This window comes from Mustela putorius, unplaced genomic scaffold, assembly GCF_011764305.1.
Source record: "Mustela putorius furo isolate JIRA1106 unplaced genomic scaffold, ASM1176430v1.1 tig00000196_pilon_pilon_pilon, whole genome shotgun sequence".
Taxonomy (NCBI): Eukaryota; Metazoa; Chordata; class Mammalia; order Carnivora; family Mustelidae; genus Mustela; species Mustela putorius.
The window spans coordinates 9327282-9389320 of record NW_025421310.1 but is presented as its reverse complement, the minus strand read 5'-3'; the positions used below and the strand labels follow the sequence as shown (position 1 = coordinate 9389320).

At 47.9% G+C, this 62039-nt stretch overlaps 3 protein-coding genes across 12 annotated transcripts; all 3 read right to left on the bottom strand.

Moving 5' to 3' along the window:
- Positions 1–2418: 2418 nt before the first annotated feature.
- LOC106003292 (sialic acid-binding Ig-like lectin 5) lies at positions 2419–20651 on the bottom strand. 4 transcript variants are annotated; one of them, XM_045077396.1, is made up of 10 exons: positions 20516–20651; positions 15157–15221; positions 14697–15077; positions 14194–14472; positions 13921–13968; positions 13086–13496; positions 12719–13003; positions 12417–12516; positions 11131–11212; positions 2419–3708 (listed from the first exon to the last, which is right to left on the bottom strand). In XM_045077396.1, the coding sequence occupies exons 2-10, from the start codon at positions 15209–15211 to the stop codon at positions 3508–3510; spliced, it is 1842 nt and encodes a 613-aa protein (XP_044933331.1). In that variant the 5' UTR covers positions 15212–15221; positions 20516–20651; the 3' UTR covers positions 2419–3507. The 4 variants fall into 4 exon arrangements, with proteins under 4 accessions (XP_044933331.1, XP_044933329.1, XP_044933330.1 ...); XM_045077394.1 differs by lacking the exon at positions 2419–3708 and adding an exon at positions 9252–10787; XM_045077395.1 differs by lacking the exons at positions 2419–3708; positions 20516–20651 and adding exons at positions 9252–10787; positions 16054–16190.
- On the bottom strand, positions 20130–24288 carry LOC123391267 (sialic acid-binding Ig-like lectin 14). The gene is given in 7 exon segments (XM_045077441.1): positions 20130–20654; positions 20762–20832; positions 20974–21092; positions 21095–21111; positions 21223–21480; positions 23567–23614; positions 23793–24288. Coding segments are annotated over 6 exon segments (672 nt in total). The 5' UTR covers positions 23953–24288; the 3' UTR covers positions 20130–20654; position 20762.
- A 494-nt stretch (positions 24289–24782) lies between these two features.
- On the bottom strand, positions 24783–34535 carry LOC101675034 (sialic acid-binding Ig-like lectin 14). 7 transcript variants are annotated; one of them, XM_045077409.1, is made up of 8 exons: positions 34382–34535; positions 33922–34302; positions 33416–33694; positions 33190–33237; positions 30838–31095; positions 30592–30727; positions 25663–25819; positions 24783–24824 (listed from the first exon to the last, which is right to left on the bottom strand). In XM_045077409.1, the coding sequence occupies exons 1-8, from the start codon at positions 34434–34436 to the stop codon at positions 24804–24806; spliced, it is 1335 nt and encodes a 444-aa protein (XP_044933344.1). In that variant the 5' UTR covers positions 34437–34535; the 3' UTR covers positions 24783–24803. The 7 variants fall into 7 exon arrangements, 5 of the variants coding, with proteins under 5 accessions (XP_044933344.1, XP_044933343.1, XP_044933346.1 ...); XR_006605892.1 differs by lacking the exon at positions 25663–25819 and adding an exon at positions 30134–30272 and having other exon boundaries at positions 24792–24824; positions 34382–34531; XR_006605891.1 differs by lacking the exon at positions 24783–24824 and adding an exon at positions 30134–30272 and having other exon boundaries at positions 25700–25819; positions 34382–34531.
- Positions 34536–62039: the final 27504 nt, after the last annotated feature.

The window sequence follows — 62039 nt, the reverse complement described above, 5'->3', positions numbered from 1 at the left end:
ATAGCCAAATTATGGAAGCAGCCAAAGTGTCCACTGGTAGGTGAATGGATAAAGAAGATACAGGATATTAGCCATAACCTTCTAATAATCTTCCAATACAGTGGAATATTAGCCATACACAGGAATGAAATCTTGCCTTTTGCAACAACATGTATAGAACAACATGTATGGAAAGTACAACGCTAAGTGAAATAAGTCAGGGAAAGACAAATGCCATATGATTTCACTCATATGTGAAATTTGAGAAACAAAACAAATGAACAAAGAAAAAAGAGACAAACCAACAGACTCTTAACTATGGAGAACTGAAGAGAGTGGCATTAGGTGGAGGGATGGATAAAATAGGAGAAGGGGATTAAGAGTACGCATACCATGATGAGCACTGAGTAATGTACAGAACTGCTGAATCACTATACTGTACAGCTGAAACTAGTATGACATTAACTATACTGGAATTAAAAAAAAAAAATAGTGTCATTTAGGCCAAATCCCAAACTGGGACTTAACACAAAACCTAACTGCAGTTTCAGTCTCCTATCACCAGGGCTCAGGAGTGCAGGAGCAGCTGGCTCCAGGAGTCCCAGACAGATGGGTTCAGCCACTCCAAAGGTAGAGACACACGCGGTGGTGAAACAAGGCAGGAATTTACTCCAGGGAGGCCAACACTGGGACCACAGTGGACTAATGTCTCCAAGACTGCCTTCAGAGTGCTGAAAATCTTCCTAAGTTTATATGAGGAAAATGTGGGTGGCGCCGGGGCGGCTCAGTCAGTTAAGTGTACAACTTGATTTCAGCTCAGGTTATGATCTCAGCTCAGGTTATGATCTCAGGGTTGTCCGATTGAGCCCCACATTGGGCTCCATGCTCAGCACAGAGTCAGCTTGAGATTCTCTCTCTCTTTGTCCCTCCCTCCCCACTCCCACCCATCACACACACTTGTGCTCTCTCTTTAAATTAAAAAAAAAGAGGGGTGCCTGGGTGGCTCAGTGGGTTAAGCCGCTGCCTTCGGCTCAGGTCATGATCTCAGGGTCCTGGCATCGAGTCCCGCATCAGGCTCTCTGCTCAGCAGGGAGTCTGCTTCCTCCTCTCTCTCTCTCTGCCTGCCTCTCTGCCTACTTGTGATCTCTCTCTGTCAAATAAATAAATAAAATTAAAAAAAAAGAAAGAAAGGGGAGCCTGGGTGGGTCAGTTGTTGGGCATCTGCCTTCGGCTCAGATCATGATCCCAGCATCCTGGGATCGAGCATGTCAGACTCCCTGCTCGGCAGGGACCCTGCTTCCCCCTTTCCAGTTCCCCCTGCTTACATTCCTGCTCTTGCTGTCTCTCTGTCAGGTAGATAAATAAAATCTTTTAAAAATACAATAAAAATTAAAAATAAAAAAAGAAAAGAAAGTACGTGAGGAAGAGCAGTGGGGACATGCTGTTAGGCAGGATAGGTCTGGTGGATGGTTGTCTTGGGGTCAGACCTACTGGGTCTCGCTGGCTCAAGGTAGTTCTTATTGGTTGAGGGGGTAGTTTCACTTCCCATCACGATGCTCCCCCCTCCTCCAAGGTCTCTCGCCTGAGTTCAGAGATAAGCTGGAATGAAGAACTTAATCAATTAGAAAGTACAGACTGAGGCAGCGCCTGGGTGGCTCAGTCTCATGAAGGGTCCTATTCTTGACCTCAGCTCAGGTCTTGATCTCAGGGTGGTGAGTTCAAGCCCCAGGCTGGGCTTCACACTGGGCATGGAGCCTACTTTAAAAAAAAAGTACTGACTGAGGTCAAAGTGGAGGTGGTTGACATCCTCTGTCATTCCCCAGAGACGCAGTCCTAGCTGGTCAGTCAGGAATTTTCTGATCAGCACCAAAGAGTCTGCCACAAGGGTCCCTCCATCCCCCAAAGGAAGATGAGGTAATCTTAGGAGGACACCCCTTACCTTCACCTCTCCACACAAGAGAAAGCAGCCTCACCTGGACCAATCCTTTTCTCATGCTATAACTTTCTTGCCCTACCTCCTTCTAGAAAAATTTCCATTTTGTACCTTAATTAAAAGCTTAATGTCAGGCACTTACGATCAGGAAAGCTCAGAAAAGCTCATTGGGCACCGGCATGACAGTGCCGCTGGGGAAGTTTCAGCTGCTTTCATTTTAGTGCTTTCTTGAGAAAAAAAATAATAATAACAAGTTAGTTCAGCTTTACAGGAGAGGCGAGAATGAGCTCTTTCTTCTGTCCAGGCTCTGAGCCGCAGTGCGTGCAAGGACTCAGAGGCGAAGGACCAGCCCTTGGACGCAAGGTGAAGCGAAGAGGCAGGGCCTCCAGGGGAGGGATCTCAAACTGCACAGCCGTGGGCTGAACAACACAGAGGTGGTTGTAAGGAAGAAAGCAGAGAGAAGTGCAGATGAGCGGGGCCAAGGAACAAAAATTCCACCGAGTAAATGAGGATGTAATTGGCTTTATTCAATGACTCCTAAATTGGGCAGCATTCCATCCCGTAAAGAGACAGGCACTCTGAGGGGCTGCACGTAGGTTTTTATAGGCAGGAGGGTGGGGCAAGGGAGTTATTACCAAAAGAAAAGATTTTTTTTTTCAGGTCAGGCCATCTTTTGGGGGAAGCTCTCATCCTGCTGGTGACCTCATCAGGGCTGATCAGGAAATTTCAGATCCTCTGTTGAAAGGTCACATTTCCGGGAGAGATTGAGACTGCTGTTACTCTTGGTTTGCTCAGTTGTGGGGGCAAGTGTCTCCACTTTGGGTCCATGGTTTCTTTTCCAACAGTAGCTAGCAGGGAGGGTGTGATGGACTTTAAAAGCTGGGGGCAGCCAATACTCGTGATGTATTGTCTAAGGCTAGAGAGCCTTGAAGGCGGTTGTGTAGGAGACACAGGGTCAGCTCTCTGGCTGCTGGACACATTGCTGTGGGGCCCATCTGTGAGACAGGGAAGGGACTGGAGGTCAGGAGGTGAAGGAATGTGCTAGAAGAATTGACAGGTACAAGTGGGATGAGGAGAAGACTCCACAGAGATGATAAGAGGCACATATGTTATGAATCAAACACCAGGCTGAGCGACTGGTCTTTCTTTCCCTGGGGGGGGGGTGCTCTGAAGAGCTCTGGGAAGGAGAATGACCCCAGCAGGTTGCTACCCTGTGCTCTGGGCCTGGTCATCCCAAGCCTCAGGGTAACTTGCCAATTATTTTTCTGTCCAAAGAAGAGAGAGCAGTAGGTACTGAGCACAGGTAAGGCAGTTGAGATGGGACTTTTGTTGGTTGATTTCTGTGTGTTAATTTCTTTAATGTCCACAACCACCTCTGAGGCAGAATGCGCGATCTCTGATTTACAGAATGGGAAACTGAGGCACAGAAAGATGAAGTGACTTCCTTGGCAGCCTACATGAGAGCCCAAGTCAGCTCCACCTGGGGACACTCGGCCAGTCCTTCCTGTTCATATTGCCACAGTGGTTCACATGCTTTGCTGATTAGTGCCTGACTTCTCCTCTGCCCCAGGAGCTGCAATTCCTCAGGCAAAGCTCTAAGCATCCTCATTTGTTGTCTTGATCTCTGAGTACTCGCTGGTGCCGGCGCTCTCCTCATCCTTAGGCTCCCTCAGCTTCATTCTGTGAAAGCTGAAGGAGGCGTAATGGAGCTCCTGTTGCTCCCCTGAGGGAGGGGCATCCCCGGTAGGGGTTGCTTGGGTTGGGGGGCTGTCTGGACAGGACTTTTGCCTGGAACCCTGAAGAAAGGAGAAACAAGGGAGTCAGAGAAGGAATAAGGCAAGTATGGGATAATGGGTCATTCATTCATTCATTCATTCATCCTCCTATTCACAGACACTTCCTATGAATCCAACGCTTCACTCATCCATTTAAAATCCTGTAATGCTGGGGCGCCTGGGTGGCTCAGTCGGTTAAGCGTATGCCTTCAGCTCAGGTCATGATCCCCGGGTCCCAGTCCCAGGACTGAGTCCTGCATCCGGTTCCCTGTTCAGCAGAGATCCTGCTTCTTCCTCTGTCCTTCCCCCGACTCATGCTCTCTCTCAAATAAATAAAATCTTAAAAAAATAAAATAAAATTCTGTAAGGCAAAAAGATAGATAAAATAAAATTCTGTAATGCTACGACTGATTAGGCCATATTGAAGGTTTACTAATCACGTTTAATCCCCACAATGTGAAGGATACTGATTTCCCCCATTTTACAGATTAGGGAGACTGAGGTGGGGGAAGGTAAAGTAACTTGCCCTCTAGTCACCAGCAGAGCCAGGAACAAAATGAGTTCTGTTGTGTTATTGGAAATAAAAAGGGGAAGAAATACTCGGACAAAATAAAGATAAAATTCCCAGAATTGAATAAAGATAAACTAACGCAGCTGAAAAGGGCCCCACAAATGGAAGATTTTAAAAAGAGCAAGGGAGGGACACCTGGATGGCTCAGTGGGTTAAAGTCCTGCCTTCGGCTCGGGTCATGATCCCAGGGTCCTGGGATCGAACCCCACATCGGGCTCTCTGCTCAGTGGGGAGCCTGCTTCCTCCTCTCTCTCTGCCTGCTTCTCTGCCTACTTGTGATCTCTGTCAAATAAATAAAATCTTTAAAAAATAATTTAAAAATTTAAAAAAAAATTTTAAAAGAGCAGGAAAACTACATACCCTAATACAGCACAGTAAATCTTAAGAATACCAAAACTGGGAGCACCTGGGTGGTTCAGTGGGTTAAGCGACTGACTTCAGTTTGGGTCATGATCTCAGGGTCCTGGGATCAAGCCCCCACATCGGGCTCTTTGCTCAGAAGGGAGCCTGCTTCTTCTTTCTCTCTCTCTGCCTGTCACTCCCCCAGCTTGTGTGGGGCACTCTGTGCTCTTTCTCTGTGTGTGTGTCAAATAAACAAACAAAATCTTAAAAATATATATATATCAAAACCGAAGAGAAAAATGTAAAAGTTTCCAGTGACAATGAGTGGATCGCTTAGAAACATGAAAGATTCATAAAGACATAAAATTTCCTTTCCTTTTCTTTTTTTTTTTTTTTTTTTTGAGAGAGAGACAGAATGCATGTATGCAAGCAGGGGGAGGGGCAGAAGGAGAGGGAGAGAGAATCTCAAGCAGATTCCCCAGTGAGCACAGAGCCTGACATGGGGCTAGATGTCACGATCCTGAGATCATGACTGAGCTGAAATCAGGAGTCAGAAACTTAATCACCTGAGCCACCCAGGTGTCCCTAGACATAACCTTTCTTAACCGTGACACTGGGTAGGTACAAGAAACAAGAGAGTACAGTGTTGAAAGAGTTAAAGGAAGAGGGTGCATGGCTTGCTCAGTGGGTAGAGCTTGTGACTTTTAATCTTGGGGCTGCAAGTTTGAGTCTCATGTTGCGCATAAAGTTTCCTTAAAGGATAAATAAGATAAAATAACAAAATAAAGCATTGAAGGAACATCAGTTTGATCCTAGAAATTATATCCTGCCAAATGAAATTCAAATGTAGGAGCATGAAAAAAACTTCAAACACACAAGTCCTCAGAAGTCTTAACACAAGAAAACCCATATTGAAAGCATGTTGGGAGGAAGAATTCAAATAAAAGTAACAAAACCTGAAAATGCTGCAATAAATATGGGGTACAAAGGTGACAAAGTACCCCAGTAAAATGCATGGTTGTATCTTAAAAGACCAAATTTAAAAATGTTAAGTATTTTCATAATAACCCAGAATGAAAAATGAAGATCTAGAAAAAAGCACCAACATCTTGGAAAGTGGAGGGAAAGGAGAACACGAGATATATAAAAGAACACTAAAGTTTTTTTGTTGGATATAAGAGAGATATATTAATTTTTTAAGAAAGGAGAAAATGGAATATGGAAAAAAATGGAACCTAGAGGATAGAGTATTTCTAAAATATGTGGGCTCACAACCCTGAGATCAAGAGTCACAGGCTCTTCCTACTGAGCCAGAAGGTGCCCTGTGATAATTTTTAAATCGGGGGAAAAAAAAAAGAAAAAGAAAAGCCTGTTAAAATGGCCAACAGACACATGAAAAAGTGCTCAATATCACTTGCATCACGGAAATACAAAGCAAAAACCACAATGAGATACCATCTCACACCAGTCAGAATGGCTAAAATTAACAAGTCAGGAAACGACAGATGTAGGCAAGCATGCGGAGAATAGGGAACCCTCCCACACTGTTGGTGGGAATGCAAGCTGGTGCAGCCATTCTAGAAAACAGCATAGAGGTTCCTCAAAAAGTTGAAAATAGGGGCACTTGGGTGGCTCAGAGGGTTAAACCTCTGCCTTCGGCTCAGGTCATGGTCTCAGGGTCCTGGGATCGAGGCCCGCATCAGGCTCTCTGCTAGGCGAGGAGCCTGCTTCTCCCTTTCTCTCTCTGCCTGCCTCTCTGCCTCCTTATGATCTCTCTGTCAAATAAATAAATAAAATGTTTTTTTTTAAAAAGGTTGAAAATAGAGCTACCCTATGACCCAGCAGTTGCACTACTGGGTATTTACCCTAAAGATACAAATATAGTGATCCAAAGGGGCACATGTACCTGAATGTTTATAGCAGTAATGTCCATAATAACCAAACCATGGAAAGAACCCATATGTCCATCAACAGATGAATGAACAAAAAAGATGTGGTATATATACCCAATGGAATACTATGCAGCCATCAAAGGAAATGAAATCTTGCCATTTGCAGTGACGTAGATGGAACTAGAGGGTATTATGTTAAGCAAGATAAGTCAGAAAAAGACAATTATCATATGATCTCTCTGATATGCGGAATTTAAGAAACAAAACAGAGGATCATAGGGGAAGAGAGGGAAAAAAGCAAGAAGAAATCAGAGAGGGAGACAAACCATAAGAGACTCTTAATCGTAGGAAACAAACTGAGGGTTGTTGGAGGAGTGGGGGTGGGGGGACGGGGTAACGGGGTGACAGGCATTAAGGAGGACATCAGATGTAATGAGCACTGGGTGTTATAGAAGACCCATGAATCACTGAGCTGTACCTATGAAACCAGTAATATATTACATGTTAATTGTTTTAAAAACCTGTTAAAAATACTTCAATATTGGGGCGCCTGGGTGGCTCAGTGGGTTAAAGCCTTTGCCTTCGGCTCAGGTCATGATCCCAGGGTCCTGGGATTGAGCCCCGCATCAGGCTCTCTGCTTGGCAAGGAACCTGCTTCCCCTTCTCTCTCTGCCTGCCTCTCTGCCTACCTGTGATCTCTGTCTGTCGAATAAATAAATAAAAATCTTAAAAAAAAAAAACTTCAGTGTCTATATACAAATTATTAGAACTAACAAGGGAGCTTAGGGGTGCCTGGCTGGCTCAGTAGGTCGGTGGACCATGCACCTCTTGATTTCAGGGTTTGTAAGTCTGAGCCCCACAATGGGTGTAGAGATTACTTAAAAATAGAATCTTTAGGGGTGCCTAAAAGCCTCTGCCTTCGGCTCAGGTCATGATCTCAGGGTCCTGGGATCGAGCCCCACATCAGGCTCTCTGCTCAACAGGGAGCCTGCTTCTCCCTCTCCTCTCTGCCTGCCTCTCTGCCTACTTGTGATCTCTGTCTGTCAAATAAATAAATAAAATCTTTAAAAAAAATAGAATCTTTTAAAAAAAACTAACACGAGGGTTTAGCGAGCTGGAAGAATATAAGATCAATATATTTGTAATTGCTTTTCACGTGTTGCTGCGTCTACAGAGAGAACAAAGACAATTCTCAGCATCCAGACCAGCACCCCAAAGAGCTGGGTGTCACTGGGAAGAAACGAACATTTACAGTGGATCCCCAGAAGAACTCTGCAGGGGTGTTCAGCCCCACCACGGTAGAAAGTAGAAGGAGAAGCTGCATGGACACAATAAGGAACTGGCGACTGTGGACTCTTTCGCCACCCACTACCCACACTCCTTATGACACAGACCTCTGTGACCAGAAAATAGAGTCTGAGTGTGCTCACTTTCCTACCACTGATTCAGGAGACTGCGTCACTTACTGAAATATGAAATCTCTTAGAGGAAATATATGTCTGCAGAGGATGCAGATGGTATCCCTCTGTAAAACTGTGGTACAGCGGGGTTATGAGTAGATCTAAAAATGCTCCAGCTACCAACCCAATAAGAATCTAAATGACACACTATTTGTAATTTTTTAAAATTTTAAAATGCTTTATATAAATTTTTTGAAGTTTATTATTATTACTATTACTATTATTATTATTTTAGTAATCTCTACACCCAACATGGGGCTCAAACCCATGACCTAGAGATCAGAAGTTGCATGATCCTCCCACTAAGACAACCAGGTGTTCTAACGCTTCATAATTTTTTAAGATTTTATTTATTTATTTGACAGACAAAGATCACAAATAAGCAGAGAGGCAGGCGGGGGGCGGCGGGGGGGAAGCAGGCTCCCTGCTTAGCAGAGAGCCCGATGTGGGTCTCGATCCCAGGACCCTGAGATCATGACCTGAGCTAAAGGAAGAGACTTAACCCACTGAGCCACCCAGGCACCCCAAATTTTTAACAAATGTTTTCATTCTGTTTTATCATTGATGAAAGATCAGAAGATGCACTTTTTAAAAGATAGCATTTGTAGTACTAACAAAGCTGGTTATTAAGAAAGTAAAATAAAAGTTTGCAAGACCTGTCTGAAGGAATTCTACATCTTTTTTGGAAAAAACTGAAACTAATATCTGTTTTTATGGGCAAGAAGACCGGAATTTATAAATAAGTAAATTCTTCCCAAGTTGATCTACAGATGTAATTCCAATAAAAACACCAATAGGAGGACTTTTTGGAATGTGATAAACTAGTTCTAATGTTTAAATAGATTGGCAATGGGGCGACTGGGTGGCTCAGTCAGTAGAGCATGTGACTCTTGGTCTCGGGGTTGTGAGTTAGAGCTCCATATTAGGCATGAGTCTACTTTAAAAAAAAAAAATGAAATAAAGGGGACACCTGGATGGCTCAGTCATTTAAGTGTCTGCCTTCAGCTCAGGTCATGATCTCAGGGTCCTGGGATAGAGCCCTGTATCAGGCTCGCTGCTTGGCAGGAAGCCAGCTTTTCCCTCTCCCACTCCCCTTGTCTGTGTTCCCTCCCTCGCTGTCTCTCTCTCTGTCAAATAAATGAATAAAATCTTAAAGAAAAATGATTTTATTTATTTATTTTTCAGGGAGAGCGAGCACAAGCAAGGATAGTGGAAGAGGGAGAAGCAGACTTCCCACTGAACACAGAGCCCAACATGGGGCTCCATCCCAGGACTCCAGGATCATGACCTGAGATCAAGCAGACATTTAACAACAGAGCCACCCAGGTGCCCCAATAAAATCTTTTTTTTTTTTTTAAGAAACTATACTTGAATATCCTTCTAATCCTAGGGTAAGAAAGATTTTCTTAAATGAGACTCAAAGTCACTCAACAGAAAGGAAGAGATTGTTGAATATGGTTATATTACAATTAAGAACTAACCTTCATCAAGGTCACCTTTAAAAAGTGAAGACAAGTTACTCACTGGAGAAGATATTTACAATGCATATAATAGAGGAAAAGTAGTATGAAAATGTATAAAACTCTCCAATAAATTCAATAACAAAGTCGAACACCCAATAGGAAAATGGGCTGCTGATGGGACCAGGCATTTTAGAGAGGAGGTGTTCATATACCAGTGAAGGCAGAGACATTTTCATCCTCATTGACAACCAAAGAAATGCAAATCAATACCAGAGTAAGATAGTGAGATGGAAAAAAAAAAAAATCAGAAAACCAAGTGCTACAGAGATTATAGACTAACAGCATCTGATAGGCATAGATGGATGTATAAATGGATGCGTTTGCTCTGGAAAACCTGGTCAACCAGAACATTCACATACCCTCCCACCTAGTAACTAAATTCTTATGTAACAATGAAGAAAAACTCTTCCATGTGAATGCAATGAGATATGAACCAGAAATCTGGAACAATTCAAATGTCCAGCAGCAGGATCTTAAGCAAAAGACATAATCATAAAATGAAACAGATAGCGGCAATGTCCCGCAACACAGATGATTCTCCATGACGTAACTCACGGCGCTGGGTCTACAAAAGCAAGTCCTAGAAGAATGCACAGAACGTGACAACCTTTGTTGGTGCAGAAGCAATGAAACTAAACAGCGACTCTTTTAGGCATATGTCCATGGGATAACGCTAGCAAGAAAAGACTCAGCAGTGGTTCCTGGGGATGGGGTCACAGAGCAACCTGAGTGTATGGAAGTTAGGGTCAGTGTTTGAGGTCTTCGGTTGGATACTAGGGTCACAGCTGCTTATCATATCATGAACAAAAGGAGTAAGCACAAATGAACAATGCTTGTTCCTGCAATAAGGGGTTGGTCACGAATCAAGCATTTTGGATAACTCCATTTAGAGTGACATGGGTGCAATTTTGTAAGAGGTGAGAGGGGACATGTTGCACATGGAGTGAGAGACAACTGCAGTCCCCTGCCCGCAAAGACGTCACAAATACAACAGGGCAGAGACAAGCAAAGGCAGTGATGTTGTGTATGGTGCCCCTCAAGACAGGGATAGACACGGAGCTCTCTCTTTGAGAAAGAGACACAGACACTGGCAGGGAGGGGGATGGCAAAAGCTTCCCTGAGCAGACGGTGTTGGTACTGGAGCTGGAATGGCGATCGCAAGAGGTGGTCTAGTGGAAACGGGGACAGGAGTTTGGAGGAACTGTACACGCAAAGGCTCCAAGTCGTAGGGGAGCAGGTGTGTATGGAGACCGTGAGAAAGCCAGTGTAGCTGGACCACAGCAGGACCAAGGCTGGAGTGGCCATCAGGAGACTGCTAGAGGGATTTTAAATATCAGACCAAGGAACATGACTCAATTCTCTAAACAACATCATTGAAACTCCCAAATGGCTGGAAAGCAATAGAGTTTGGGAGAGGTTCCATCAGGCTGTGTCTAGAAAAGGCCGATCAGCAGGGATGGAACAAGAGGTGACCAGAGGGCCACTGGCTCTGGGAGATGAAGGTGAAGAACAGAAGGGAGGTCAACTCCCAGGCGTTCTTCCAGGAGACCAGGGCAGAGCAGGGGGTGGGGAAACGCTGGGAGCCCCATCTGGACTCGGAAGGGACAAGCCCAACAAACCCCCCAACTGCATGAGAGGACACCAGCATCACTCACCCAGGCCACTGTACCCATGACAGGATCTTCGTCATCCAGGCCCTCTCGGCTCCCAGATGCTTGCTTCCTGCGGGCCTTCACTCTAAGGGGAGAAAGCAGCATGCTGCAGCCACGGCTCAGACTCACATGGGCCGGCTGCCCGCTCCCTGGTGAGAGGGCATCCAGACCCCAGAACCAACCTCAGACCTTCCTGACCTGCACAGAGGTTTGGCTGGACCAACTTCATCACTAAAGATGCCTTTAACATGGGGGCGCCTGGGTGGCTCAGTGGGTTAAAGCCTCTGCCTTCAGCTCAGGTCATGATCCCAGGGTCCTTGGATTGAGCCCTGCGTCGGGCTCTCTGCTCTGCAGGGAGCCTGCTTCCTCCCCTCTCTCTCTCTGCCTGCCTCTCTGCCCATTTGTGATTTCTCTCTCTCTGTCAAATAAATAAAATCTTAAAAAAAAAAAAAAAAAGATGCTCCTAACACATAAACCCTGGGGTCCAAGTGGTCATAGCAGCGTTCTTTGTGACAGCTCAAATGTAGAAACAACCCAAATGTCTATCAATACACGAGTGACAAAATGGGCTCCATCCATGCAATGGAACGGCATATGGAGATAAAAAAAGGATGAGGTATTGGGCACCTGGGTGGCTCAGCTGTTTAAGCGTCTGCTTTCAGCTCAGGTCATGATCTCAGGGTCCTGGAATCAAGCCCCACTCAGGCTCCCTGCTCAGTGAGGAATCTGTTTCTCCCTCTGCCTCTGCCTCTGCCTCTGCCTCTTCCCCATACTGGTGCTCACTCTTTCTCAAATAAATAAATAAAAATCTTTTTTTTTTTTTTAAAGGACTGACTGACACATTCCACAACATGCAGGACCCTTGAAGACATGCTAAGTGAAAGGGGTCAGTCACGAAGGACCCCATGTTGCATGACTCCACTTAACACAGAATGTCCTCAATAAGAGGCAAAGGCAGAGAGACAGAAAATAGACTGGCGGTTGCCTTGCGCTGGGGGAGGATGGGGCCAGGATGAAAATCAAGGAGAAAAGGGTTTCTTTTGTTTGTTTCTTTTTCATTTGGAGATTGATGAAAAAGTCCTAGAATTGTGGTCATGGATGCACAGCTCTGAATATGCTAAAAGCCACTGAATTGAACCCTGTAAACATGTGGGAGTGGTATCTCCATGCAGCCCTTATCCCCCCACCACCCAGAAGATGCCCCCTGGATCTACTCTACTCCGCTCTGCGTTTCTGGGATTGAGTGACCTCTCTCCGCACTCCCTGTACCTCTCCCGACAATGACTTACATGCAAAAGAAGAGGAGGCACAAACTTAGGGAGAGCAGAGCCATGGCACCAGCACCTCCAAGAGCTGCGGGCACTGCTCCTGCCAGGAGCACTGGTTTCCCTGCAGGGAAGAGGCATGGGGAGACTCATTTCTGGGCCTCTGTCTCTTGCTCTCCTACCTCCTCGCAGAACTTGCTGCAGACGGAGCAGCACCCTATCCCACCAGTCACCCCCTGTGCAGACCCCAGCCCCACCCCCAGACCTTCTTTTCTAGGATCCAGACTCCCCCCTTCCTACACCTCTGCCCCTGACAGCTCCCAGACCTGGAAGCAGCAGGACAGCGGCGCTCTGTTTCCCGTGGTCATTCCGGGCCTCACAGCTGAGTCTGAGGCCAGAGCCCAGCGGCCCACTGAGGCTCAGGGAGCTGTTGGCCCAGGGCCCTGCAAGGCTGGAGGTGGCGGTGCAGGAGGCGTTGCTGTGGTTCCCCTCCAGCAGCTCCTCCCCCAGCCGCCAGCGCAGTGTGGGGGCCGGCTGGGCTCGGGAGGAGCAGTTACAGTGCGGCCCCTCGCCCTCCCAGGAGCAGGAGAGGCTGAGCAGCCGAGGGGGATCTGCGGGAGAAAGGGGAGGGGTCGGCCGTGTCTCTCCTCCCCAGGCCCCGGGCAGCCTGCCCCCAGGGGTCCCCACACTCACAGACCACAGAGAGATGCAGGGAGATGTGCTGGGAGCCCAGTGCGTTCTGGGCTTGGCAGGTGAGGTCTCCTTCATGCTCCATTTGTATCTGAGGGAGCTCCAGGATCCCAGGGTGTGCGGGATGGGAGGAGCTCAGAGTCTGTCCCCCCAGGACCCAGCTCAGCTGGGCTGGGGGGTTGCCTTCAGCAACACAGAGCAGCCGTGGAATCTGGCCTTCCTGGGTGAGAATGGTCAAGCCCTTTTCCAGAATCTTCAGGGCTTTGGGAGAGAGATGCAGAGAGAGAGGGAGAGCACCCGCTCCAGTTGTGGGAGGCTGGCAGTCTCCTTCCTCCCTCCTTCGCAGGAGCTGGTTGGCATTTCCCTCTCCTTCCTTGACCCAATGACTTGGTTCCATCAGGGCTGAAAGGCTGGCTTTACGCCCCAAAGAGTTTGACCTCAGGTGTCTGTGCCTCGTATCTTCAGCGGAGGCTCAGTGTCCCACTGGGACATGCCTGGGGTGCTTGGTGGCTTCACTCAGTGAACGTGCCAGGAAATAGGATGGAGGAAGCTGGGGTGGCGGGGTAGGCGGGAAGCCAGAGGTGTGCCACTCCTGAGGTGAAACAGGCTTTGAGTAGTTAGTGTGCGTGTGTGTGCGTGTGTGCACGCGTGAGCATGGGTGCGTGGGAATGCGGGTGCGTGCACCCGTGGGAGGTAGGGGGCTGCTGATTTTTATTTTTGCTTTTCCCCTATCTGATCCCATTCAAGCTATGATCCCCTCCCCTTTGCTGGGAGCTGACCCCCTACACCCACCCCAGGGCCTGGGTCTCAGTCTCCAAGAAGATAGGTTCTTTCCTACCTGTGCCATCGCTGGAGAGGTGGCTGATGGTGAGGTTTTGGGGAGCATCTGGGATGGAAAGATAAGGCCCGCCTCAGACCTGATGATTAGGATTGAAGATGACCTAGCACCCAAGGAGGGGTAGAGGACCACAGGGAAAGTGGGGAATGCTGCCCTTGTCCACTCCGCACCTACACTCTCAAGGTGCATCTGCATATACACACACACACACACACACACACACACACAGAGTCCCCACTATGTGGGGGGCCCAGCCATCCCTCCAGCACTCACAGGAGACATTGAGCCTGATGGTTCTTTCCACGGTGCCCTGAACTCCTGGCAGGTGCACCTGACAGGTGAGGTTGCTGCCATGGTCCTGCACCCTTGGGGTGAGGGTCAGCACCGAGGAGTGGAGGGTCTGGGGGTCCAGCGAGTCAAGAGCACCCCCCATCCAGAAGAAGCTGAGAGGTCTTCCTTCTTCGCAGGATCCCCGCAGACTACAGGTCAGGTTCGTGGGATAGCCAGACTTCAGGGGCTCCAGAAAGTGGATGTCGGGTTCCTGTGTCAGGGCTGAGGAGGACAGACGCAGGTGCCTGGGCCCCAGGACGCTGGGTCCCCTGAGTGTGACCCTGACAGGGACCAGGGCCTCAGGACACCAGCTGACCCCAGGCCCCCATGTCTCTTCCCACCATCCCAGCCCCAAGACCTGGAGCAGGGAATGTTCCAGTGTCCTGCTGCTGTTCTAAGAGGGGGGGTCTCCACATCCCAGAGCTCTCCTGGGGCCCCTGCCATACCTGCCACCTTCAGGTTCAGCTGCTTATCTTTGTAAGCGTATCTCACATAGTCTTTCCCTATTTGGAACTTGTAGAGTCCCTGGTCGCTCCTCCTGGCCTCTCTGATCCTCAGGGAACAGTCGTTTTCCTGGGGCTTCCTGACGACGTTGAACCGGTCCCTGAACTCTGTCTTCACGGTTTTTGTTGGATCATTTGTAGCCACAAGCTGAGAGTTATGGGAGCTGTCCCCACTCCGGAACCAGTACACGTAGGGCCTCTCATGGGTAGACCACGAGCTCCAGGGATAGGAGAAGGAGCAGGGCACGTGCACACACAGACCTTCCTGCACCGTCACTGTGTCCTGCACTCGAAGCTGGTACCCCCAGTCCTCTTGCAGGGACCCTGTGGGGACACGGAGGCTCAGCTGTGGCTCTGGGACACCCCCACTGTGCCCTCCAGACCTCCCCCTTGGCCTACTTACCCCCCCACAGCAGGGGCAGCAGCAGTAGGGACACCATGTCTGCATCAGCCGGCATTCAGGTCCCTCTGTTGGGGAAGGAAATGGCCCAAATCAGGGGGTGAGGCCAAGGAAACCCCAACAGGAAGCTGCGTGTCAGAGCTGTGGTCACTGCAGAAAGGGAACTTGGGCAGCAACGGGCACTGGGGAGGAATTACCATGTCTCACCTCTGCATCTGACACAGCAGTTGAGAACACCAAGACCCCCACCTCCCACCCCCGAAGGCTGGGATGCTTGTCCAGATGTGAATCTGGACATGAACACCTTCCAAATGACATTTAAATCGAAAGTGAGGTCAGCAAAGGGCCAGAGCAGCTAGAAAAGAGAAACAGAGAGGGTGCAGCCAGCCTCAGCCCCTTCCCCCAGCCCTTTCTCTTCCCAGTTTGCCATCAGCCTGTGGGTCCAGTCCCGGAGCTGCTTCGGGGAATGCCCAGCAGGGCCCTGGGGTCTTAGTTCTTCATCATGTTCTACAGTCCTTTGGACACGGATCACACATGGAGCCCGCTGAGCTCCAGCTCCAGGATTTCAACAGTCATCCAGACCCAGAGCAGCCGCACCCAGCAGATCTGCAGAACCACCACTCAGATAAAGAATCTGATGAGTGGGTTGCCTGGGTGGTTCAGTTGGTTAAGCAACTGCCTTTGGTTCAGATCATGACCCTGGAGTCCTAGGATCGAGTCCCACATTGGGCTCCCAGCCCCGTGGGGAGTCTGCTTTTCCTTCTGTGACCTTCTCCATTCTCATGCTCTCGCTCTCTCTGTCCCTCTCAAATAAATAAATAGAAATAAGTAAATAGTCTTTTAAAAAGGAATTAAAAAAAAAAAAAGAATCTGATGAGCCAACGAGGAAGTAAGACTCACTGGAGCAACCAGAGGAAAATCTGCAACAGTTGCAATATTCCAGCAATCAGCTTGCCAAGGAAACAAATGAATTACTGAACTGGGGACTTCAGAAAGATGCCTCCTTAGTGACTTCTCTGGAGCAGGAAGGATTTCCAAGCAATGCAGGGAAGAATGGCTGAAAAGGAAAAGGAGCTTATTCTGCCTTCGGCTTGGGTCATGATCCCAGGGTCCTGGGATAGAGTTCTGCATCAGGCTTCTTGCTCAGCAGGGAGCCTGCTTCTCCCTCTGACCCTACCCCCCACTCACGCTCCCCTCCAAAATAAATAAAATGTTAAAAAAAGAAAAATATTTGGCCATGACCATCCATGACCAAGGCGACCCAGTGACAGCAGAGAAGCCAGTGTGGAAAGCTCAAAGGTGCACGCAGACAGAACCGCTGGTCAGTTACAGCACGCTGTTTACTATCAGAAAAAATTCTCACAAGAATATCTATATTCTGGCCCTGGTCCTGTTAGTGATGATTGCAATCTTGGGACTTATTATCTGGCAAATCTGAAGCAATTGCCTCAGGGCTGCCTTTTGCTGAGCTGTTTTCAGGGGCCAAGGCTTCTTGGAGTCTTGCCAGAACAAACAAATATCACAGGAAGAGAACATATATGCTGGAACGACCTGTCATCAGTTAGCTAGAAACTAATGACTAGCTAGACAGTGTTTTTCAAAATTTACATATACATTATATTGATTTCTCAGATTAGTGAGAGTTAATTTATGTGGATTTTTTCTCATTTTTTAATTCTGATGGCCCTTCATCCTGAGTGTTTACTGACACTTGCATTCTAGGTATTTTTTTTTTTTATATAGATTTTATTTATTTGACAGACAGAGATCACAAGTAGGCAGAGAAGCAGGCAGAGAGAGAAAAAGGGAAGTAGGCTCCCCGCTGAAGAAAGAACCCAGTGCAGGGCTCCATCCCAGTACTCTGGGATCCTGACCTGAGCCGAAGGCAGAGGCTTTAACACACTCAGCCACCCAGGCGCCCTGCTAGATACATTTTTTAAAGATATTTGTGTTTTGACAGGTGACACTAGAATCTGGTAACATCACCTTTTTAGTGTATACAAGACTCATATTTTCACTAGGAACTGAGAGAGATTTACCTTCTGGCACCCAGAATATTGGAGCCTGTTAGAAACTATATATAAGCCAACACTTTTTATGACTTAGCATTTTCATTTGAATTTCTCAGCAGAAATCTGCTTTGAAAGACTTTGGCAATGTGTTTAACTGGAAAGCAAACAATTGCACTGCAATCCAAATTGAAAGTATGGATTGGAGCCATCCAGTTGTTGGGGTACATGCTATTCTGGGTTTGAAGTTTTCTTTATTGTCTACTGGTGTCCGTAACAGCTTACCCAGAACTGTCTTGTTCACAGTTTAAAGCAGTGAATTTCATTAACATGACTATACTCTCTGGAGTCCCTCTCCCCCAGTCTGTATAGAAAGGGAGATATATTTATTTTTTTTTAATATTTTACGTATTTATTTGACAGAGAGAGATCACAAGTAGGCAGAGAGGCAGGCAGAGAGGGGGGGGGGGGAGAAGCAGGCTCCCTGCAGAGCAGAGAGCCTTATGCGGGGCTCTATCCCAGGACCCCGAGATCATGACCTGAGCCGATGGCAGAGGCTTTAACGCACTGAGCCACTCAGGCGCCCCAGAAAGGGCAATTTAGACAAAGTATGCTTTTGAAAGACAAATGGGAATTGTTTGGAATGATTTCCTCTTATTGTTGTTGTTCACTTGTGGTTCTGTGGTCCTGGTGAACAAGGAATGTTGCTCTCTCTCTGAAAAGGTTGTTATCTCTCTCAAAAGTCAAAAACCAGAAACAAATGCAGTCATTGTAATTTAGAATAAACAACTGGGAGGATATTCACACATGGCATACTAATTAAAAGCAAAACAGGACATCCAAATGGCCAACAGACACAAGAAAAAGGGCTCAACATGACTCGCCATCCAGGAAACACAAATCAAAACCACAATGAGACACCACCTCACACCAGTCAGAATGACTAAAATTAACAAGTCAGGAAATGACAGATGTTGGCAAGGATGCAGAGAAGGGGAAACCCTCCTACACTGTTGGTGGGAATGCAAGCTGGTGTAACCACTCTGGAAAACAGTATGGAGGTTCCTCAAAAAGTTGAAAATAGAGCTACCCTACGACCCAGCAATCGCACTACTGGGTATTTACCCAAAGGATAAAAACATAGTGATCTAAAGGGGCACCGACACCCCAATGTTTATATCAGCAATGTCCACAATGGCCAAACTATGGAAAGAACCCAGATGTCCGTCAACCGATGAATGGATACAGAAGATGTGGTATATATACACAATGGAATACTAGGCAGCCATCAAAAGAAATGAAATCTTGCCATTTGCAACAACATGGATAGAACTAGAGGGTACTATGCTAACTGAAATACATCAATCAGAGAAAGACAATTATCATATGATCTTACTGATATGTGGCATTTAAGAAATAAAACAGAGGATCATAGGGGAAGAGAAGAAAAAATAAAACAAGATGAAATTAGAGGGAGACAAACCATAATATCAAACCATATAATCATAGAAAACATATAATCATAATATATAATATAATATATACCATATAATCATAATATACAAACCATATAATCATAGAAAACAAAAACTGAAGTTTGCCGGAGCGGGTAACTGGTAGCTGGAGGAAATGGGTAACTGGGTGATGGACATTAGGAGGGCACGATATGGAATGAGTACTGGGTGTTATTTATAACTGATGAATCACTAAATTCTACCTCTGAAACTAATATTACACCATATGGTAATTAATTGATTTTATATAAAATTTAAAAATAAAGCAAAAACAATACCAAAACCAAAAATGAATTATTGATACATATAACAATATAGATAAATCTGAAAAATGTAAAACTGGGAAAAAAATTCAGACCCTAATGCATATGTAATGCTTGAGTCCACTTACATAGCGCCCCAAAACTGGCAATACGGATCTGTATCGACAGAAAAGAGGGAGTTGGCATGCGTGTGACTCTGCTGACTTGAAGGAGCCAGGGACAAAGCCCAACACCTTCAGCACAGCGCTCAAGGCTCCAAATTTTCTGACCCTGCCTTCTGTCCCGCTGTGATCATGTCTCTGGTGCCCCCGGTCATCCCCGCCAAGTTACAGAAACAGGTGTGCTCCCCTTCATCTGCCAGGGGGTCTCAATTCTTGGCCCATCTCCACCAGAGCTGCCTGCCAGCTGCCTATCCTTCCCATCTCAGAGCTGGGACCTGACCCCCAGGGGCAGGGGGATGGAATCTGTATGTTGAACTTGGTGGTGTTGGAAGCAAGGGTGTGCACACAGGTAAGCATTCATCTAGTTGCACTCCTTAGATTTGATTATTTAATCAATTTAAGTTAGACCTCCAAACACAATGAATACATAAAATGTCTTCTTTAGACCATGTTCAACAAAAAAAGGATAGAAGGTTGAGATATAGCTTTGCTCTCAAAACTTCCACAGAGACATTAAACAGTAAAATCAATTTTTATGTTGCATCTTTAATAAAACTTTTATTTATAAGTAAATGTGTTGTTCTGTAGCAATTATTATGAGGTAGGTGTCTCTCATCTGGGAAAGAAAAGCTGCATTCTTGACTCTGTTATGCACTGTCATCTACACTGAGAGGGAAGTTTGGGAGACCAGCAACTCAGGGGTTAAGCAGGTCATGGGAAGTAAGCCCAGGGAGCTCCCTTACAGGGGCAGGGCTGGGGATGGAATGGAGGAGGGTGGGAGGGGTGGGGTGGGCAGAGCCAGCAGGGAGAGGCAGGCTGAGCAGATGGAGACGACTGGCCATTGGCAGAAACAAGGGGGCATCAGCTACGGTGTGTTTTTACTTCCTTTTTTTCTTAAAAAGCTTGCCATCTGGGGAGAGATGGTGCCTCCTAGGGCCAGCCAGTTTTTAGAGATGGTGAAGAGTTCTGCAGGGAGCTCACCTTTCAGATCAAACTAACCAATCCCCAGCTCGTGTCCCACAAACACCCTTTAAAAAAAAGATTTTATTTATTTATTTGAGAGAGAGACAGAGAGACAGAGAGAGCACAAGCAGGGGGAGGGGCAGAGGAGAGGGAGAAGCAGGCTCCCTGCCCTGAGGGGGACTGAATCCGGGGGCTCTAGGATCATGGGATCATGACCTGAGCTGAAGGCAGATGCTCAACCAACCGAGCCACCCAGATGCCCCAAACACCACTTTTCTCTAACTCATGCACCCTGCCCTAAATCACCAAGGACAGGTAGCAGACAACTAGAGCCACCCCTTTAGGTCAAGGGCCCCCAGAATTACTCAGACTAACTGATCCTGAACTATACTGCTAGCCTTGTTTTTCTCACACAAACCCCAGGAAAGGCTTTTGCGAGGCCTCCCCTGTACCTGATTCTGCCTCCCAGCCAAAACGTGGTGCTTCTTCCCACATGGCCCTGCATGGTGTGGCATGCCCCATTTCCTTGGGAAACGTAAGTAGCAACTTCTGATGATGTTGGCCTCTCTGTGTCATTGCTCCTTCACCTCCCTAAATTAAAGTCCAGGGGTGCAGTGGAGAAGGTTTGAGTTGAGAGGTTCCAGGAAGAAGCTGACCGTGACATCTCATATCTGTCCCCCTGGGCTCCAGGTCCACACCTCAGTCCCATCTTGAGAAGGAGAGAGGCTCACTCAGGCCTCTCGGCCCCGATCCCTGGGGGTCCCCACACCTGCAGAACCAACACGGGTCTCAGATCAGAGAGCTGCCATGTAGTTCTAACTCCAGGCAGGATGGGATGGCTGAGCCCCACCTGGAACTCGGGGCCAGTCAGCAGATTTCCCGGGAGAGGGTTGGGCCCGCTCACACTCACCTGGTGTAGTAGATCCAGGTGAGGCCATAGGCGAGGAGGAAGCCAGCCCCCATGAGAAACCCTCTGATCAGGGTGAGGACCAGGGGCCAGGAGCCCTCCTGCTTCTCACTCACACACAGTTGCAGGAAGAGGGGCTTCCTGCAGAAGGAAGTCCAGAGGTTGAAGCTCTGTCCCCAGACCCCAGTCCCTTCCACAACCCAAACACCTGACCAGGCTGCCCCCCCTCCCCAAACCTGTATTACAACTCACTGCGCACAGAGAGGCTGATGGAGATGCACTGGGAGCCCAGGGGGTTCTGAGCCTGGCAGGTAAATTCCCCTTCATCTTCCACCCCTACGTGGAGCAGCTCCAGGACCCCAGGCGCCGAGGGCTGGGAGGGGCTCAGGGCTTTGCCCTCCCGGGACCAGCTCAGCATGGCAGGGGGGTTGCTGTCAGCGATGCAGACCAGGCTCAGGAACTGACCCTCCAAGACAGGCAGCGACATGCCATTGCTCAGCATCTTCGGGACTGGGTAAGAGAGTCACCACCAGCTGGTGGAGCCGAGAGAGGCATGTCTCCCTCCCTCTTCCCACAGAGCCAAAGCCTGGCAGCTCTGGAGGAGTTGTGCCAGGAACTGAAACCGCCTGGCAGATGGGGGAAGTGCACTTGTCCCTGGAGCTTGGTGGGGACGACCGGGAGCATCAGAGACATGATCACGGCGGGACAGAGGGCAGGGTCAGAAATTCTGGAGCCCGGCTGAGGGCACTGGGCTTTGCCCAGAGGTTACTGGGAAGCGGTAGGGGCTATGAGCAGGGGAAATGGAGAATCAGCGCTGGGTCTACAAAGATCCTGCTGGGCCAAGTGCGGCCTGCCACAGAGAGATGTACAGGAGGCAGGGAGGCTGAGGAGGAGGCTGAAGCAATGGTCCAGGGTCCAGGAGAAAACTGGAGCTGGCCTGGGCCAAAGGCAAGAGGAGGGAAATGATTTAGGAAATGAAGTTCTCAAGACTCGCGGACTCATGGGTGCAGCTGGTGAGAAGGGGAGTCACCCAGAGTGGGGTCCAGACCCGCCGCTGGGGTTAAGTAGCAAACACAGAGAGGCATCAGCAAGAGGCAGCTGCACATCTGACCCATGACCAGCTAGAAAGTTGTGGGAGGCACCAGGACAGGGTCAGCATAGGGATGGGGTCACAGGGGGAGACAGGGGACAGAATGAGGATGCCCAGGAAAGTGGACACAGAGAGCAACAGGGGCCCAGGCTGGAGCTAGGGGGACTGAGAACGTGGAAGGGTCCAACAGAAGATGACGAGATCGGCCACAAAGAAGTGCAGACAGAAATTCAAGCATGGGGAGCAGAACCTGGAGCCGCAAAACTCACAGAGACAGAGGTGGAAGATGAGAGGCTGAAGGGTGGCTGCCCGGGGCTGGGGTTGGGGCTGGGGAGTCAGTGTCTGGTGCGCATAGAGTTTCGGTTTCGCAAGTTGGAGAGAGTCTTGCAGGAGCAGCACTGAAAGCCTCCAACGCGGCTGAGCTCTAGCCTTAAACATGGTGAAGACAGTAAGCTTTATGTTGTGTCTGTTTTATTACAATGATACATAAATTCTAGGGCCCCCTGGGTGGCTCAGTTGGTTAAGCCTCTGCCTTGGGCTCAGGTTATGATCCCAGCCAGGGTCCTGGGATAGAGTCCTGCCTCCTGCTCTCTGCTCAGTGGGGAGCCTGCTTCGCCCTCTGACCCTCCCCCTACTCGTGTGTACTCTCTCTCTCAAAAATTCATAAACAAGGGGTGCCTGGGTGGCTCAGTGGGTTAAGCCTCTGCCTTCAGCTCAGGTCATGATCCCAGGATGCTGGGATCAAGCCCCACACTGGGCTCTCTGCTCAGCGGGGAGCCTGCTTCCTCCTCTCTCTCTGCCTGCCTCTCTGCCTGCTTGTGATCTGTGTCTGTCAAATAAATAAATAAAATCTTTTTAAAAATTCATAAATATTTTTTAAACAGACTCCCCTTCCCCTTCTACCCCTCTCCCCCATCTCTCTAAGGTGAAGAGATCAAATAAATCAGTTTTAAAAGAAAACAACCATAAACTCTACAGCTAATGAAAAAAGGAAGGAGGTCAAAAGGCACCAACCTCAGTTATAAAATAAGTAAGTTACATCCTCTCCTGAGGATGTAACACATGCGGTGACTATAGTTAATAGTGCTAGACTGTTTCTTTGAAAGTCCCTAAGAGTAGACCTCAGATGTTCTCATCACAAGGAAAAAAATTTGTGACTATATGTGATGACAGATGTTACATAGACTTACTGTGGTGATCATTCTGCAGTGCAAACAAATACCAAATCATTATGTTGTCCACCTGAAACTAATACTGGTACATGTTGATTAGAATGCAATTAAAATGAAACATACATAATACACACAAACTAGAGGGAAAAAAGAGGCAGGAGCTGAAAGCTATCCTGGGTCCACGATGGGCGACCCTGGTGAGGTGGGGCGGGGCAGGGGGCAGACAGAGACTCAAGGGGCTGAGGAGTGAGGGAGGGTCTCATCTCCAAGCCCTGAGCCCTGAGCAGGCAGACCCTGTTCTCATCACAACCCCAGGCGAGAGGATCTTTCCTACCTGTGTAGTTTCCCTGCAAAACGCGTGTGGTCATCAACTGTGGAGCGTCTGAGGAAGGAAGATGTGGTGAGGGGCAGGGTGGGCTTCGGCTCTTTGTTCCAGGAGCCCCATAAGTGGAAGGGATGGGCTTTCCAATTTCCCCCAATCTCCTCTGGAAAAAGGATCCCAGGACTGACCCCTTTCCCCTCACTGCTCTGAGGGACCCAGCCATCCCTCCAGCACTCACAGGAGACATTGAGCCTGATGGTTCTTTCCACGGTGCCCTGAACTCCTGGCAGGTGCACCTGACAGGTGAGGTTGCTGCCATGGTCCTGCACCCTTGGGGTGAGGGTCAGCACCGAGGAGTGGAGGGTCTGGGGGTCCAGCGAGTCAAGAGCACCCCCCATCCAGAAGAAGCTGAGAGGTCTTCCTTCTTCGCAGGATCCCCGCAGACTACAGGTCAGGTTCGTGGGATAGCCAGACTTCAGGGGCTCCAGAAAGTGGATGTCGGGTTCCTGTGTCAGGGCTGAGGAGGACAGACGCAGGTGCCTGGGCCCCAGGACGCTGGGTCCCCTGAGTGTGACCCTGACAGGGACCAGGGCCTCAGGACACCAGCTGACCCCAGGCCCCCATGTCTCTTCCCACCATCCCAGCCCCAAGACCTGGAGCAGGGAATGTTCCAGTGTCCTGCTGCTGTTCTAAGAGGGGGGTCTCCACATCCCAGAGCTCTCCTGGGGCCCCTGCCATACCTGCCACCTTCAGGTTCAGCTGCTTATCTTTGTAAGCGTATCTCACATAGTCTTTCCCTATTTGGAACTTGTAGAGTCCCTGGTCGCTCCTCCTGGCCTCTCTGATCCTCAGGGAACAGTCGTTTTCCTGGGGCTTCCTGACGACGTTGAACCGGTCCCTGAACTCTGTCTTCACGGTTTTTGTTGGATCATTTGTAGCCACAAGCTGAGAGTTATGGGAGCTGTCCCCACTCCGGAACCAGTACACGTAGGGCCTCTCATGGGTAGACCACGAGCTCCAGGGATAGGAGAAGGAGCAGGGCACGTGCACACACAGACCTTCCTGCACCGTCACTGTGTCCTGCACTCGAAGCTGGTACCCCCAGTCCTCTTGCAGGGACCCTGTGGGGACACGGAGGCTCAGCTGTGGCTCTGGGACACCCCCACTGTGCCCTCCAGACCTCCCCCTTGGCCTACTTACCCCCCCACAGCAGGGGGGCAGCAGCAGTAGTAGGGACACCATGTCTGCATCAGCCGGCATTCAGGTCCCTCTGTTGGGGAAGGAACTGGCCCAAATCAGGGGGTGAGGCCAAGGAAACCCCAAACAGGAAGCTGCGTGTCAGAGCTGTGGTCACTGCAGAAAGGGAACTTGGGCAGCAACGGGCACTGGGGAGGAATTACCATGTCTCACCTCTGCATCTGACACAGCAGTTGAGAACACCAAGACCCCCACCTCCCACCCCCGAAGGCTGGGATGCTTGTCCAGATGTGAATCTGGACATGAACACCTTCCAAATGACATTTAAATCGAAAGTGAGGTCAGCAAAGGGCCAGAGCAGCTAGAAAAGAGAAACAGAGAGGGTGCAGCCAGCCTCAGCCCCTTCCCCCAGCCCTTTCTCTTCCCAGTTTGCCATCAGCCTGTGGGTCCAGTCCCGGAGCTGCTTCGGGGAATGCCCAGCAGGGCCCTGGGGTCTTAGTTCTTCATCATGTTCTACAGTCCTTTGGACACGGATCACACATGGAGCCCGCTGAGCTCCAGCTCCAGGATTTCAACAGTCATCCAGACCCAGAGCAGCCGCACCCAGCAGATCTGCAGAACCACCACTCAGATAAAGAATCTGATGAGTGGGTTGCCTGGGTGGTTCAGTTGGTTAAGCAACTGCCTTTGGTTCAGATCATGACCCTGGAGTCCTAGGATCGAGTCCCACATTGGGCTCCCAGCCCCGTGGGGAGTCTGCTTTTCCTTCTGTGACCTTCTCCATTCTCATGCTCTCGCTCTCTCTGTCCCTCTCAAATAAATAAATAGAAATAAGTAAATAGTCTTTTAAAAAGGAATTAAAAAAAAAAAAAAGAATCTGATGAGCCAACGAGGAAGTAAGTGGGACTCACTGGAGCAACCAGAGGAAAATCTGCAACAGTTGCAATATTCCAGCAATCAGCTTGCCAAGGAAACAAATGAATTACTGAACTGGGGACTTCAGAAAGATGCCTCCTTAGTGACTTCTCTGGAGCAGGAAGGATTTCCAAGCAATGCAGGGAAGAATGGCTGAAAAGGAAAAGGAGCTTATTCTGCCTTCGGCTTGGGTCATGATCCCAGGGTCCTGGGATAGAGTTCTGCATCAGGCTTCTTGCTCAGCAGGGAGCCTGCTTCTCCCTCTGACCCTACCCCCCACTCACGCTCCCCTCCAAAATAAATAAAATGTTAAAAAAATAAAAATATTTGGCCATGACCATCCATGACCAAGGCGACCCAGTGACAGCAGAGAAGCCAGTGTGGAAAGCTCAAAGGTGCACGCAGACAGAACCGCTGGTCAGTTACAGCACGCTGTTTACTATCAGAAAAAATTCTCACAAGAATATCTATATTCTGGCCCTGGTCCTGTTAGTGATGATTGCAATCTTGGGACTTATTATCTGGCAAATCTGAAGCAATTGCCTCAGGGCTGCCTTTTGCTGAGCTGTTTTCAGGGGCCAAGGCTTCTTGGAGTCTTGCCAGAACAAACAAATATCACAGGAAGAGAACATATATGCTGGAACGACCTGTCATCAGTTAGCTAGAAACTAATGACTAGCTAGACAGTGTTTTTCAAAATTTACATATACATTATATTGATTTCTCAGATTAGTGAGAGTTAATTTATGTGGATTTTTCTCATTTTTTAATTCTGATGGCCCTTCATCCTGAGTGTTTACTGACACTTGCATTCTAGGTATTTTTTTTTTTTATATAGATTTTATTTATTTGACAGACAGAGATCACAAGTAGGCAGAGAAGCAGGCAGAGAGAGAAAAAGGGAAGTAGGCTCCCCGCTGAAGAAAGAACCCAGTGCAGGGCTCCATCCCAGTACTCTGGGATCCTGACCTGAGCCGAAGGCAGAGGCTTTAACACACTCAGCCACCCAGGCGCCCTGCTAGATACATTTTTTAAAGATATTTGTGTTTTGACAGGTGACACTAGAATCTGGTAACATCACCTTTTTAGTGTATACAAGACTCATATTTTCACTAGGAACTGAGAGAGATTTACCTTCTGGCACCCAGAATATTGGAGCCTGTTAGAAACTATATATAAGCCAACACTTTTTATGACTTAGCATTTTCATTTGAATTTCTCAGCAGAAATCTGCTTTGAAAGACTTTGGCAATGTGTTTAACTGGAAAGCAAACAATTGCACTGCAATCCAAATTGAAAGTATGGATTGGAGCCATCCAGTTGTTGGGGTACATGCTATTCTGGGTTTGAAGTTTTCTTTATTGTCTACTGGTGTCCGTAACAGCTTACCCAGAACTGTCTTGTTCACAGTTTAAAGCAGTGAAATTTCATTAACATGACTATACTCTCTGGAGTCCCTCTCCCCCAGTCTGTATAGAAAGGGAGATATATTTATTTTTTTTTAATATTTTACGTATTTATTTGACAGAGAGAGATCACAAGTAGGCAGAGAGGCAGGCAGAGAGGGGGGGGGGGGGGGAGAAGCAGGCTCCCTGCAGAGCAGAGAGCCTTATGCGGGGCTCTATCCCAGGACCCCGAGATCATGACCTGAGCCGATGGCAGAGGCTTTAACGCACTGAGCCACTCAGGCGCCCCAGAAAGGGCAATTTAGACAAAGTATGCTTTTGAAAGACAAATGGGAATTGTTTGGAATGATTTCCTCTTATTGTTGTTGTTCACTTGTGGTTCTGTGGTCCTGGTGAACAAGGAATGTTGCTCTCTCTCTGAAAAGGTTGTTATCTCTCTCAAAAGTCAAAAACCAGAAACAAATGCAGTCATTGTAATTTAGAATAAACAACTGGGAGGATATTCACACATGGCATACTAATTAAAAGCAAAACAGGACATCCAAATGGCCAACAGACACAAGAAAAAGGGCTCAACATGACTCGCCATCCAGGAAACACAAATCAAAACCACAATGAGACACCACCTCACACCCAGTCAGAATGACTAAAATTAACAAGTCAGGAAATGACAGATGTTGGCAAGGATGCAGAGAAGGGGAAACCCTCCTACACTGTTGGTGGGAATGCAAGCTGGTGTAACCACTCTGGAAAACAGTATGGAGGTTCCTCAAAAAGTTGAAAATAGAGCTACCCTACGACCCAGCAATCGCACTACTGGGTATTTACCCAAAGGATAAAAACATAGTGATCTAAAGGGGCACCGACACCCCAATGTTTATATCAGCAATGTCCACAATGGCCAAACTATGGAAAGAACCCAGATGTCCGTCAACCGATGAATGGATACAGAAGATGTGGTATATATACACAATGGAATACTAGGCAGCCATCAAAAGAAATGAAATCTTGCCATTTGCAACAACATGGATAGAACTAGAGGGTACTATGCTAACTGAAATACATCAATCAGAGAAAGACAATTATCATATGATCTTACTGATATGTGGCATTTAAGAAATAAAACAGAGGATCATAGGGGAAGAGAAGAAAAAATAAAACAAGATGAAATTAGAGGGAGACAAACCATAATATCAAACCATATAATCATAGAAAACATATAATCATAATATATAATATAATATATACCATATAATCATAATATACAAACCATATAATCATAGAAAACAAACTGAAGTTTGCCGGAGCGGGTAACTGGTAGCTGGAGGAAATGGGTAACTGGGTGATGGACATTAGGAGGGCACGATATGGAATGAGTACTGGGTGTTATTTATAACTGATGAATCACTAAATTCTACCTCTGAAACTAATATTACACCATATGGTAATTAATTGATTTTATATAAAATTTAAAAATAAAGCAAAAACAATACCAAAACCAAAAATGAATTATTGATACATATAACAATATAGATAAATCTGAAAAATGTAAAACTGGGAAAAAAATTCAGACCCTAATGCATATGTAATGCTTGAGTCCACTTACATAGCGCCCCAAAACTGGCAATACGGATCTGTATCGACAGAAAAGAGGGAGTTGGCATGCGTGTGACTCTGCTGACTTGAAGGAGCCAGGGACAAAGCCCAACACCTTCAGCACAGCGCTCAAGGCTCCAAATTTTCTGACCCTGCCTTCTGTCCCGCTGTGATCATGTCTCTGGTGCCCCCGGTCATCCCCGCCAAGTTACAGACAGGTGTGCTCCCCTTCATCTGCCAGGGGGTCTCAATTCTTGGCCCATCTCCACCAGAGCTGCCTGCCAGCTGCCTATCCTTCCCATCTCAGAGCTGGGACCTGACCCCCAGGGGCAGGGGGATGGAATCTGTATGTTGAACTTGGTGGTGTTGGAAGCAAGGGTGTGCACACAGGTAAGCATTCATCTAGTTGCACTCCTTAGATTTGATTATTTAATCAATTTAAGTTAGACCTCCAAACACAATGAATACATAAAATGTCTTCTTTAGACCATGTTCAACAAAAAAAAAGGATAGAAGGTTGAGATATAGCTTTGCTCTCAAAACTTCCACAGAGACATTAAACAGTAAAATCAATTTTTATGTTGCATCTTTAATAAAACTTTTATTTATAAGTAAATGTGTTGTTCTGTAGCAATTATTATGAGGTAGGTGTCTCTCATCTGGGAAAGAAAAGCTGCATTCTTGACTCTGTTATGCACTGTCATCTACACTGAGAGGGAAGTTTGGGAGACCAGCAACTCAGGGGTTAAGCAGGTCATGGGAAGTAAGCCCAGGGAGCTCCCTTACAGGGGCAGGGCTGGGGATGGAATGGAGGAGGGTGGGAGGGGTGGGGTGGGGTGGAGCCAGCAGGGAGAGGCAGGCTGAGCAGATGGAGACGACTGGCCATTGGCAGAAACAAGGGGGCATCAGCTACGGTGTGTTTTTACTTCCTTTTTTTTTTCTTAAAAAGCTTGCCATCTGGGGAGAGATGGTGCCTCCTAGGGCCAGCCAGTTTTTAGAGATGGTGAAGAGTTCTGCAGGGAGCTCACCTTTCAGATCAAACTAACCAATCCCCAGCTCGTGTCCCACAAAAACACCCTTTAAAAAAAAGATTTTATTTATTTATTTGAGAGAGAGACAGAGAGACAGAGAGAGCACAAGCAGGGGGAGGGGCAGAGGAGAGGGAGAAGCAGGCTCCCTGCCCTGAGGGGGACTGAATCCGGGGGGCTCTAGGATCATGGGATCATGACCTGAGCTGAAGGCAGATGCTCAACCAACCGAGCCACCCAGATGCCCCAAACACCACTTTTCTCTAACTCATGCACCCTGCCCTAAATCACCAAGGACAGGTAGCAGACAACTAGAGCCACCCCTTTAGGTCAAGGGCCCCCAGAATTACTCAGACTAACTGATCCTGAACTATACTGCTAGCCTTGTTTTTCTCACACAAACCCCAGGAAAGGCTTTTGCGAGGCCTCCCCTGTACCTGATTCTGCCTCCCAGCCAAAACGTGGTGCTTCTTCCCACATGGCCCTGCATGGTGTGGCATGCCCCATTTCCTTGGGAAACGTAAGTAGCAACTTCTGATGATGTTGGCCTCTCTGTGTCATTGCTCCTTCACCTCCCTAAATTAAAGTCCAGGGGTGCAGTGGAGAAGGTTTGAGTTGAGAGGTTCCAGGAAGAAGCTGACCGTGACATCTCATATCTGTCCCCCTGGGCTCCAGGTCCACACCTCAGTCCCATCTTGAGAAGGAGAGAGGCTCACTCAGGCCTCTCGGCCCCGATCCCTGGGGGTCCCCACACCTGCAGAACCAACACGGGTCTCAGATCAGAGAGCTGCCATGTAGTTCTAACTCCAGGCAGGATGGGATGGCTGAGCCCCACCTGGAACTCGGGGCCAGTCAGCAGATTTCCCGGGAGAGGGTTGGGCCCGCTCACACTCACCTGGTGTAGTAGATCCAGGTGAGGCCATAGGCGAGGAGGAAGCCAGCCCCCATGAGAAACCCTCTGATCAGGGTGAGGACCAGGGGCCAGGAGCCCTCCTGCTTCTCACTCACACAGTTGCAGGAAGAGGGGCTTCCTGCAGAAGGAAGTCCAGAGGTTGAAGCTCTGTCCCCAGACCCCAGTCCCTTCCACAACCCAAACACCTGACCAGGCTGCCCCCCTCCCCAAACCTGTATTACAACTCACTGCGCACAGAGAGGCTGATGGAGATGCACTGGGAGCCCAGGGGGTTCTGAGCCTGGCAGGTAAATTCCCCTTCATCTTCCACCCCTACGTGGAGCAGCTCCAGGACCCCAGGCGCCGAGGGCTGGGAGGGGCTCAGGGCTTTGCCCTCCCGGGACCAGCTCAGCATGGCAGGGGGGTTGCTGTCAGCGATGCAGACCAGGCTCAGGAACTGACCCTCCAAGACAGGCAGCGACATGCCATTGCTCAGCATCTTCGGGACTGGGTAAGAGAGTCACCACCAGCTGGTGGAGCCGAGAGAGGCATGTCTCCCTCCCTCTTCCCACAGAGCCAAAGCCTGGCAGCTCTGGAGGAGTTGTGCCAGGAACTGAAACCGCCTGGCAGATGGGGGAAGTGCACTTGTCCCTGGAGCTTGGTGGGGACGACCGGGAGCATCAGAGACATGATCACGGCGGGACAGAGGGCAGGGTCAGAAATTCTGGAGCCCGGCTGAGGGCACTGGGCTTTGCCCAGAGGTTACTGGGAAGCGGTAGGGGCTATGAGCAGGGGAAATGGAGAATCAGCGCTGGGTCTACAAAGATCCTGCTGGGCCAAGTGCGGCCTGCCACAGAGAGATGTACAGGAGGCAGGGAGGCTGAGGAGGAGGCTGAAGCAATGGTCCAGGGTCCAGGAGAAAACTGGAGCTGGCCTGGGCCAAAGGCAAGAGGAGGGAAATGATTTAGGAAATGAAGTTCTCAAGACTCGCGGACTCATGGGTGCAGCTGGTGAGAAGGGGAGTCACCCAGAGTGGGGTCCAGACCCGCCGCTGGGGTTAAGTAGCAAACACAGAGAGGCATCAGCAAGAGGCAGCTGCACATCTGACCCATGACCAGCTAGAAAGTTGTGGGAGGCACCAGGACAGGGTCAGCATAGGGATGGGGTCACAGGGGGAGACAGGGGACAGAATGAGGATGCCCAGGAAAGTGGACACAGAGAGCAACAGGGGCCCAGGCTGGAGCTAGGGGGACTGAGAACGTGGAAGGGTCCAACAGAAGATGACGAGATCGGCCACAAAGAAGTGCAGACAGAAATTCAAGCATGGGGAGCAGAACCTGGAGCCGCAAAACTCACAGAGACAGAGGTGGAAGATGAGAGGCTGAAGGGTGGCTGCCCGGGGCTGGGGTTGGGGCTGGGGAGTCAGTGTCTGGTGCGCATAGAGTTTCGGTTTCGCAAGTTGGAGAGAGTCTTGCAGGAGCAGCACTGAAAGCCTCCAACGCGGCTGAGCTCTAGCCTTAAACATGGTGAAGACAGTAAGCTTTATGTTGTGTCTGTTTTATTACAATGATACATAAATTCTAGGGCCCCCTGGGTGGCTCAGTTGGTTAAGCCTCTGCCTTGGGCTCAGGTTATGATCCCAGCCAGGGTCCTGGGATAGAGTCCTGCCTCCTGCTCTCTGCTCAGTGGGGAGCCTGCTTCGCCCTCTGACCCTCCCCCTACTCGTGTGTACTCTCTCTCTCAAAAATTCATAAACAAGGGGTGCCTGGGTGGCTCAGTGGGTTAAGCCTCTGCCTTCAGCTCAGGTCATGATCCCAGGATGCTGGGATCAAGCCCCACACTGGGCTCTCTGCTCAGCGGGGAGCCTGCTTCCTCCTCTCTCTCTGCCTGCCTCTCTGCCTGCTTGTGATCTGTGTCTGTCAAATAAATAAATAAAATCTTTTTAAAAATTCATAAATATTTTTTAAACAGACTCCCCTTCCCCTTCTAAAACCCCCCTCTCTCCCCCATCTCTCTAAGGTGAAGAGATCAAATAAATCAGTTTTAAAAGAAAACAACCATAAACTCTACAGCTAATGAAAAAAGGAAGGAGGTCAAAAGGCACCAACCTCAGTTATAAAATAAGTAAGTTACATCCTCTCCTGAGGATGTAACACATGCGGTGACTATAGTTAATAGTGCTAGACTGTTTCTTTGAAAGTCCCTAAGAGTAGACCTCAGATGTTCTCATCACAAGGAAAAAAAATTTGTGACTATATGTGATGACAGATGTTACATAGACTTACTGTGGTGATCATTCTGCAGTGCAAACAAATACCAAATCATTATGTTGTCCACCTGAAACTAATACTGGTACATGTTGATTAGAATGCAATTAAAATGAAACATACATAATACACACAAACTAGAGGGAAAAAAGAGGCAGGAGCTGAAAGCTATCCTGGGTCCACGATGGGCGACCCTGGTGAGGTGGGGCGGGGCAGGGGGCAGACAGAGACTCAAGGGGCTGAGGAGTGAGGGAGGGTCTCATCTCCAAGCCCTGAGCCCTGAGCAGGCAGACCCTGTTCTCATCACAACCCCAGGCGAGAGGATCTTTCCTACCTGTGTAGTTTCCCTGCAAAACGCGTGTGGTCATCAACTGTGGAGCGTCTGAGGAAGGAAGATGTGGTGAGGGGCAGGGTGGGCTTCGGCTCTTTGTTCCAGGAGCCCCATAAGTGGAAGGGATGGGCTTTCCAATTTCCCCCAATCTCCTCTGGAAAAAGGATCCCAGGACTGACCCCTTTCCCCTCACTGCTCTGAGGGACCCAGCCATCCCTCCAGCACTCACAGGAGACATTGAGCCTGATGGTTCTTTCCACGGTGCCCTGAACTCCTGGCAGGTGCACCTGACAGGTGAGGTTGCTGCCATGGTCCTGCACCCTTGGGGTGAGGGTCAGCACCGAGGAGTGGAGGGTCTGGGGGTCCAGCGAGTCAAGAGCACCCCCCATCCAGAAGAAGCTGAGAGGTCTTCCTTCTTCGCAGGATCCCCGCAGACTACAGGTCAGGTTCGTGGGATAGCCAGACTTCAGGGGCTCCAGAAAGTGGATGTCGGGTTCCTGTGTCAGGGCTGAGGAGGACAGACGCAGGTGCCTGGGCCCCAGGACGCTGGGTCCCCTGAGTGTGACCCTGACAGGGACCAGGGCCTCAGGACACCAGCTGACCCCAGGCCCCCATGTCTCTTCCCACCATCCCAGCCCCAAGACTTGGAGCAGGGAATGTTCCAGTGTCCTGCTGCTGTTCTAAGAGGCGGGGTGGTCTCCACATCCCAGAGCTCTCCTGGGGCCCCTGCCATACCTGCCACCTGCAGGTTCAGCTGCTTGTCTCTGTAAGTGTATCTCACATAGTCTTTCCCTATTTGGAACTTGTAGAGTCCCTGGTCGCTCCTCCTGGCCTCTCTGATCCTCAGGGAACAGTCGTTTTCCTGGGGCTTCCTGACGAGGTTGAACCGGTCCCTGAACTCTGTCTTCACGGTTTTTGTTGGATCATTTGTAGCCACAAGCTGAGAGTTATGGGAGCTGTCCCCACTTTGGAACCAGTACATGTAGGGCCTCTCACCAGTAGGCCACGAGCTCCAGGGATAGGAGAAGGAGCAGGGCACGTGCACACACAGACCTTCCTGCACCGTCACTGTGTCCTGCACTCGAAGCTGGTACCCCCAGTCCTCTTGCAGGGACCCTGTGGGGACACGGAGGCTCAGCTGTGGCTCTGGGACACCCCCACTGTGCCCTCCAGACCTCCCCCTTGGCCTACTTACCCCCCCACAGCAGGGGCAGCAGCAGTAGGGACACCATGTCTGCATCAGCCGGCATTCAGGTCCCTCTGTTGGGGAAGGAACTGGCCCAAATCAGGGGGTGAGGCCAAGGAAACCCCAACAGGAAGCTGCGTGTCAGAGCTGTGGTCACTGCAGAAAGGGAACTTGGGCAGCATGGACCATGGCGGGGATGGGGAGGGGGCTCAGAAATCACCGGTCTTGCCTCCTCCCTGCCATTTGCAGATGGTGAGAGGCTTGGCTAGGAGGATAAGGCCCCAGAAGGGCGGCACTTCCCTAGTGCAACAGGGGGAGGGGCGGAGGGAGAGGGAGAAGCAGACCACTCCTGGTCAATGGGGAGTCCAACACAGGGCTGCACATGTGGAGGCCGAGAAAAATTAAGGCCATCCCACCTCAGGTTTAGCCTTAGCCTAAGTACAGCCATCTTAGCTTCGGCAGCCATCTCAGGCCCCTGTGACCAAGGGCTGAGCTTTCCCCTACTTCACTTTAGTTCCAGAAACCCTCACCCTGCTTTAGTTCCAAGAAAGTCCCCCACCCTGCAACACCCCAGCAACAGCTAATCAGCTTACTGCAGAAAAGTGTGAAACCTCTCCCCCCAATCCCCCCACCCCACCAGCCTCTTGTAATGACCCATAAAAACCCCTGCCTTAATTAAGTAGCCTCAGGGTCCAAGTCCCTACTTCGCTGTGTCGGGTATACTTGAGCCCAAGCTCAAGCTTGTCAAATAAATCCTCGTGTGATTGCATTGATGCTTGGCTCCTTGGTGGTCTCTCAAACATGAAAACTGGGGCATAACACACACAGGACTCCATACCAGATCCTGAGACCACGACCTGAGCTGAAGTCAGACACTTCACCGACTGAACCACCCAGGCGCCCCGTCTCTTGCCCTATGTTTGCACAGGGAAGAGAACACCACCTGGCCAGTTCCCGGGGATCAGAACCTCTGGGCACTGGAAGAGATCTGGAGCAAATGCATCATCACATGATGGGCCTCTAAGGAGAGGCTCCCGGGCTGAGGGGCCAGATGGCCGTTCCTGCCCCTCTGTCAGGAGAGAAGTTCTCACGGACAAATCCATTGGTCCATGATAGTTACAAGAGATATGGCTCCCACCAGTGACCTTGAGGCCTCCTGCCCTCTTGGATTTTGGTCCCCGGTCCCACCATAGTCCTCATCCCAGGCAGCCTCAGACTATGGCCTTGGTGTTGATGCAGAACTGACCTGAGAGCTGGGCATTTGGAATGTGGAAGTTGAGGGCATGGAGTTGGAACCCAGACGTCTACCCACTTACCACCCACCCTGTTCGACTTTACTAAATTCTGCTAACCTCTCTGTGCCTCCGTTTGCCCATCTACAAAATGGGGACATTACTACAAATGCTGTGTGACATTAAATGAGTTCATGCATGCTTAGGACAGTGCCTGGTACTCACTGAGCATTTATTTGTTCATCCAAATGATATTTCCTGGAACCTCCCATGTGCCAGGCCCTGTTTTGGGCTAGAGATAAAGCAAAGGGTCAGCTCTGAGGATAGAAAAGATGAGTCAGAAGCTCTAGTTAGAAGACAAACAGTTAATAAAACATTTTAAATGCACTATTCCTGAGAGAGTGATATATTTTAGGGGAACCCCCCTAAAAAACCAGAAAAACGTAAGAGGAATCTTTAAAGACTTCTGAAATTTAAAAAAAAAAAGAAAACTGTGCCTGGGGCAAGCCTCATGGAAAAGGTGACATCTAAGTGAAGATGTGGATAAAGTGAGAGATCCAGTGGGCACCCATGCAAAAGGAACCCATTGTGAAAGACTAGTGCTCTTGGTGTTGGGCTGGCAGAAAGGGCTACTTAAGATGGCGAAAGTTCCTGCCATAAGACCTGAGCTTGGACAGGAGAACAAAGGCCCAAGCAGGAATCTGATTGGCTCCAGTGGACCAGTGGGACCCCGACAAGCAGGCGAGATATCCAAATAAGGGAAACTTATCAAAAGAACCCTGAGCTCCCCTCGAGATCCCTTAAAAGCCCCCTCCTCCCTGCCTTGAGCACGACTTCTGCCACTCTGCTTTCCAGAGTCGAGGAACCTCGCCTGAGGGTGCCCACCTCCTCCCGGTGCAACTTTCCTGGCTCCCCTTCTCCTGAGCCCTGAAACTTCGCCAGAGAGTGTTTTTAATAAATCTTGCCTTGCACCCACTTTGCCTAGTGTTGTGTTTATCTCGCCAGAAAAACTTTACACTCGGAAGTCCTAAGTGAGGGTAGGTGTGTTGGCAGACGGCTGGATGACAGCATAGCAGAGTGAGCCATAGGAAACAGTGAAGGAGAGGAGGTCTGAGAGTTAGTTACGCTAGGTCAGCTTCTGAAGAGCTCTGAAGGCTTCCATAGGAACTTGAATTGTACTCTGGGTGTATTAATAAATACCCTGAAAATGTCAGGATTCTCCAAACAGAACCCATTGGATCACATCCTATGCATATACAAAGAGATCTATTGTGCGGATTTTGCTCCTATGATTATGGAGGTTGACAAGTCCCAAGATATGCGGTTGGCAAGCTGGGGACCCAGGACATCTGATGGTGAGTTCTAGTCCAGAGACTAGCTGGCTTGACACCCAGGAAGAGCCAAAGTTTCAGTTCAAGTCCAAAGGCACAGAAAAAAATGATGTCCTAGCTCAAAAGCAATGAAGCAGGAAGAGCTCCCCTTAGTTGTGCAAGGGTCAACACTTTCCTCCCATGCAGGTCCTAACTGATTGGATCAGGCCCACCACACTGGGAAGAAGAATCTGCTTTAAACAATCTACTGATTTAAATCATTGGCCATTGGTGATTTATTCAACTTCCAGCCCCTTTCCCTCCCTGGAGGTCAAGGGGATGGGACTGAAAGTCCCAATCCTTCAGCCAAAGCTCCATTCCCTTAGCAACCAGCCCCCACCCTCAGCTGCTATCCAAATGTAACCTCATTAACATAACAAAAGACACCTTAATTGTTTTCAACACTTAGTAAATTCTAAGGCTTTTAGGAGCTCCCTGCTGGAAATGGGGATGGATGGACCAAAGGTGCATATTTCTTATTATAAATCATAGTATCACAGGTGTGAAGGGCAGTGCAGGACTCGAGCAGAAAAGGGACAGGATCCAATTTGCTTTTCCCCTGACCCCTTGCTTGCTGGACTGAGCCCAGACTTCTCTGGGGCTGTTGTGTTGCCCTGCTTGTGAGATGGGAGTGCCCAGGTCTGGGTGGACATGGTGGGTTGGTGGGAAGTTGATGGCTAGCAGCATTTTTTGGTGTATCAGATCCATATTAAGAGAGAAAGAGAAAACTCAACAATACCAATGTGTTTCTCCCGAGTGGTTGCAAGCTGCAAGCTGCAAGCTGCCATTACAGGAAAAGGGAAAATCTTTAAGAGATTTTTAAAGAAGAAATTCGGGAGCTCAATCTCAGACATATTGGGTTAGAGACACACAAGTGGAAAAATTAGACAGAGGGTGCTTGATCTGTAGGTCTGTAGCTTAGAAAAAGTCCAATGGCACCCATGAACTTGGAATGTCACCACACGGATCATATTTAACTGTGGGCCTGAGTGTGATCACACACTGCACGAGATAAAACAGAAGAGAGGTGAGGACCATCTCCAGTGGGCATCAGACCCACCTTCCTGCTGAAAACAACCACAAACAGAAAGGGAAAATCATGGCAAATCTGAAAACTACTGAAGGGCTGACAAGTGTAAGGTTTTACAGGAGAGATACACAGGACACCAGGCAAGATAGGAGAAAGGCAACATTTATTAAAGACGCCCTTGGGCGAGGTTCCTCGACTCAGGAAGACTCAGGAGAGGAGAGTTGGGGAAGTTGCACTGGGAAGGGGTTGAGTGAGCTTTTATTGGGTTAAGACAGACAGGGCATAGGTTCACAGTCATATAAGGTAAGGTATTTGGTGCTTGGAGGGTAGGAAAGTCCTGATGTTCCTGTTTCTCACATAGGTATCACTTATGTAATACCTATGTGAGGTTTACTTATGGTGACATGTCCTCAGCATGTCCTTCTTGCAGGAGAGTCATGGGTAGAGGAAGAGGGCAGCCAGGAAGATGGTGGCCCGGCGGCCATTTTATTGTTCCTCCTGCATTCCCACGGCTGCCGACTGTTGGGCTGGCAGGAAGGGCTACCAAAGATGGTGAAAGTTCCCGCCACACGACCTGAGCTCGGACAGGAGAACAAAGGACCAAGATGGCGAAAGTTCCCGCCACACCACCTGAGCTCGGACAGGAGAACAAAGGCCCAAGATGGCGAAAGTTCCCGCCACACCACCTGAGCTCGGACAGGAGAACAAAGGCCCAAGCAGGAACCTGAGACCCCCGCCCTGGGCTCCTGTGGACCAATGGGATCCCGATGAGCAGGAGGGATATCCAAATAAGGGAAACTTGCCAAAAGACCCCTGAGCTTTCCCCAAGACCCCTTAAAAGCCCCCTCCTCCCTGCCTTGGGTGCGACTTCCCCCACTCTGCTTTCCAGAGTTGCGGAACCTCGCCCGAGGGTGCCCACCTCCTCCCGGTGCAACTTTCTCGGCTCCCCTTCACCTGGGCCCTGAAACTTCACCGGAGAGAACCTTTAATAAACCTTGCCTTACACTCACTTTGCCTGGTGTTGTGTTTATCTCGTCAGAAAAACCTTACATTTGGTGCCGAAACCCGGGAGGAGATTGAGCCCCCACCCCAGTGGGGAGGCTCTCTCTCCTTTCCCTAGCCGGACTGGACCTGCCTTTCCGAACGCCACTTCTGAAGCCGTGGTGAGTTTCCCCGATTCTGCGCCCCCTTCCGGAAAGCCCTGCCTTAATCGAGGCCGCGTCAGGGCGGACCCCGCCGGTCACCAGGTGACCTCCGTGACTCCGAGAGGCTGGGAGACGTCCCTACCTCTACGGCAGTCGATACAGTTTTTCCTCAACCCAGTGGTGGACGAGGGGACGCCTTCCTCCAGCCCTCGGGTTGCCTGGCAACGAATCATGGGGACCTCCCAATCCAAATTCGATTCTAAAACACCCCTAGGGTGCCTGCTGGCCAATCTTAAGACCCTGGAACTGGACCAGGACTTGCGTAGGTGACGTCTCATACATTATTGTACCGTCGCTTGGCCGCAATACCAATTAGACAATCGGTCCCAGTGGCCTCCGGAAGGCACATTTGACTATCAGATTCTCATGGACCTAGGCAATTTCTACAAACGCCAGGGCAAATGGGTCGAGGTCCCTTATGTCCAGGCTTTCTGGACCCTGCGCTCTCGCCCCTCCCTCTGCTCTCACTGCTCCACCTCTCAGGTCCTCCTGGCCCGCTCCCCTCCTCCTACCCTGCCACCCACTGCTCCTAAAGACCCGGACCTCTCCTCCCCGTCTCTCCTCTCTGATTCTCCCCTCTCTGAACCTCCGGAGAGCTTTACCCACCCGCCGACCAGAGGGGCCCCGGCTCCTCTGCCTCCTCCTCCTTATCGCGATCCCCCACCCCAAGGCCCCTCTCTCCCTACGCCCCCCTAATCCTCCCACCGCGCAATCCAATCACCCCCCTTTCGGTCCCTTCCACCCCCCTTCCACCCTCCACCCTTTCCACCCCATCCACCTCGACTCCCGTCTCATCCCCTCAACCCCCAAAAAACCCTGAGTCTGCTCCTGATGCGGCCCCCCCGGAACCTTCCCCTACATCCCCCAGCCTCCAGCCTCCCCTCCCATCTCCACCCGCAATAGGGCTCGAAAACCCTCCCCTGAGTTAGTCTGCCCCCTAAGGGAGGTTGCTGGAGCTGAGGGAGTTGTTCGAGTTCATGCGCCCTTCTCTCTACAGGACCTTTCCCAAATTGAGAAGCGTTTGGGCTCCTTTTCGGCCAGTCCTGATAACTATATTAAAGAATTCCAATATCTGGCCCAAGCCTATGACCTCACCTGGCATGATTTACATGTGGTCCAGACCACCACCCTCACCACAGAGGAGAGGGAACGCATCCAGGCTGCTGCCCGGGAGCACGCAGACCAGGTCCATCTCACTGATGCTGCCATGCCAGTTGGGGCCCAGGCAGTCCCAGCCGTAGAACCAGGTTGGGATTATCAGGATGGCCAAGATGGCCGCCGGCGTCGCGACCGCATGGTCCAATGTCTCATAGCTGGCATGCGGGCAGCTTCTAATAAGGCCGTTAATTATGACAAGATCAGGGAGATTGTCCAGGCCCCTGACGAAAACCCCGCTATGTTTCTTAACCGATTGACTGAGGCCTTAACCCAGTACACTCGCTTGGATCCTGCCTCCCCTGCGGGGGCCACGGTACTGGCTACTCATTTTATTTCTCAATCGGCACCGGATATACGGAAAAAGTTAAAGAAGGCTGAGGAGGGCCCTCAGACCCCCATTTCTGACTTGGTGAAAATGGCATTTAAGGTTTTTAATTCCCGTGAGGAGGCGGCTGAGCTTAAACGACAAGCCAGACTCCAGCAAAAGGTTCAGTTGCAGACCCAAGCCTTGGTAGCAGCCCTGTGGCCGGCCGGCTCTGGGAGCCAGCAGAGAGGGGCAACCAACCGCACCCCCCCCGGAGGCCTGTTTCAAATGCGGGGCCGAGGGACACTGGGCTCACCAGTGCCCCAATCCAAAGCCGCCAACTCGGCCTTGCCCTCAATGCCATTTGATGGGCCACTGGAAATCCGACTGCCCTAACCTCGGGGTATCTTCGGCGCCTCAACGTGGGGGACCCCCCGAGACAGTAAGTCCGGCCTTTCAACTGCTTGGATTGGAGGACGACTGACGAAGCCCAGACTCGGCCACCCCTCTCACCCAAGCCGAGCCCAGGGTTACGCTCCAGGTAGCGGGTAAGTCCATCTCTTTTTTGCTGGACACGGGGGCTACCTACTCTGTTCTGCCTTCCTACTCGGGACTTACTCGAACCTCACCAATTACTGTTATGGGGATCGATGGGACCTCCTCCAACCCTAGGGTGACCCTTCCCCTTACCTGTAGCCTGGATGGGTTCCCTTTCTCCCACTCGTTCCTAGTCATTCCTTCCTGCCCGGTCCCTCTACTGGGTAGGGACATTCTCCGGAAACTGAGGGCAACTATCTGTCTCTCACCTTCTTCTCCTCCCTCCACCTCAACCCGTCTCATCTTACACCTCTCCACTCCCTCGACCCCCGCTCCAGATGACCTACCTACTGTAGACCCTCAGGTGTGGGACATCTCTGAGCCCATCATCGCTTCCCACCTTACCCCGGTTAAAGTACAGCTTAAGGATAACTCTAAGTTTCCCTCTCGAGCTCAGTTTCCTATTTCCTTAGCCCACCGCCGGGGCCTGAAACCTATCATAGAACGGCTTAAACGTCAGGGACTCCTGATCCCCATCAGTTCTCCCTGTAACACCCCTATCCTCCCAGTATGCAAGCCCTCAGGGGCTTATCGACTGGTGCAAGACCTTAGGCTTATTAATGAGGCCGTGGTCCCCCTCCACCCAGTTGTTCCTAACCCCTACACCCTATTGTCTCGCGTTCCTCCAAACACCTCTCACTTCACTGTACTGGACCTAAAAGATGCCTTTTTCACTATCCCCCTGCACCCTGATTCTTACTTTCTCTTTGCCTTCACCTGGGAGGATCCCGACACACACGTTTCTGGACAACTAACTTGGACTGTTCTACCCCAGGGGTTCAGGGACAGCCCCCACATTTTCGGCCAGGCCTTGACTACAGATTTACAGCAGTGCGCCCTTAAGGCCAGCACTCTACTACAGTATGTGGATGACCTCCTCCTCTGTAGCCCCTCCCTCTCGGTCTCCCAAGACGACACTTCCACCCTACTTAATTTCCTGGGGGCCAAGGGATATCGAGTCACCCCCTCTAAAGCCCAATTGTGTGCCCCTTCGGTTACCTATCTGGGCATACTCCTGACTCCCACTTCTAAGTCCCTTACTGGGGACCGCATAAGACTCCTCCAAGAACTCCAACCTCCCCAAACGGCGGATGAGATACTATCTTTTCTTGGGTTGGTCGGGTTCTTTAGACATTGGATTCCAAATTTCTCTATCCTGGCCCGTCCTCTGTACCAGGCAGCTAAAGAGACCCCCCAGGGTCCCCTGACTGATCCCACTTCAATCCGTCAGTCATTCCTTAAGCTGAGAGACCGCCTTACCACCAGGCCAGTTTTAGCCCTACCTGATATCTCTAAACCGTTTCCATCTCTACACCGATGAGCGCTCCGGCTCTGCCACCGGCCTCCTAACACAACAGGTGGGACCTACGCATAGGGCTATAGCCTACCTATCCAAGCAACTGGATGCCACCGCCCGGGGATGGCAACCTTGCCTCAGAGCCCTAGCGGCAGCCGCTTCTCTTACAAAGGAGGCCCTTAAACTTACCTTAGGGCAGCCTATCACGGTCTACTCTCCCCACCGACTCACAGACCTCCTTAGCCACCGATCTCTGGCCCATCTGACTCCTTCCCGTCTTCAACTATTCCATCTGCTATTTCTAGAAAAAACTCTTATATCTCTCTCTCTACCTCCCCCCCCCGCTTAAACCCCGCGACTTTACTACCTATACCCTCACCCACCCCGGAACCTGTTCACTCCTGCCTACAACTTATAGAAGACCTCACTCCTCCCCATCCCGGTCTCTCTGATCAACCACTATCCAACCCTGACCGCGTGCTCTTCGTAGATGGCAGCTCCGTCCTGGCCTCAGATGGCCAGAGGCACGCTGCTTATGCTGTAGTCACTATGGATGCGGTATTAGAGACAGCTCCCCTCCCAATCGGAACCACTTCCCAGAAGGCTGAACTCGTAGCTCTCACCAGGGCATTACACCTGTCGAAGGGACAACGAGTCACCATTTACACTGACTCTAAATATGCCTACCTCATAACTCACACACACTCTGCTCTTTGGCAAGAACGGGGGTTCCTAACTACCAAGGGCACCCCTATAGCTAATGGACCCCTCATTGCCAAGTTGCTTGAGGCCCTTAGTCTGCCCACTGAGGTAGCAATTGTCCACTGCCGAGGCCACCAAACAACCAGGGATCTGGTCTCCCTAGGCAACAACAGGGCAGACTCAGTGGCCAGACAAACGGCCCTAAGTACCCCTGTGTCTCCTATCCTCTTTCTTAACACCCCTCACCAGCCTTCCTACTCTACAGAGGAAACACAAGCCCTCCAGGCACGGGGAGGAAAAATTGGAGATAAAGGGTGGATCTACATTCAGGACAGGATTGCCCTGCCAGGCAATCTGGCGCACACCCTAATTACTGACATCCACCGATCCCTCCATATTGGCCCAAAGGCTCTCCACCAATTTCTTCAGCCATTGTTCTATCATCCTTCCTTATCTAAAGTAATTGAAGTTGTCCACAGGGCTTGCAAAACCTGTTCCGCTGTGAATTCACAAGGAGGAATCCGCAGACCCGGGCCTAACCATCAGCTCCGAGGGCATCAGCCCGGGGAAGACTGGCAACTGGACTTCACTCATATGCCTCGCCATAAAACCTTTTGCTACCTATTAACCTTGGTTGATACGTTCACAGGTTGGATCGAGGCATACCCTACGGCTCGAGAAACAGCAGATGTAGTGGCCACAATACTCATCGAGCACATCATCCCGAGGTTTGGATTGCCCCGGATCCTCCAGTCAGACAACGGACCTGCCTTCATCTCCAGTGTAACCCAGCAGGTAGCGGAGAGCCTCAACATAACCTGGAAACTTCACATCCCATACCACCCACAGTCATCGGGTAAGGTAGAAAGGGCCAACGGGCTGCTGAAAGCCCAACTCACCAAACTTACCCTAGAGACCCGTCTCTCCTGGCCCACACTTCTGCCCCTGGCTCTCACCAGACTCCGAGCTACGCCCCGAGGGCCTTCGGGCTTAAGCCCATTCGAATTACTATACAGCCGGCCCTTTCTTATAAATCATAGCCTTCCGGCCATCTCCCCACCTCTTTTATCCTATTTACCTTATCTTACTCTCCTCCGAGCTCTCTTAAGGGCTCACGCTGACACTGTCATTCCAGCCCCTAGCGACCATGCTTCTGAAGGGGGTATACGAGATCTATCCCCTGGGAACCAGGTCCTCCTCAAAAGCTTGCGGCCAGACTCCTTACAAACTCCGTGGACTGGGCCTTATACAGTTGTCCTTACCACCCCAACTGCTGCAAAACTGTTGGGGCACTCTGCATGGGTACATATCAACAATCTCAAGCGGGCACCCACAGAGACTAATTGGACCTCCCAGATGGCAGGCCCCACCAAACTCCGCTTGGTTAGGGCCCCTTCTCATATTCCTTCTAATCCAGACAAGCCAGGCGGAATCATGTGAGTCTAGCTGCATGAGGGGTTCAGGTACTTCTCGCCATTTTTCAGCCTTTACTTATATGCCTGCAACCTGCTACCGGGGAAAGGAACCGACAACCTGTACGTATGACCAGAAAACCTATTGGGTCTCCGACCTTGTGACAGCCAAACGAGGTATTGCCCCCTGCAACATCTACCCCAGGTCTGGAAAAGTGTGCTGGACCTATCTGGGTCAGGTCGGTCTCTCCGATGGGGGCGGGGTCCAGGACCAGGCTAGCCGTGAGCACATTAAAACAGCAGTCAGGGGGGCGCCTGGGTGGCTCAGTGGGTTAGGCCGCTGCCTTCGGCTCAGGTCATGATCTCAGGGTCCTGGGATCGAGTCCCGCATTGGGCTCTCTGCTCAGCAGGGAGCCTGCTTCCTCCTCTCTCTCTCTCTGCCTCTCTGCCTACTTGTGATCTCTCTCTGTCAAATAAATAAATAAAAAAAAAAAATCTTAAAAAAAAAAAAAAAAAAAAAAAAAAAAAAAAAAAAAAAAAAAACAGCAGTCAGGGACATGACTAAACGACTCCAACCCCCCAACGACCTGGTCTATAAGGGCATTAATCTCGGTAGCATCCAAAAATCCCCTACCACTGAACAACTGACAGTGGCCCTCCTGAACTCTAGTTACAGCCTGTGGCGAAATGTGTCGAAAAACGGTGACAGTGACTGCTGGATCTGTTTCCCTTTTTCAACACGTTCTAACATTGTAGGGATACCCCTCCCTATGGATTGGCCACTCCCCAACTCCACGACCACAAATAGCACGGTTCATATTGGCCCCATTGGGGAAAACATACCTATTATTAATGTGTCCTCCCCCCTCACCACTGCAGCTGCCAACATCACTAACTCCTCCCTCCCGTATTGTACTCCCTCGGGAATATTTCTCTCGTGCCCTCAGGGAATCTATCGCTGTCTGACCACTAACGACTCCCTGGGCTGTATATTCATCCTATTATCTCCTTCTACCACCATTTACTCTGAATCCCAGCTGCTATCCATCCTATTCCCCCAACACCGTGAAGAAAGGGCTGTCTTCCTCCCATTCATAATAGGGGCAGGGGTAGCCATAGGGGTGGCAACTGGGACAGCAGGGATAGGAACCTCCATAGACTTTTATTACAAACTCTCCCAAGCTCTGAATGATGATATGGAACGGGTTGCTGACTCCCTCACAGCCCTACAGACCCAGGTCACCAGCCTGGCAGCCTTAGCTCTACAGAACCGACGGGCCTTAGACCTTCTGACCGCCGAAAAAGGGGGGGGGGACCTGCCTATTCTTAAATGAAGAATGTTGTTACTTTGTTAACCAATCAGGTATAGTTACTTCCAAGATCAAAGAACTCAGGGATCGGATCCAAGCACGGCGGCGAGACACGTCCTCTTGGGGCCTGGACCCCTACAACTGGGTAACCTGGCTGCTCCCTCTGGCGGGACCTGTATGCATAATCCTCCTTCTAATCTCAGTTGCTCCCTGTCTTTTCCGGTACTTGCAGGGTCGCCTACAAGAACTTGCCCGAGTATCCGTCAATCAACTCCTCCTCCAGCCCTACTCTCGCCTGCCCACTTCCGACTACCCTTATGACGACGCCCCCTGTCAGCAGGAAGTAGCCAGAACCCAGTCGACGCCCCTGACACCATTATATTAAGCAAAAGGTCGGAATGTTGGGCTGGCAGGAAGGGCTACCAAAGATGGTGAAAGTTCCCGCCACACGACCTGAGCTCGGACAGGAGAACAAAGGGCCAAGATGGCGAAAGTTCCCGCCACACCACCTGAGCTCGGACAGGAGAACAAAGGACCAAGATGGCGAAAGTTCCCGCCACACCACCTGAGCTCGGACAGGAGAACAAAGGCCCAAGCAGGAACCTGAGACCCCCGCCCTGGGCTCCTGTGGACCAATGGGATCCCGATGAGCAGGAGGGATATCCAAATAAGGGAAACTTGCCAAAAGACCCCTGAGCTTTCCCCAAGACCCCTTAAAAGCCCCCTCCTCCCTGCCTTGGGTGCGACTTCCCCCACTCTGCTTTCCAGAGTTGCGGAACCTCGCCCGAGGGTGCCCACCTCCTCCCGGTGCAACTTTCTCGGCTCCCCTTCACCTGGGCCCTGAAACTTCACCGGAGAGAACCTTTAATAAACCTTGCCTTACACTCACTTTGCCTGGTGTTGTGTTTATCTCGTCGGAAAAACCTTACACCGACCTAAGAAAATTTTCAGCGTGAAATCGTGAAATCGAGGACAGGGTAGAAACCAGACAGGGAAGGGAGGCACCGAAGCTACACTTTAGCTGGGTGTGGTTGTAAATGGAATTGACTCCTTAATTTCTCTTTCTTCTCTCTCATTGTTAGCGTATAGAAACACAACTCATTTCTGTGCATTGATTTTATATCCTGCCACTTTGTTGACTTCCTCTATGAGTTCTAGCAATTTTGGGGTGGAGTCTTTTGAGTTTTCCAGAGAGTAAGATGCTACTTTTAGATAGAAACCAGGATCTGAACAGTCAAAAGACCGACCAACCAACCAACCAACCAACCAACAACAGAACAACGGCACAGGAAGACAGAGCCATGAGGGAGCACTAGGGATCCCAGAAATGTAGGGGAGGCCATGGGGGTGAGGAAAGGCACCAAACCATAAGATACCTAGGAATAAACATAACCAAAGAGGTAAAGGATCTGTACTCAGAAAAATATAGAATCCTGGGGCGCCTGGGTGGCTCAGTGGGTTAAGCCGCTGCCTTCGGCTCAGGTCATGATCTTAGGGTCCTGGGATCGAGTCCCGCATCGGGCTCTCTGCTCAGCAGGGAGCCTGCTTCCTCCTCTCTCTCTCTGCCTGCCTCTCTGCCTACTTGTAATCTCTCTCTGTCAAATAAATATATAAAATCTTTAAAAATATATATATAGAACCCTCATGTAAGAAATCGAGGAATACTCAAAGAAATGGAAAAACATATCATGTTCATAGGTTGGAAGAACAAATATTGTGAAAATGTCTCTGCTACCTAGAACAATCCATATATTCAATGAAATCCCTATCAAAATACCATCAACTTTTTTCACAGACCTGGAACAAATAATCCTAAAAATTATATGGAACCAGATAAGACCCCAAATAGTCAAAGGAATGTTGAAAAAGAAAAACAAACCTGGTAGCATCACAATTCCAGACTTCAAGCTCTATTACACATCTGAATCATCAAGACAGCATGGTACTGGCACAAAAACAGACACATAGATCAATGGAACAGAATAGAGAGCCCAGAAATAGACCCTCAACTCTATGACCCACTAATCTTTACAAAGCAGGAAAGAATATCTAATGGAAAAAAGACAGACTCTTCAACAAACAGTATTGGGAAAATTGAAAAATCACATGCAGAAGAATAAAACTGGACCATTTCCTTACACCATGAACAAAAATAGACTCAAAATGGATGAAAGACCTATATAGGAGACAGGAATCCATCAAAATCCTAGAGGAGAACACAGGCATCAATCTCTGTGACCTCAGCCACAGCAACTTCTTGCTAGACAGGTCTCCAAAAGCAAGAGAAACAAAGGCAAAAATGAACTATTGGGACTTCATCAAGATATAAAGCTTTTGCACAGCAAAGGAAAGTCAACAAAACCAAAAGACAATCAACAGATTGGGAGAAGATATTTGCAAACGACATATCAGATAAAGGGCTAGTAACCAAAATCTATAAAGAACTTGTCAAACTCAACACCCAAAGAATAAATAGTCCAATGGAGAAATGGGCAGAAGATATGATCAAACATTTCTGCAAAGAAGACATCCAAATGGCCAACAGACACATGAAAAAGTGCTCAACATCACTCAGCACCAGGGAAATACAAATCAAAACCACAGTGAGATACCAACTCACACCAGTCAGAATGGCTAAAATTAACAAGTCAGGAAATGACAGGTGTTAGTGAGGATGCGCAGAAAGAGGAACCCTCCTACACTGTTGGTGGGAATGCAAGCTGGTGTAGCCACTTTGGAAAACATCATGGAGGTTCCTCAAAAAGTTGAAGATAGAGTTACCCTATGACCCAGCAATTGCACTACCGAGTATTTACCCTAAAAATACAAATGTAGTGATCTGAAGGGGCACGTGCTTCCCAATGTTTATAGGAGCAATGTCCACAATAGCCAAACTATGGGAAGACCGCAGATGTCCACTGACAGGTGAATGGGTAAAGAAGAGGTGTTATCTATATACAATGGAATACTACTCAGCCATCGAAAAAAAGAAATCTTGCCATTTGTAATGACGTGATGGAACTAGAGAGTATTATGCTGAGTGAAATAAGTCAATCAGAGAAAGATAATTATCATGTGATCTCACTGATATGGGACATTTAAGAAACAAATCATAGGGGAATAGAGGATAAAATAAAACACAGTGAAATCAGAGAGGGAGACAAACCATAAAAGACTCCCAATCATAAGAAACAAACTGAGGGTTGCTAGAGGGATGGGGTAACTGGGTGATAGACATTAAGGAGGGCACGTGATGTGATGAGCACTGGGTGTTATAGAAGACTGATGAATCACTGACTTCTACCTCTGAAACCAATAATACATTATATGTTAACTGAATTTAAATAAAAATAAATTAATTTTTTTAAAAAGCAGTATCTTGGGGTACCTGGGTCACTTCAGTCTGTTAGGCATCTGATTCTTAGATTTGGCTCCAGTCCTGATGTCAAGGTCATGGCATTGAGCACTCTTTAAAATAAATTTAAAAATCTTTTAAAAATAATAAAAATAAAAGCAGCATCTTGATTTCGTTTTGGAGGATGACCATCCTCCCATCATCAACTCCATTCCCTACTCCAGGGGTGAATCTGTGAACTGACACTGGCCAGTTGGCATATTTCATCACTGATAACACTTGTCAATTTATCAGGACCTGGATGAGCCTATATCCAATTGCCTCAGAAGAGTTTCCAGGACTTCTGCTAGACCTTTGGGAAAAATGGCTGCTCTCTTTCCCCTGGGGTCTTTGTTTTTTTGTTTGTTTGTCTGTTTAAGATTATTTATTTATTTATTTGACAGAGAGAGATCACAAGCAGACAGAGACGGTGTGTGGTTGGTGAGGAAAGTAGACTTCCCACTGAGCAAGGAGCCCAATGCAGGCCTCGATTTCAGGACCCTGAGATCATGACCTGAGCGGAAGGCAGAGGCTTAACCCACTAGGCCACCCAGGTGCCCCTTTCCTGAGGTCTTTGAATGGGAAAGATTCAAGTCTCGAGCTCTCAAAACCCAGTACTGGACTTGAGCCTACCTGAGAACAAAGCCCACAGAGGAAAGCAGAGCTATGGGGGTAGCAAATTTTTTAAAAAGGATTTCAGTGACATTGACCAAGCTGTAGAACCCTCTCTGCCAGAAGCAGCATATTTCAAAACTTTTCAGCTAACAGAGTGTGATACTGTTTTTTATAATAAGAGATATATATTTGGTCATTGTCCCAGTTCCTGGCACAACATCCTAAAACCCTTGGAATTTCCTAAGCTATGAGAGGGGATAAATAGGCCTTTTGCTCTGCTAACGAAGTGACTTAGAAAGCACCTAAGGGTGGGAGATGGTTGCCAGGGGAAACAACCATGCAGTTGGAGTGTTGGGGCTTTCTGTCCCAGCCGGACTCCCAGGGAGGAGAGAGGGGCTGGAGGGTGAGCTCAAATGCCAATGCCCCACGATTTACTCACTCAAGCCTATATAATGAAGCCTCCATATAAACCTGAAAGGATGAGGTCCAGAGAGACCTTTCAGATGGTTGAACCATAATGCATCCACATGCCACCATTCAGGGTCCCAAACTCCACAGGGACAGGAAAGTTCCTTTGTTCAGGACCTCACCCTATGTACCTCTGATCTGTTGATTTGTATCCTTTGATATCCTTTGTAATAAACTGGTAATCTAGTGAGTGAACAGTTTTCCTGAGAATGTGAGCTGCTCTAGCAAATTAACTAAACCCAAGGAGGGGCTCCGGGAGCCTCTGATCTAGAACCCGTGACTCAAGAGCACAGGTGACAACCTGGGACCTATGACTGGCATCGGAAGTAGGGGAAGGGGGCAGCCTTGTGGGACTGAGCCTTTAACTTGTAGATCTGAGGCTATCTCCATGTAACTAGTGTCAGAATTAAGTTGAATTGCAGGACACTTCGCTAGTGTTGGGGAATTTCCTGAATGTGTAAAGAGAAGACCCACATATTGGAAATCGGGAATAGAACTGTAGTGAGTTAGTACTATTTTCCCCTCCATTAGGCCAGTTTGAACTGGATTGATGGTACATGTACCTGAAAAAGTTCTAACACAACCTCCCCTCTAACCACCGTGCCCATACCCCCTTACCTACTCCGCCTCAGCCCCGGAGGCTGCCCAAACCTCCCCGTGAAACTCAATTTCACAGTTCATAAGCCTCTCAGGGACTTTCAGGAAAGACACTGACATATGCTCATGCATAAGCCCGTTTCTGATGCCTATCAAAATCAGATGAACATGACCAAACCCAGTTGTAGAAATAAAAACCAATCTTAGCTTGCGCTTCCATTAAAAAAAAAAAAACAGAGGGTGGCCACTTAAACGAAATGGGGGGAGGGAAGGGGAAAGGGGGAGGGAAAGAGAGATAAAGAGAGCTCCTGAGTGGGCTTGCTCACCAGTCTCTGTCTTTCCTCTTATTAAGAACATTAATCCCAGGGGCGCCTGGGTGGCTCAGTGGGTTAAAGCCTCTGCCTTCGGCTCGGGTCATGGTCTCAGGGTCCTGGGATCGAGTCCCGCATCAGGCTCTCTGCTCAGCGGGGATCCTGCTTCCTCCTCTCTCTCTGCCTGCCTCTGCCTACTTGTGATCTCTGTCTGTCAAATAAGTAAATAAAATCGTTAAAAAAAAAAAAAGAACATTAATCCCATCACGGGGGTTCCACCTGCAGGACCACATCTAAACTTAACCACCTTCCAGAGGCTTCCCTCCAACTGATCACACGGGGGTTAGGTCATCAACATATGCATTTAGGATGAACTTAGGATGGGAGGACACAAACGTTTAGTCCATAACAACCAACCAACCAAGGGCAGGTAGAAGTTACTTAGTCGGAGCTCGCTATAGGAAGGGAGTCGACCACCATCACTGGCACTTGGGCAGGGACTCGAAGGCGGGCAGAGGATTGGGAAAGCTTCACTGAGGAGAAAAGAGAAGACTTCCTGGTTGTGTGTGTCCTGGTTGGAGGCTGTTGATCTGAGGAAGCTGGAGGAGGGTTAACTAGAAGGGAGACTCCCTAACTGACCGGTTAGGGTACACAGTGGCTTTCTCTGTTTGGTCCTAAATTGAGAGCAGGGGCAAAAACCAGGGAAGCCATCAGTTATTAATCAAGTCCTGGCCATGTGTGGCTGCTCCATACAGGGGTTAGCGTTTGGTGTCCTGAATCCATTGTCAGAGATGTGGTGTGATTTCCCACAAGTCTGATTTGTCGGCAGTAGGCTGGCTTCCAGGCTGGTGGCTTATGGGTGAGAGTTCTGTTTTTACATACGTCTGAGTTTCCGCCGCTTGCATATGCAGTCTCTCAGCGTATGGAGCAACAACCACACTCACAGAGGACCACACAATTCATCTCAGGGAGAGGACCTACAAACTTCCTTTTCAGAACAAATCAATGGCCTTTTGGGGATCTAAACAGAAAGCCAGGATTAGCCGGGAGCTTGGGCTAAAGAGTAGGCTAATATAACTCCACCTGATAAAATCCTGTGACCCCCAAGACTGGCTGAGAGAAAGACTGAGGGCAGCATCGGTGTCAGTGGCAGTACAGGTGGTAAGGACGGAAGCCGGACTCCTTAGGAGAGATGTGATAGGAGACGCAGCTGCTATGAGGCCCCATGGGGTAGGGATGGACTGTGCAGGTTAACATCCCCTTTAGGTTACTTTCTTTTCCGTGGGGTCATTCCCCACTGCTGTCCCCGAATGTTTCATATGTTACCCATAATACCATCGGATTAAAGTGCTAAAGAGGGGCACCTGGGTGGCTTAGTGGGTTGAGGCCTCTGCTTGGGTCATGACCCCAGGGTTCTGGGATCGAGCCCCACATCGGGCTCTCTGCTCAGCGGGGAGCCTGTTTCCTCCTCTATCTCTCTTTGCCTGCCTCGCTGTCTACTTGTGAACTCTGTCAAATAAATAAATAAAATCTTTAAAAATAAATAAATAAATAAATAAAGTGCTAAAGAATGCAAGAAGTTTTGCTTTCTTTTCCCATATTGCGGGAAAGGACATCACAATGCATGTGATGATTAGGAGAATGGCATCATCTCCTGTAATTCTCCAAAATAATATGCAGAGTGGGCAATGCTGTATATACTGTACTTTTGTGGCATGGGGCCTCCAGTTCTAGTCTCTAGATTTTAAAAAACTGGGGGGCTGCAGGATTTGGGGGACAGCTGGTTTGTTCCATGCATGATGGCTAAAATGCCTGAAGGTATCAATCTGGTGCACAAAAGCTGGACATAACTGAAGGTGACAGAAGGAGGTGAGAACAATGGTAACACACTCGGCCTTAGGACACAGTCCAATGCAAAGAAGCTAAAGTACAGGGAGGACATTTTGTGAGGTGCCACCTAGCACAGGTGTCATACACAGGAAGGACAGAGGCCACACTTCACCGGCAGTGGTTTCAGGGCCAAAGATAAAACCAGGCAGTTGTGAAGAGTCTCTCTCCCCTTCACTTGGTTTCCAACAAACAGGCTACGTTGTATTTGTGTTTTGTTTGTTTGGACTGGTTTGGAAATATTTTAACAAATAAACTTAAAACATTTCAATATTGGGAGATATATATATATATATATATACACATATATATAATGTTATATATTAAAATATAATATTATAATAGTATGTATATTATGTATATATTTTTTTAATTTACTTTTATTTTTTTAAGTAGGCTTCATGCCCAGCATGGATTCCAACATGGAGCTTGAACTCATGATGCTGAGATGAAACCTGAACCAATATCAAGAGTCAGCTGCTTAGCGGACTCAGCCACCCAGGTGTCCTTCAAGATATTTCTTTCTGTCTTTTTTTTTTTTTAATATTTTATTTATTTATCTGACAGAGAGAGAGAGATCACAAGTAGGCAGAGCAGCAGGCAGAGAGAGTGGGGGAAGCAGGGTCCTCCCCTCCAACGAGCAGAGAGCCCAACGCAGGGCCCCATCCCAGGACCCCAAGATCATGACCTGAGCTGAAGGCAGAGGCCCAACCCACTGAGCCACCCAGGCACCCCAAGATATTTCTTCAGAAATTAAAAGATCCAGTATTCTCGCCTGGTAGCAGTCAGCCGGGGCTGCACATGAATTGACTGCCTTTGTACCGCTGTGCTCCCCCACACCATGCACCAATGCCTCCTTCTACTAAAGCCAAATGCAGGGACCATCCGTCAGGTACTTTCCTTACGCTAGTCTGCCCCACTCATTTACTGTACTGCCTTGTCTGTGTAGAGATTCAATTTGGGGGAAAACCCCTCAGTATCTGGTCCTGGTTTGAGGAAGTATTGCTATCCTTAAAATATTGAATATTCAAATTAAATATTCAAATTGAATGACCTAGCTCTTACTGAGGGCTTCTTTAATTTCTCTCAGCAACATTTTCAGTTTCAGGTGTCAAGGTCTTAATTTGGTTAGTTTTACTTTTAAGGAATGTCGTGATTTGGTTTGCTTTTTAAAATTATATTTAAAATGTTTTAAATAAAATGATATTGTATTTTTTATTTAATTTTCTGACATTTGCTAATACAGATATAGAAATCATTTCTGTAGGTGGACTTTGGTTACAGTAACTCTACCGAATTACATATTAATTCCAGTAGTTTGCTTGTCTGTTTTGAATTTTCTATGTAAATGATCTTGTCATTGGAAACAATGATGTTACTTCTTCCTCTCCAATTACACTGCCTTTTCCCACTGCTTCATTGAAGCCTCCAGTAGTTTCATCACAACTCTGAGTAGAAGGAATGAAAATAGAGACCCCTGGCTGGCTCAGTCAGAAGACAGTGAGACTCTTGATCTTGAGGTTGTGAGTTTGAGCCCCATGCTGGGTGTGGAGATTACTTTTAAAATTTAAAAAAAAAAAACAACCATATATTTTAAAGAAGAAAAAGGAGGAGGAGGAGAAGAAGGAGGAGGAAGATAGAGGAAGAGGAAGGAGAAGGAGAAGGAGAAATAGAAGAAGTGAAATAGACATCCTTGTCTCTTTCTTGACCTTAGGGAAACAGCATTCAATATTTCACTATTCAGTGTAATTAAAGACAGTGCCATGTAAATACAGTGATTCCTGTGTCATTCACCAAAACATTCTAGATGATAGTTTGCATTTATTTACACACAGGTTTCTAAAAAAAAATTAATTCATTCGTCACAGCTTATCATCTGGAGATCTCTCCATAATCGGAATGTCCGCCCTCTCTTGAAAATGTTGATGATCTGGCACTCCCGTGTGACAGAAACCAGCTGGGACCGAGCAGGACCTGCGGGCTTTATTGTGGGGCATTCTCCCAGCAGGTGCTGTGGTCTCCTTGGACCTGGGGCCAAAGCCCAGATACCGTTTTTCAGTATACCTGCCCCATTATTGTCCTTTACCCCATGTCTCCTAGCTCATTTTCTATACCTGCCTTTCTGTTGTGGGGCTTAGTTTTGCATCCGCTGGGAAAATAGATGCACTGCCCCATCAAGCCAAAAATTCCTCTAACCAGAGTTTCACTCTTCATTTCTCAACAGTAGACCCCGTTCGACCGGAGCCGGGGAGGCAATCAAGGTCCAAGTCTGCCCCCTGCTGGACAAAGTGCTCTCAGCATGGTAGGCCAGTAAAGTCGGGAGTGAACAGGATTCCCAACTTAGACGCCTAATAATGCTCCAGCTCTCTCTTCCAACACAATTTTGACAAAGAATAAAGAAGGGCGCCTGGGTGGCTCAGTGGGTTAAAGCCTCTGCCTTCAGCTCAGGTCATGATCCCAGGGTCCTGAGATCGAGCCCCACATAGGACTCTCTGCTCAGCAGGGAGCCTTCTCCCCCCCCCCCCCCTGTCTGTCTCTCTGCCTACTTGTGATCTGTCTTTAAAAAAAAAAAAAAGAATAAAGTAGAAAAAGAAAAGAGCATGAAAAAATTATAAGGAGGGGCGCCTGGGTGGCTCAGTGGGTTAAGCCGCTGCCTTCCGCTCAGGTCATGATCTCAGGGTCCTGGGATGGAGTCCTGCATCAGGCTCTCTGCTCAGCAGGGAGCCTGCTTCCTCCTCTCTCTCTCTCTCTCTCTGCCTGCCTCGCTGCCTACTTGTGATCTCTCTCTGTCAAATAAATAAATAAAATCTTTAAAAATATATATATATAAGGAGAAGTGCCCAGCTGACTCAGTCGGTGTAGCATTCGACTCTTGATCTCGGGGTTGTGAGTTTGAGCCCCTCTTTGGATGTAGAAATTACCTAAAAATAAGATTTTCTTTTTTTAAGATTTAAAGATTTTTAAAATTTATTTGAGAGAGAGGGAGGGATCACAAGTAGGCAGAGAGCAGGCAGAGAGAGAGGAAGGGAAGCAGACTCCCTGGCGAGCAGAGAGCCCATTCCAAGGACCCTAAGATCATGACCTGAGCTGAAGGCAGAGGCTTAACCACTGAGCCACCCAGGCCCCCTTCTTTTTTTTAGAGTATTTTAATTTATTAACTGCATCACACACAAACACACACACACACACACACACACACACACACAAATCGTAGGCTGTAGCAGCTTCCCACTTATAAGGAAATTAAAGAAAACTTATATAAGAAAACAATACAAATGGAGCTAGTAAATCTAGGGTAAATTATTAAAGAGAAAACAATGACAATGAAAAATTAAAATGGGACTTAGAAGCATAAAGTACAATGCTTGGCACACAGAAAATAAAAACCAGTGCACAGATTCCAAGTTCAGGAAAATCACACAGGATGCAGGGGAAAGAACAAAAAGGTGGAAATAGTGAAAGGGAAAGTGAGTTCTGGAGGAACTTTTCCAAAACACAAGTTGCAAAAACTCTTCTTAGGAAGAGATTGAATTTGTTAAATAGATTGGTAATTATGAAATAAACTGACAGAATCAGATTAAGTTATTTTATTTAATTTTAAAAGATTTTATTTTTAAGTAATCTCTACACCTAACGTGGGGCTCAAACCCATGACCCCAAGACCAAGGGTCACTCACTTTTCCAACTGAGCCAGCCAGGTGCCCCATACTAAATTATTTTAAACTATCAACACACAGACGATTCTGACTCAAAGTAAACTAAATATAAAAATTAAAACTTCCCAATTATTTGTATAAAGCCAGCACTATAACTCTAATATGGTAACACACCATGGCCAAAGGGATCTCCTAAAATCCAGGTGCCTTTCCCAACAAAAATCCCCTTATATAAGATTATTTCTTTAATTTAGAAGTCTACTTGGGGTGCTTGGCTGGCTCAGAAGGAAGAGCACAGGACTTGATCTCACGGCCAAGAGTTCAAGCCCCACAATGGGTGTGGAGGTTACTAAAAATAACAAACTTAAAAAAAAAAAAAGTCTTTCAAATTCTACTTACCTACCTATCTGTCAGGTCATATAAAACAAAAGTAAGTTAAATGCTTCCTTGCAAAACACTGCATTGGCTTATTCCAAGGTCTACTCCTTATGGGTAAGGAGAACAAAAGCAAAAGGAAAGGCAGAGGGGCACCTGGGTGGCTCAGTCAGTGAAGTGTCTGCCTTCTGCTCTGGTTATGACCTTAGGGTCCTCGGATAGAGCCCTTCATCGGGCTCCAAGCTCAGCGTGGAGCTTGCTTGAGATTCTCTCTCTGCCCCTCCCACTCCTGCTTGCTCTTTCTCTCTCTCTCTAAAATAAAATCAAATAAAAACAAAATCTGAAAAAAAAAAAATCTGAAAAAAAAAAAAAGGTATATAAACAGTCACTCCCCACAACGCTGGTGAAGCTTTTTCTGCTCACAGGTCCTGTCCCTGTGCTTTAATAAAATCACCTTTTTTGCACCAAAACCTCTCAAGAATTCTTTTCTGACCATTCACTCCCGGACACCACATAAAATCACATCACTTGGACCACTTCACTCTGCCATCTTTACACATTCCCAAAGCAATTCCTTCTAGTTCGAAGTCTTTAAATACTATCCAATATTGATAACTCCCAAATGTGTATCCTCCTTCTGGTCCTCTCCCCAAAGCTCCAGATTCATTCCATTTAATTGCCTGCTTGGGTATCTAATATGCACCTTAAACTCACCATGCCCAAGCCTTACTCTACATTTCTGTTGCATGCCCGCTCTTCCCACAAACTTCCCCATCTCAGGAGTTAACTCTGTTTTGCAGGTGCACAGGTCAAAGACCTCAGACCCATCCTTGTCTCCTCTCCTTCTCACTCACCCTACATCCTGTCAGAAATCCCCTCAGCTCTGCATTCAGAATATATCCAGAATTCATCTTCTCCTTTTTTCTCCTCTCCTTCCTTTCTCTTCTTTTCTTTTTCCCTTCTGAGCAGTAGGGCGCAGGTGTGGCAGAGCTAGATGGATACCTGGGCAGAGAGGTGGCTGGGAATGGGGTGTCTCAAACACAGTGAGGAGGGTGTCTAGTCCAGAATGTCACAGAGGAATGTCAGAACCTGAGCAAGACGAGGAGGGCGTTTACATGTGTTCGCTCTCAGAACATCCCATCAGGGAAAACAGACTAGCAGGATAAGGAGGGCAACCACACTGGAGGGGAATGGTGGCTGAGAGGGAGAGCTAGTTACATTCAGGGGGTCTGATGAAACAAGTAAATATATTTTGGATAATGGGAAACAGATTTCTCATTTTCAGAGAAGGAACTGACACATAGAGGAAAGCAGAAACTAGAATGACCTGTGTGGTATTGGATTGGAACTGGAGGTAAAGGACTGGACACATGGATTTCAGTATTTGTTTTGTAAATGAATGAATGAATGTGTGCAGACAAAAGGCTATTGCCAACGAAGTCAGAAAAAAGACAATGCCCCCTGCTATCACAATTATTATTTAACATTCTAATAGTTGGGCTCTTAGTTGCAAAGGAAACCAATTGGGGTTAACTAAAAAGAAAAAAAAAAGGAATTCATTCAGAGGACGTGGGGCAGCTGACAGTTTGGATGAGAAAGCTAAAGTAGAAAGTTTAGAAAATGGGTCAGAACCCAAGGAAACAATGAAAGGAGAATGGTCACCAAGTTTGCCTAGGGACAGCCTGGTCCAGTGCCAAAGCCATCCAAATGAGCACTGACCCATTCCTGATGTCTTTATAAATCTCAGTGTGAGTTCAGTCAGACACCTGCATGCTGGCCACGAGGTTTCTGGGAAAACAAGTGTCTGGCCTTTAGGTCCTTAATGGTAGGAAGTAGGACCCCACAACAGTAGAATTCTCAAACAGAGAGAGCTCAGAGGCTCCGCGCAGACATCGTTCTGACGGTGTCCACCAAATGCAGTTACAAAACAGAACCAAACAAGAGGTATAGATACTGGAAAGGATATATCCTTATTTCTTGCAATTAGACAGAAAATGAACTGGAAAAAGTATTAGAAGCAATATGATAACTCAACCAAGGTGTGGAGTTACACCACAGTTTTTCAATTTCAGCATTATTTATATTTGGAACCGGATAATCCCTTGTTGTGGGGAGAGCGAGTTAAAGCAGATCTCTGTCTTCTGCTTACTAATGCCAGTAGCACCCCTCTCCCCGACTCGGGACAAACAAATGTCTCCAGACCTTGCCAGATGTCCCCAGGAGGGAGAGCAAAATCATCCCCACTTGGATTGAGTTGTACAATTAATTTATAAAAATTGGTAACTTTCTTACATTAGAAAAACAACCAATCAAAAATTACAATGGGAAAATACTTTTTGTTCATACATAAATTACCTTAAAATCATATTAAATCCAGCTGGAATGACATCATGTGTGGTGTGAGATAGAGATCTAAGTTTACTTGTTGATTCTTCATAAAACCTTGATTAGTATATTTATCTTATATCTTGCCAAGTCAAAGAACTTGATAATGAGTTCTGTTTCTCTGTAAATTCTCTTGGGTTTTCTAAGTAAAGGATCATAACATTTGCAAAAGATGACCATCTTGTCTTTTCATTTCTCATATTTACACTGTTCATCTCAATTTCCTGTCTAGCTGCCTTTCCTAACACTTCAGAAGCAATTATAATTGTGTTAATAGTGAGACTGCCTTTGTTCCTGGCATAAATGGGAAGACTTTAGAATTTCACCATTATCACTAATGACTTTTTTAAAAATATTTTATTTATTTATTTGACAGAGAGATCACAAGTAGGCAGAGAGGCAGGCAGAGAGAGAAAGGAGGAAGCAGGCTCCCTGCTGAGCAGAGAGCCTGATGCAGGACTCCATCCCAGGACCCTGAGATCATGACCTGAGCCGAAGGCAGCGGCTTAACCCACTGAGCCACCCAGGCACCCTCACTAATGACTCTTAAATTTCTTTAGCAGTTGGGATGGCTGTGCTCTGTTGGATTCATATAATTCTTTTCTAGATATTCTGAAATAGTGATTTTGACTTTTTGGCCTACTGTCAGAGAATGTTTTTCTTCCATTTTTGCTGTGTGTATATGTGATTTTTGCCATTTTGTGATGGATATAATGATTCATTAATTATATGAAACAGATCTTCTATGTGGCTACAGAGCACTTAAAATATGGCTAGTTGTAACTCCCTGAGTATTCAATTTTATTTCCCTTTAAAATTAATTTAATTTTTTTTTATTTTTAAGTAATCCCTACACCCAATGTGGGCCTGAAACCCACAACCCCAAAATCAAGAGTTGCATGCCTTACCGACTGAGCCACTTAATTAATTTAAGTGTACATAGCAGCATATGGCTATTGGCTACCACATTAGACAGGACAGCTCTAAAATTTTACATATTTTTATACATTGAATCTACCCTGGCCGAGAGAGGTGAATTAAAATCTCTTAGTATAGGTCAGTATTTGTGTATTTCTCCTCATGTTCTGCGGTTTTTGCTGTTTAAATTATAATGCGATATTATATGATATGTAGAATATTGTGGCTGCTAAATCATTCTTGTCTAATACATCTTTTATCCTTATAAAGTATCTCTCTTTATCTTGTTTATGGCTTTTTGTCCTAAATTCAGTTTGGCTGTATATTAAAATTGAAGCCCTGCTTTCTTTTTCCTTCCATTGGTCTCATTCGCCTTGGCGCATCTTTTCATTTGTAGACTTTCTCAGTCAATTTGTTTTAACATGTCTCTTATATTCCCAGAAAATAGTTGGATTTTACTGTGTGATGTGATGTGATAATTGCTTTTTAAAAAAATATGTAGAACAGGCACATTTAAATTCATTCCTATGACAGATATATTTCACTTTAGTTTTATCAACATTTTAATGTTATGCTTTCTGTTTTTATTGTTTCTTTTGAAATTATATTTCACAATATGGTGTGTGTTTTCATTGCATTGGGGTGTGTGTGTGTGTGTATGTGGTCTTTCTTCACTGTGAGCAACGACAAAATTAGAATCTTTCCACTTCCTCTCACCCCCTCCACACCCAATTTTAGTTGACTTTGCTGTTTTTCTTAGTTCTTCTGGATTTTACTTTTACATCTTAAAATACGCATCCTCCTACTTTTGATCTACCTTAACGTTTTATTTTACTCCACCTGTGAAAACTTAGGGAATCTGTGTTCTACCACTTTTCATCCTTCATTCCTCCCAATCTTTGTCAGTATATTATTTTTATAGGCAAATGACTCATAATACTTTCGTTCTGTCACAACAGTCCCCATCGTTGTCTTACTTTGAGTCCAACAGGTCAGGAGATTAGTGTTGACTGGTTTAAAGTTCATCATTTTGTAGAGGGGCCGGTACCGTTGGCTGGTTTTTCCACAGCTGCTCTCTCTGCCCCTTTTACTGTTCTCACCACCTGCTATAGAGACTGAAGTGGTAAGAAGCTAGTTCTCCACATTTATGTAAATGATCTTCATCTCACTGTTATAGACAGTTTCTTCCACTGAACCTCGGGAAGGTAGACACAGGCTGGTCCAGCCATAAATTGTTCTTACAATCTACCATGACAGAACAAATAGGATCCTTTCTCTTTTCTGTCATTCATTTATCAAATCTCTTAGAAAAGTAATGAAGGTGTTTGTTTTCAGATGGCATGTGAATATACCATAAATCTAATGTTATGAAATTAGTATAATATTGGAATAGGAATAGAAAAATTGATCAAAGAGCACAGTAAAGCGTCCCCAGTAGATCCAC

What these genes read in the sequence shown, in the direction of transcription:
- LOC106003292 (XM_045077394.1), bottom strand. Translation starts at nt 15,211, where the DNA reads ATGCCGGCTGATGCAGACATGGTGTCCCTACTGCTGCTGCCCCTGCTG. An exon ending in CATCAGGCTCAATGTCTCCT is followed by an intron (nt 13,969 to 14,193) that starts GTGAGTGCTGGA and finishes TTTCCATCCCAG; the next exon opens with ATGCTCCCCAAAACCTCACC. An exon ending in CCTCTCCAGCGATGGCACAG is followed by an intron (nt 13,497 to 13,920) that starts GTAGGAAAGAAC and finishes TGGGGCGTAAAG; the next exon opens with CCAGCCTTTCAGCCCTGATG.
- LOC101675034 (XM_045077408.1), bottom strand. Translation starts at nt 34,436, where the DNA reads ATGCCGGCTGATGCAGACATGGTGTCCCTACTGCTGCTGCCCCTGCTG. An exon ending in GCTGCCCCTGCTGTGGGGGG is followed by an intron (nt 34,303 to 34,381) that starts GTAAGTAGGCCA and finishes GTGTCCCCACAG; the next exon opens with GGTCCCTGCAAGAGGACTGG. An exon ending in TTTGCAGGGAAACTACACAG is followed by an intron (nt 31,096 to 33,189) that starts GTAGGAAAGATC and finishes TCTCTTACCCAG; the next exon opens with TCCCGAAGATGCTGAGCAAT.